The following is a 72,089-nucleotide window of genomic DNA, read 5'->3' as shown; positions in this document are numbered from 1 at the left end:
TACTTTTAAATAGGATTATGAGTTTTTACGTTTTTTTAAAAAGAAGGCACAACTTCTCAAATCTTAATGGCTTTGACTAAAACTTTTCTAACTTTTAACTTAGTAGATACTGTAAGGTAATTTAATACTTTTTAAATTCTTTTAGAAAAATAAAGAATAACAATTACCAAATGAAGTGCTTAAATCAAGATATTATAAAATATAAAACAAAAATTCCTGAGGATTTACGTAGAATTATGGTTAACACATGAAGCATAAACTAATAAATTGAAGATATAAAAAACAGTAGAGTTGATAAATAAATCCAAGAACTGAATTTTTGAAGATAACCATTTTGACTCTATGTGGCTAATCCAGTCAAGGAAATAAGAAAAAAAAATCTAGAACATAAAATTAGAAATGCAGAAATTATTATAGTAGAGGAAAAAATAAAGTGCATTATAGTGGAAAATGGTGTTTATCTGTTACAAGCAAATTTAAAATCTCAATATAGTGGATAATTACCAATATTTACTGATTCATGATGGGATAATAGTTTAAACAGTTGTGATAAAAATAAGTCATGTACCAAAATTGCAGCATAATCTGTATTATAGAACTTAAATATTTAAAAGCAAAAAACAAACCAACAGACAAAAAAATAAAACCAAAAACAAAGCAGAAATATGAAAAAATAGGTAAATAATTATTTGATCTAAATTTGAGAGCCTAAGGATATATATGTTATTTAAAGCCTTGTGATTTGATGTGGTTGTCTAGTGACAGAAGAGAAGGGATCCTGAAAAAAAGTCATGAAAACCCTAGTATTTACACAGAAGTATCTGGAATAAGCAAAACAGTGCAAGCAGAACACTACTGAACCTGAGATGTTTTAGCACTGGGGAGAAAAATAATGCTGCCGTTGAAAGGCCTGTTAGGGATAAAACAGGGAACCTTGTTTCATTTGAGGCAAGAAGAGAACAGAGTTTTTCAGAAGAAACCGAGTTTGTAGACATGTCCAGTTTACAAGATGAAAGTTCCAGAGACCAGAGTGAACAGTTTGAGAAAGAGAGTTAAGGAAAATTAGGGACAATACAAGAAAGTAAGGGAAAGATAATGCAAAGATAAGGGTTGGCAGAATAGCCTGAGGTTCTGTAGATTGATTGAGGAGAATAAGGACATTAAGCTTAATGGAAAGGGTTTTGATAGTCTTTGAAAGGACAATAGAAATTTAGTTCACTATAGTCCAAAAAGTTTAGCTCAAGATATGAGGATTTGGAGTGGGCAATATCATCCTCTCTTATCTGTAGAGTATGGAGATATAGTAGTTAAGGCCTACGCTTTTCTTGCCTGTAGACTGCAATTTAGCGTTGGTATGTAAACATTAGGCATTCAGAGATTTTGTTAAAAGATGCTTCCTAGGCTCTAAAAATAAACATGTTTAGTAAGATCCACCTTTATTTCTCAACTTAAATGTGCAAGGTTAAGAGAATCTGTGTGTTGAGAACAGGAAGATTGTGAGGTGGCTTGGAAAGGTAGTGTTTTAGGCCATTTTTAAAAAGTCTGGTTTCTGAATGTTGCTCAATTAGAAGGAACATCATTGGCCCTGGAGGCTCAATAATTGGCTCCTACCTGACCTCCACTGGAACAGAAAATATCTATTTTCTCACCTTTCCAATTTAAAGCTCAGCGAGAGTAGTAGGTGGCAAGTTTCAGACATTGACTTGAAGATGATTAGACTTCTGAGTATAAATGATTTGGGCCTTATATATGAAACCATTGTTTGTTTTCTATGATGTGTTTGAACACCTATGATATGTCCCAATCATTATTGAAAATGGGCTCCCATCTCATATTAATTTTAGCTGCCAGAATTGGTAGCTGTTTTCTCGTTCAACCAGCCTTATTTCTTGCCTAATGATAAGATGGAAAGAACTTAGGTTTTGTTTTTAATAAGGACTTGATTTTTTATTCCATGTGCCTTTGAACAAATTGTTTAGTGTCACTGTACCCCAGTTTATTCACCTCTAAAAAGAAGATAGTTATTATTTTCTCAAAGTTAGTTTTGAAAACTTTTGGATAAAAAGCACTCAGGAAAGGCACCAGCTTATATCAAAGACTCATTCAATGTTAGTCTTTCTAACATGAATATTTCTATGCCAACTCCATAGTTTTAATGTTATAAGAGCTAAACTTATATAATAACATATTTAATAAAGCAACAGATAATTTTATGGTCCCATTTCAAGTGAGCTATGCCTTCCTCATACATGAACATTCCTATTTTGATTATTCAGTAATAATCTTGTAATAATGATATTCCAATTTTAGAATATATAAAAAGAGAAGTGGAGTAATGTTTGTTGCTTTCCTCAGGTCGGAGAAATCAATAAAGTTATTTTTATAATTAGTTTAATTAGAAATCTAGAACATTGATGTAAATCAGTAATATTATTTCTTGTCATTGCTGCTATTAAAATTAGATACTATGGATTCTTATATTTTAACGCAGCAGTTTGCAGGAGTTATTAGCAGTCAAAAATCATTCAGTTTAAGTACCCTTGTTACTTGTATGGTAATTAAGCTCAAAAGGACCAAAGCTTATATTTAATGTGCATAACAAGCAAAAACATTAGAATGATAAATTTAAAAGGTCTTATTGTGCATTACTGTACATATTGTGGCTTAGAAATTTCAAAGGTAACAATATTATGGAATTACAATTGTTAACTATCTTAATACCAGGAGGTAAAGATTTTAATTTCACACATAAACTCAGTGTTTTGAATAATTTTATAGGCAAATATTTGATTTCATGTTGTCTATTTGTAAGTCCGGTTTGTTCTAAACAAGAAGTACCAGTCTTTCATTTTACATTATTTATTTTTTTAATCAACAAATATTTAATGTACATCCTCAACCAAACTCTGTACCAGATACCAGGGGTGCAACCCTGATCCTACATGTAAGACCCAGTTAAAGCCTATGGTTAATCTTGTGGCTAACAGGAAGGTAAACAAATAAACAAAAAATACAAAATCATATGATAATTGGAAATATATACAAAATCAAATGAAGGGCTAGGGTAAGGAATAGTTAAAACCCCCTGGGAAATTCCAAAAAGGCTTCACAGAGGAAGCAGTAATCAAAATGAGACTTGGCAGTTAAGATTGCTAATTAGAGAAAGTAGAGGAGTATTGGCAGGGAGGACAAATTCTACCTGGGTAATGAGGCAACGTGGTAGGTTCTCATTTTGTTATGGTTTGAGTACAGGATTCATAGGGGAAAATAACCCAAGATGGTTATGCAGGAGAGAGACAGTAAATAATTGTGTAACTCACACTAAAGTATTTAGATTTCAGTTTACTATCTATATCTATATTGTTGATGCAAATAATCCATAATCAATCTATAAATCAAAATTGGGTTTTTTTTTTTTTTTTTATGTGAGGAGGTTTAGCCCTGAACTAACATCTGTTGCCAATCCTCCTCTTTTCGCTGAGGAAGATTAGCCCTGGGCTAACATCCGGGCCCATCTTCCTCTACTTTATATGGGAGGCCACCACAGCATGGCTTGACAAGTGGTGTGTAGGTGCACGCCTAGGATCTGAACCAGGCCACCACAGCGGAGCATGCGCACTTAACTGCTACGCCACCGGGACTGCCCCTGGGGTGAGTTTTTTATGAGGCAGATCTGAGGATTAGCCTGGGGCCTTCCTTCCCCAAGAAAGGAAGAACACCGAACAAGTGGGTTGTACAGAGTTGTTATATACTATCTTGGAACAAAGAGCATACATTACATATGATAGACACGTCCCTTTTACAGTTGTTATGAGATGTTTAGCTGGCTCAGCAGGTCTGTGGTCACAAGGTGAGTGGTCACTAGATAAGCACAGCAGGTCACTAATTAATCCTTAGTTTAAGGAGAGATGCTTATCCTTAAAGAAATGCTGATATCCAGGGAAGCTACATCTCTGTCTTTAAGGGTATCCTTCTTGTCTTTGGGACATGGTAAATATTTAAAGCAGATGTACAGTGCATGCTCAACAGACCACATCAGGCCCTTTTGGAAAAACAAGATCAGGCTGAATTAGTTTTAAACCAAATGGCTTCTTCATATACTTCAGTATATCCTATTGCTTTCCATTTATTTGTCTATATCTATATCTGTATCTATCTATGATGTTTAATTTTATGTGTCAACTTGCCTAGGCTATAGTGCCCAGTTGCTTGGTCAAACACCAGTCTATATGTTGCCCTGAAGGTATTTTTTAACAGGTGATTAACATTTAAATCAGTAGACTTTTTATTACCCTTCATAATGTAGATGGGTCTCATGCAATCAGTAGAAAACCTTCAGAGAAAAAACTGAGATCTCCTGCTGAGAAAGGAATTCTGCCTCCAGAAAGCTTTGCAACTCAAGAATGCAACAACTCTTGCTGGGATTTCTGGCCTGCCTACCAGCCCTGCAGATTTCAGACTTGCCAGTCCTCAGAATTGCATGAGCCAATTCCTTAAAAATCTCTCTAGACAGATGTAGATGTATAGATAGAGAGACATCCTATTGGTTTCTTTCTCTGGAGAATCCTGACTAATATTCTTTCTATCTATCTATCTATCATCTATCTATCCCCGAGAGGAGAATGAAACGAGAGAGGGGCACAAAAGACAGAGAGAAATACCAAGAGAGAGGAACACCAGAGTAGGAGGGAAGATTATTGGTGTGTGGCCATGAAGAAGGGAAATTCTATAATCATGCTACAGCTCTCCTAATGCAGTTGTGGGGACAGATACTCTTTGATGGTTTCTAATCTGATCTTCTTGTGATGCTGAACTTTTGGTTCTGTAACTGACTTACAATCCTTTATTTGACCCTTCAAGCTTGGTGTTTGAAATTCGTCTCTCTGTCATGTGATCTTGGCTCTCTGTGAATTCATCTTGGAATTGTATTTTCTGGCTTTTTCCTCTCCAGATTGCCTTGGATCCACCCCTTATACTAGTTTCTAGCCTCAAGCCCGGGCCTCTTATTTGAACAGTCAAGATTTTCAAATGAAGCAGAGGCCTTATAAGTTAAATAATGAAAAGCAATTTATTTGATTTGCAAACTTTAAGAATGGATGACAACAGTAATTGAGAAGTCGTGTTAGAATTTTATTTGAAGTGGCTTAAGTAATAAATTCAAGTGAATAATTGGATGTGGGGCATGTTGGCTGATTTCAAAATTTCAGCTGTGAAGAGAAAAAAAGAAAGTGATAGCTAGAAGACTTTTTTTTCTTCTAATTATGAATTACTTTACCACAATTATATGCAGAAAGAAAAAAAAACTCCAGAAATAGAGTAGTATATGACCCTGGAAAAATAAGGGATAATTGATAAACTCAGGTTCCAGAGATGATGGCAGTGGCTAAGATACTAAGAACACTTGGAAGTGTTAATCTTTGATGGGAAGAAAGAGACCTGTTCCTCTGATGTTATTGTGCAAGGGGGAGTCGTTTGCCCACCACAAGGCATGCCAATAGTCAAGGGGCAAGGTGGTAGGAAAGAAAAGGTTTTATTACAGCTTGCTAGCAAGGAAGAAGATGGCTGACTAATGTCTGAAAGAACCATCTTACAGAACAAAGACTACAGGCCAGTTATGCAGGAGGTTGGTCTCCAGGTGGGGGAGGCATCTGGTCTCCTGATCGGAGCATCTATGTGATCTCCAGGTGGGGCAGACATCTGGTCTTAGTTCCTGATAATCTTTTGTTTTACACGATGTACATCAGAGACTGGAGCAACACCCTATACCCAGACCTTTCAGTTGTCATTGATGATGGCTATCAGCACAGACTGTCTGTCCAGGGGTCATCACATTCCTAAGACACTCAAAAGAACAAAGTTATCAACTTATTGCAACTGGGAGGGGCCATAAAATCTACAGAGCATGTATTTCTCCTGAAGGGTGCCTATCCAGCTGGGTTAGTTAATCAGAGGTCATTCAAAGTTACAATATAGTTTTTTTCCTACAATATGGCTCCCCTTATGTCAACCTTGTGTTGAGCTGGTATCAATGATGGGAAAGGGGTCGAGCGAGCTGCAAATACAGCTAAATCTATAAGTGGAAAGGCAAAAAAGAAAAATTCTTCCTTATGGCCCCTATTTCCTCTGTTAAATAAAACTTTTCTAAGAGTAAATTATATAACAGGGAATGAGAAAGCTTGAGAAGACTTTGGAATATTTGGAAAGCTTCTGAGAGGAATCACAAAACATCTAGGGTATAGATACAGAAGTAAACCCAGGAGAACTACATATCACAATCAGTTAAGAGAGCAGGTATAGGGTAAACAAGAAATGACACAGCTGAAAGGAAAGGAGATTATAGTGGAAGATGCAATACTTGTGCCTGAGATTTTTAGATATGAAACAATCTCAGAGGATGATTAGGCCAAAAGTGGTTCCTAAAATGGACAATGGATGATAGTCATTGAAATCAAGCAGCTCCAGGTGTAGAATGGGTCCTGCTGAAATTCCCAGATGACAATGATATTTGGGATGGTGGGAAGCCACTGAGATGGATATTTAAAACTTGGCTAAATGTGTGTGAGTACCCAGGAAGTCTGCAGATGATACCGACAAGTGTGCAGACAGAATAGTAGAGACAGATGCTGTGTGCCTAAAAGAAGGGGTGAATAATGCATAATAGTGGAGGGAAATGGTCTAAAAGTGACTAAGGAAATATTTGAAGATCCGAGTCTCTTCTACCAGCTTTTGTCCTCAAGAGACATACACAGGAAGAGTGTTCTTAAGAAAGAAACATGGTGAAGCAAGGGATGGGGGGAATTTAAATGTTTGAGCATGCAGAAGAGGTTAAGATGAAATGGAGGTTGCAGAGTATGCAGTGATAAGCAGCAGAGGGTGGATCAACAGAGCAGAAGTACCAGTAAGCACTCAGTTGAAAGTACAGGTCAAGAGAGAGCGAGGGGGTGGGGGGTCGGCCCCGTGGCTTGGTGGTTGAGTGCGCGCGCTCCGCTACTGGCCGCCCGGGTTCGGATCCCGGGCGCGCACTGACGCACCACTTGTCCCGCCATGCTGAGGCCACGTCCCACATACAGCAGCTAGAAAGATATGCAACTATGACATACAACTATCTACTGGGGCTTTGGGGAGAAAAAGGGGGAAAAAAGGAGGAGGATTGGCAATAGATGTTAGCTCAGGGCCGGTCTTCCTCAGCTAAAAGAGCTGGATTGGCATGGATGTTAGCTTAGAGCTGAACTTCCTCACAAAATAAAAAACAAAAAAAGGAAAGCAAAAAAAAAAAGAGAGAGCTAGGGGTTGAGGAATAGAGAGGCCTTACAGGTTTTTTTTCTTTTTTTGACTGTTACCCATGCCTGTGTCTGAGCACTGAGGACCAGAGGGCACAGCAGCCGGCCTGGGCCACACATCAGTTTATTTCATTTGCACAAATAAATACCACTTAGTGCCACCTGCAGGGCAGAGAGAGTCCAGCAGCACAGTTGCTCAGGGGACAGCCATGAGGAGCCCTGGGCACATGCTCAGCATCTTGGGGAGCCCCAGTGGGACCAGGCACCACCCCAGTTGCAGCCTCACACGAACTCTGTGAGAGAAGGACCTACTAAGAAAACTCAGACATTCATGGAATTAATAGGATGGAAAGTACAGAAATAAATTATCAGGTGATGTGATGCCATTCTCTAAAGTTGGCTTTAGGGGGAGAAGACATTGCTGATAATTCTGCTGGGTCTTATATACGGAAGAGAAACAGGACTCCAGGTGCTGAGATCGTGGAAGAGGTTATTGTTGCTGGATGCCAACATACTCTCAGATGAAATAAGTTGGTTAATAAGTTTAATTCATGATGAACAGCCTTTCCTAAATGCATTTATGACTACAAAATGCTAAAACACCCACCTGAAAAGTAAAAAATTCAGCCAACTTTCCTAGAAATAAAACAGTTTGTCTTACTTGGTGTTGTATTTGTTGTTGTTTTTCTAGTTTGGATCGAACTGGTTGGCTTAGAATTGATTCCATGGGACTCAGTGTCATCCTTGGAGAGGACTTCTATTGAGCAAGACAAATAGTATTCTGAATTCTTAAATAAGTGATATGGGGACATTTGCAAACCTGAAACCAAATGCTTTCAGGTTTTTCGAAATTAAGTAAAAAATGTGACAGAAAAAAATGTGGAATTTTGAATTTAGGCTCTGAGACCTAAAGAAAATGTCATAAAAGTTAAATAACATTACCATTCATTACTAATGTCTTTATGAAATGAAATCCCAAATGCTTCACTGGTCACTACTCCACATCAAAATGAGGACATTTATCTTCAGAGGGTGCTTTCTTGGCGTCGTGATTCTATCTTTACCTTTGGAATGAGAAAACATTTATTAAAGGCCCAGTAAACTTCTTTTATGGATCTCTTTCTGTCTTAAGAGATCAAGTTGTTTTACTTATAACCTTGAATCATGTTCTGTGGTAATATTCTTAACTGAAGTCCCAGAGAAACTTATTAGAAGATATGAGGTCATAAAATGTCTCACCATCAAAAAGGGAGGGCTGATAAAATATGTGGAAAATATAACCTCTACTTCCCTTGCTTACTTTCAATTGTTAGTTTATTTTCCTTAAAAAGAGCAGCAATCTTTTTTTTTCCTATCCCTTTAGTAAACTCTGTAGCACATATCTGAGTATTACTTAGAGTGAGATAAAGTAAAATATCTAAGTGCATATATGTGCGTACATGTGTGTTTCTATATATAGTAGAAGACTGTGTCATGGAAATTATTTTGGGAGAAAAAACATAATTTTTTGGTGGGAGAGGATGGAGTGGGGTAAAAAGCAAACATGTAAAGGGGCATATAGACAGGGAGGCTTCATTGAAGAGTATACTATTCCTAACACAAACTCAGAATCCCAAAAGCGGTAATTAACATTTCATAATATGACATCCAATTTTACAGTCCTTCAAACAGAAATTTTAAATACATTTATTTTTATTTACTGATTAATTAATCCTCTGACACATAGCAAATAGGATAACATCTATTCAAGCCTCATTACTCACCTCAAATTATGGCCAGGTCACTTAAATCTGGATGCTTTTGAACTGTGGAAGGAAGCCAAATCTTATTCTTTCAACTATGAAAAAGACCCCATTAATGGTAATTGAGAACTCAGTTAACCACATGATTTACATATGATAGACCTAAGCTAAGTATCAGTTTGATTAGATTTTATTAATGAAATATTGGATTGGCTGCACCTTCAATTCTATTTCCTTATTCATCCTTCTTTTGGGCACTTAATTTTCTTTGCTCTCTCTCTCTTTTTTTTTTAGTTTCCTCACTCAACATCTGTGAAATGATATTCTTTTGACCTGCACAATTTGTCTCCGGCATTGATTTTTCTTCCTCTGTGTGCTCTGGGCTTTGTACCTGGCCCTCTTCTGCTCTCTGATCTCCCCTGAGGACTCCATCCTCGGGCGGCTTTAACTACTGCCTCTGTGCTAACGTATTCTAAATATTGTCTCAGAGATCCATCTTTAGATCCACATTTCCAGTTATGTGGCAGATATATTAACCTGGTTTCTTACAGGAAACAGAAATTCAATAGATTCAAGCTAAACTCATAATTTCTCCTCATAGCCTCTTCTTGTGTTCTATTCTTGGATTATGGCATTACCACTTATTAAACAGATTCATTCATTTCGCAAGAATGTAGTAAATACTTATTACGTACAGGTATTGTCCCAGATGCACCTATGGTAAACCAGTATCTCAACTAGAGACAGATTTTACATGAGCTAATAAAGTGTTGGCTACATCACCCATTTCTTGCAGAGGCCTTTTGTGAGGCTCAGAAGGTTCTTCTCTAGGTGAGCTGTTGGGGAGAAAGCCAGCACCCCCAACAAGGAGCAGTGCCTCAGCATGGGAGTTACCCTCTATAGCTTACTGTTGGTCCTGGGGTTGCCAGCAATGCCTCCACATACTCCCAACCCCAGAGTTCACCTGCCCCTCATGGACCCTATCATTGACCTTATGGAGGTGGAGCTGAAAAAGATGCTGCTGCTTCATATGCTGCCAGTGACCACTGTGCCCCAGGCTTCACGGCCATCTGGTCCTCCTACTTGAGAGTTAGGGTGGGGGGGAAGAGGGTAAAGAGCAAGAACCTGCCCCGCTGAGCCAGCTGTTGCAGCAGTAAGCCAGCCATAGGGGGCCACCTAGAGAGCAATAAAAGGGCTGGAGGTGGATGGCTTTCCAGGAGCAAAAAACAACAGCAAAGAATTGGAGGATGTTCCAGATATGGCATTACCAATAGCGAGTAGTGAGGCTTATGGGAAAGTTTCAAATGATTGATAATAATATAAGAAAATTTTGATTAATCATGCTGATTTCTCATTTTCCTATTTTCTTTTTAGAAAAGAATATTACAAAGTCTTTGTGATATGAAGAGATGAGTATGAAATCACAAAAAGCAGAAAGAGTACATCATCCGGATTGTACATAATGATACATTTTTCTGAATTTTGATATGTTTGTGATATTCACTAACTTTTTAAAGTCTGTAATTTGTTGTAATTCCTTTATATAGTCTAAGTAAATACTCACTTTTACAATTGATTTTATAGAGAGCATTTTGTATTTTTTCTTATAGAACATTTCCATCAAATTAAATAATGTTCAAACTTTAGAAAACCTGAATCTGCCCTAGCCTTAAAGATAGGGACAAGTTTATCAACATTAGGTCAACATGTCCTGGCACACAGTGCAAACCCACCCAGTGACAGCCAGCATCAGTGATGATACACTGGTATACTGTCAGGTCCATGAGAAGGAGATTTGCATTCTTACTCAAGATGACTTTTGTATCTTTTTCTAGGTCCCAAAGGGTCTCATTACAGTTTCAAAATCCTCTGCTCTTTAATTTATCCTTTGCTGCATCCATTTTTTGTTTTGTTTTTGGTGTTTATATATATATATATATATTTTTTTTTCTTCTTGTAATGTTTTCCCACATTGCTACTATCCTGGTCTCATTACTTTCTAAGGAGTTCCTTTCTTCCCTTTTGTAACTACTCTTATTCCGCCCATTCCTTGACTCTGAGAATCCAGTAAAATCCTTGACGCTCTGCTCATTTATTTATGTTAGAAAAGCACATCCTTTCTTATGACTTCAGCCATTACTACATGTTTTTGATTCTCAAGCCATTATCCAGAGCTCTTTTGTGATTAACAACTACTATCTTTTGTAGACAGCTATTCTGCATTCCGTCTTAAACCTCATTATGTTACATAAGTTAGGTGAAATCATGATGTGGCTGGGTAAATCAAGAAGCAATAAGTTTTACTTTAGAATAGAGATACAACGGGGGGGAATTGGCCTCTGTGTGGCAAGTACTGTAATAATTTCTTTAAAAATAATGATGTATATTTATTGTTTCTACTCAGATCTGTGTATAAAAAAATGAAGAAAAACTTGGGATATTGAAAGTCTTACATAAGTGGTACTCAGGACTATAGCACTGAGTAATGGTGATGTTCAGAGTGTCATCTTAACTGTATAAAGTTAGTAGCAGCAACATCCGTCTTTATTGAAGGGAAAACAGTAATGGCCCTTTTCACAGAAAGCTTCTGTGCCCCGAGGAGAAAAGGAGAGAAGATGGTGCTCAACAGAGCAGTTTGGCAGCTGTGGGAGGTAACTTGCCCTTAGAGATCAATGCACGTCTCTTCCTCCACTGCTCTAAAATACTCAGAAGAAGGAATCTTGAAACTGATTAGATGTCCTTAGTGAATGGTGTGGAAAAGAATCTGTATTCTCTGGGCAGTATCCAAAATATCAGATATCATTTAGGAGTTATAATATTTTCACGTAATCAGATATATACTGAGTATTAGTCAAATAATTGCTTTTCAGATAATTATTCAGATGAGAATTTTTCAATGAATTGCTGCGGTACTTCATTCTTCTTTTTGGATATATTTCTGTTATTTAAAAAATTGTTGGCAAGTCTTATATTACATAATATGTATTATATAACATATTGCTATGAATTATATAGAATTATATAATGTGATATAATATGTAATCTATTACAAATGAGCATTGAAACTGTCCTAGAGAGCAAGGAATTATTTAATTTATTTTAAATTATTTCACAGCTTTATTATGGTATAATTAAAATACAATAAAGTATACAGTTTGATAGGTTTTGACACATATGTGTGTGTATCCTTCTAGTCATCGATGTATACTATCACCAGCATCAATATAATGAGCATAGTCATCTCCCTCAGAAATTCCTCATGGTCTGTTTTCATCCTTCCCTCTCACCTCTTCCTGCTTTGCCCCTCCCACATCCTCAGGCAACTACTGAGATTAGTTTGCAGTCTCTAAAATTTTATGTAAACAAACTTTTTGTGTGGATTCTTTCACTTATTATTATTTTGAGATTCATCCACATTGGTGCATTTATCAGTAGTGTATTTATTTAAATTACTGAGTAATATTCCATTTTATGGATATAACACAACACATGTGTATCAGTACTTTTCAAAAAATTTTAGAGAGACCCTCTGCAGATCTCCATGACTGACTGCATCTACATCTTCTCAGATACTCTGTTCTGTGCACTCTGGCTGGCTTGACCGTCTCAGATGCTCAGCTCTGTCTCCTCAACTCAGGGAGACCATCAGTCTGTGCTGGGTTATCCCTTCCTGTTCCACTGCCTAGAATAGAATCTCTGTCCTAGCAGTAACCAGGGGGCAATCATAGGGCTCACCTCCTATGTTTCCTGCCTCTCAGGGATTCACTAGCCTTTATTGCCTGATCCCTAATGTCCTTAAAACTATTGTATCATATATTTTGTCTTTTTTTATTTATTTCAAGAGGAAGGGTAAATCTGGTCTCGCTTACTTCATCTTGTGTAGAAGTGGACGTTGTCGATTCTTTGTTTTTGATAAAGATTTGTAAAGCCACTATGCTTGCTATGTGAAACAATGGAACATTGGACACTGAAGATCACTGAAGAGACTTTAATGATCATTAACTGGAACCGTGAACTTGAAGTCACTTGATAACCACAAGTCAGAACATAGTCTTCAAGAATTCACTCGTAGGTCCTACAGATAATATAACCCAGGAACCTATCTCTTTATAATTTGGTTCTGGGAAAAATTTAAAGAATTGTTTAATATGCCCATAATTTGCATTCCCAGAAAGGACTATCTTTTTGGAATAATTGATAATGTATACAAATGTATAAAAGTAGACATTTGGAGAACAGCTTGAATGTAGAGAACTTAATGAATAATTTCTAAAAAAACATATATAATGGAAATTTTAATGTTTCAGAAAAATTCACCTTTAGCTATATTTTCTATCAAGTCTGCAGACTAATAAAGAATGACGTTTTGTATTATTTGTGTAACCTTTGTTTCCATAGTGATGTTATGTATTTCCTAAGTCATAAAATTCTTGAATGGTAGTTTCTCCTTTAAAGTCTTATAAAATCTGTTCTCCATAATAAAATCAATGCTCTGTCTATATGATCAGAATGAGATACAAAGTTGATGCAATTAACCAGAAAACTCAATTAAAATTTTAATTTAGATATTTCTCTGCATTTGTAAGAAAATGTTGTTCATTAATTTTGTGTATTTTTTTATCTCCATTAGTCTCAAACTATCACGTTAAAAAAAATCATTGATCAGGGGCCGCCAGGTGGCGCAAGCCGTTAAGTGCGCACGCTCTGCTTTGGTTGGCCGGTTCGGATCCCAGACACACACCGACGCACCGCTTGGCAAGCCATGCTGTGACCGCGTCCCATATAAAGTGGAGGAAGATGGGCATGGATGTTAGCCCACAGCCAGTCTTCCTCAGCAAAAAAGAGGAGGATTGGCAGATGTTAGCTCAGGGCCGATCTTCCTCACAAAAAAAAAAGAAAATCATCGATCATTTGGCATACACCTACCAAATGGATTTAAATAGCTTCCCACTCTGCTTCCTTCTGCTAAATTCATTACGTTTTGATTAATTGGCTCTTTCTGTATTTTTTATAGGCATTCTAATAGCAAGCATTTCTCTGCTTGAAAAAAAGAAAGCTTGCATTTTTATATACTAGTCAATAGAGAAGAATGTTATCAACAATAATAAACACTTCTATAGACTTAAAAACTCATTAAATTACTTTCAGATGCATTCATACATGAAGCTCCCCCAACACCTCCAAGGTAGGTATAATGATCACAGTTTTAACATATGGAAGAATAGAGGCTACGAAAAGGAAAATGATAAAGTGGTTTTCTGAGTTTATGGCTCTGGGCAAATGGTAGCGTTATGTCTCACATCTGAGGCTTCTGACTTCTAGTGCAATGTTCATACTTAAAAAAAAAGTTCCAAAATAATTTTGTTCAAAAATCACTTTTGTAGAGCTATTTTGTGAAGAAATGTTTAGCATTCAGCCCACTACCACACCATACTGTTAATTCAGCTTTATTTTCTCTACATTTCCAAAATCGGTTCTCATTTTACACAAAAATGTTTCCATATACATATTGGCATATATGAGGCTGCCCTTTTAATACGATTGGTTTCTCCTAATGCTTTCATCTAATTTTTCTTTAATCACGTTAGGGAAACCAAGGCAAATGTAACATGGCTTAGATAATGATGTAATTGTAAGAAAACTGTTATATTAAATTTTCAAATAATAATTAAGATGTCAAGTTTTATAGAACAAGAATAATCTCATGGTACCAAATTTTGGTGCTAATTATGCTAAAACCTAGCACAACTTTCTTCCTGAAGTAACACAGAAAAATGTGGTATTTTTCTTAAAATTGAAATTACAACAAATCCATAAATTAAAAAATAAATAAATAAAATATACCCCCAATTTATAATAAAACCATAAAAATATTGCTAATATTGCAAAACATTTAAGGACTTTATACTTTAGAAAAACTAATATTTAATGGCATGCAGATAGGTGTACATTACTTTTGTATGTAAGATCTCTCTAGGTGTCATTCTATAATACTACACATACTATAGATGAGATTTTGGAACTAAAAAAAAATCATGATTTATAAAATGTACACAAATTGCTGTTTTAGATTGAAGATTTTTTTATATATGCTTATTGGAAATAATTTTACCTATTTTTGTATTTTGTTTTAAAGAAAGTCATCAATAAACTTTATGTAAAGATCAGCATAGAATTTGTTGCTGTCCCCTTGATCTGAGATTAATTTTGAGGACACTTTATTTGTAGGTTATAGTTCAAATTCCTCCACAATGTGAGATATGGAGAAGCCGGAAAATCTTAAATAAATGGCAGATTATCAGTAGGTAAGTGATTGCTAGTACAAAAAATGAGAAATTGAGGAAAAATATTTGCAGATCAACTCACAGTGGTTTATATCTGAGCAGGATCTGTCTTTACTAAAGTTAGTGATGACTGAAATCATAGGAATTAGATTGGCATTTATAAATGACTACATCTAGAAAGAAGAAAAAAGTTGATAACAAAAGAGGAGGATTTATTATGTAAACAAAGCATGGAAATGATCTGTTGATAAGAATGAAATTAAATTTTAGAGCTATCATGTCACAATATAAAGAAATCTTGTCTCCAAGAAACAAGGCATGTTTACCTGGGTGGATAAAAATGTAAACATTTATTTTGCTGTATACTAAGATTTATGTACTTTATTGTATGCAAATTATGCCTCACTTTAAAAATAAGAAAAAGAAGACTTGGATGAGTTAAAAAGGCAGAAATATGAGAATTCAGGCAACATGTAATGGAAACTCAGCAAAAGATTTTCTTCTGCAAGAAAATCAAGCAAATACAAAATGGAGGAATTTAAAACTAGATTGAAAGGGAAAAATGGCAATATAGATACTACTTGCTATGGACTGAATATTTGTCTCACCCCCAATTCATATGTTGAAATCCTAACCCCCAACGTGAGGGTATTTAGACTTGGGACCTTGGGGTAATTAGGTCATGAGGGTGGAACCTATAAGAAGTGTCCCTATAAGAAGAAACAGAGTTTGCTTCCTCTCTGTATGCTCTCTGCCATTTGAGGATACAATGAATGAGAAGACAGCCATCTGCAAACCAGGAAGCAGGCTCTCACCAGACACCGGATCTGCTGGGATCTTGATCTTGGATTTCCCATCCTCCAGAACTGTGAGAAATAAAGATTTGTTGTTTAAGCCACTCAGTCCCGGTATATTTGTTATATCAGCCTGAACTGACTAAGGCAGTATTGAAAATGAAATCCAGGATGTAGATAATAAGCATGGGATTACTGGTAGAGATCAAATGGGATTTGGCAGTCATGGAAGGGGAGGTGAATGATATAAAGAACATGACAGAGATTCATTGCATTAGAGGTGTTTCTAAAGAAGCTGGAACAAGTTGAACATAGTGATAATCTATGGCTTAAAAAAAAAAAGAAAAAACTTTCTGAAGTGAAAATCAGATTCTATAGATTAAAAATTTTCACCATTTGCAGGCATAATTAATAGAAAGAGAACCCATGTTTAGACAAATCTTGGTGACACTTTTGAATTTCAAAAGCAAAACACAATCTTACACACTTAGAGTTTTCCTCAATCTGCCACTCCACTCCACTTAGTACCAGGTGACAAGGAGGCAGCAGGAACAGAGTTTTGGTGGTTGAAGTTTGATCCAAGTCATGTATTTTCAACCAAGTGATAGCACATTATTGGGAACATATGCTAGGAAATACTTCCCAGATACAGCAAAATTCTGAAAATATGAGACATAACTTTTGAAAATACATGACTCATAACTTCAAGAAAAAGTTTAGTTGAAGTCCTACAGCTGAACTGAATTAAAATTAAAATATCAAGAAAAGGGAAGATCTAATATAAAAGTAATGGCCAATATTGGGCCAAATCAAACATATATAATTAAACCAATATTATATTAAATATTGATACACAATTGGTAAATAAAATGATTCTTAAGGAGAAGATATTAGTTAAAACAAATTTAATAATAACAAACTAGTTTTATAGCCTCAATTCATTTATCAAATGTAACTGAACTAAATTACTTCTTTCAATCTTAAACTCAAAAAATATATTTTTGAATTTGAAAAGTATAGATTTAAGCTCAACTGCATTTTTTTAAACTTTAAAAATAACCAATAATCAAATTGGGGCTGGCTCCATGGCGTAGTGGTTAAGTACAGTGCGTTCCACTTTGGTGGCCCAGATTTTGGGTGCAGACCCACACCACTTGTCAAGCCATGCTGTGACAGCAATCCACATACAAAAAAAAGATATAGAGGAGGATTGGCACAGATGTTAGCTCAGAGCAAATCTTCCTCACCAAAAAAAAAAAATTAAAAAAAAGAAACCGATAATCAAATTTAAATTATGATTACTTCCAGTTCTTATGGAGATAAAAGGAAAAGCACATAGACCACATTACAAAGAAATTGCTGAAACAAATCTGTTAGACATAAAGGAACAAATGGAGAGGAAATAATACTAGCAGGCTTAATATTTTGTGCATTTTGGCAAATCAGGCAAAAAAAAAGAAGAAAAATGTAAAATATGTCAGTTATATATATAATAAAAATATTCAAATATCTATATATGTGTGTGTATGTGTATATCACGATCGTTTATAAACAAATAATATAACTTTTTCATTGACCCAGGAATAGTTGTAATATTGGTCATCTTTGCTTTTCAAACATCTAGAGAGTGGTCCTGGGAAAAGAGGAGAGAATATGTAATTCCTATCTTTGTATATCTTAAGATATATATCTTTCTATGTCTTAATATGTATTTGTATATTTTTTTTTCTATCTTATCACTTTTATAATATTGGCTTTTAAAATGATCAAGCACTATTTTTGTAATAACATTTTTAAAATGTATTCTTAAATATATAATCATACTTAGGTCAAATTATAAACCATACATTCCAAAAGGAAAATGTCACAGACATAAAACTTTCGCCACATTGCAAAAACAGTAGAAAATAGTAATGAGTTTAGAAAAGGCATTCCAACTCCTTTAATACCAGAAAAAAAATATTTAAACATCTTCAGTGTCAGCAAAGAAATCAAATCAGACTTTATAGACCAAAAAGAAAATGAAAATAAAAATATGATACATTAAAAGCATAGCATATAGCCAAAACTAGATTTAAAATATTTTCTTAGACTTATATATTCCTGAACTAAGAAAAATAGTTTTACTCAAGAAGTAATAAGATACCAGGAAAACAGATTTATGAAGGAAAATAATTAGCAAATATGAGTATAAATTAATAAATTACAAAATAGAAAAAAACAGAACACATAAATTTTGTTAGTTTCCTAGGACTACTATAACAAAGTAGCACAAACTGGCTGACTTGACTTATTTTTTCACAGATCTGGAGGCTAGAAGTCCAAAATCAAGGCATCAGCATGGTTGCTTCTTTTGAGGGCTGTGGAAGAGAATCTGTTCCATGCCTTTCTTCTAGCTTCTGGTGATTTGCAGGTAATCCTTGGTATTCCTTGGTTTGTAGGGGCATCAGTCCAATCTCTACCTTCATCTTTATGTGGCATTTTCCCCTTTGTCTTCAAGTTGTCCTCCCTGTGTGTGTGTCTCTCTCTGGATCCAAGTTTCTTCTTTTAAAAGGACACCACCATATTGGATTAGGCCCCACTTTAGTGACTTCACTCTAACTTTATCACCTCTGTAAAGACTCAGTTTCCATATTAGGTCACATTCTGAATTACTGGGGATTATTAGGATTTCAATGTATCTTTTTTGAGGGGCAGAGTTCAACTTATAACATAAATGAATACAAGATCTGGTTAGTTGGGGAATAAAGTAAATGAGAAGATACGTTAATAAATGAAAACACAAAATTTAAGAAAACAAATAATAAAAAAGAGAATGTAGTACAGATACAGTGGTTATTAATATGTGATAATATGACATGGCATTTAATAAAATGTATATATTTTAATAAAAATTAAAAATATAAGAAGAATTATTACAACATTTAGAAATACAACCTCAAATACATTTATGAAAACAAATATAACTCGAAGTATAAAACCTAGCAGAGTCATAACCATTCCACAATAATGTAAAAAACATCATCCCTTACACCTAACAAAAGATGATGGATCCAACAGTGAGTTCTTTCCCATTATTTGTCTTAATAATTTTTATATCTCCACAAAGTTTACAGTTGTAGAACATTCACGTTAGTGCTATCTCTTAATGCATTCAATAATTCACAACGAGGTGTGGGGCATATGGAGTTTTACATGTGGGTAAGGAACTTCTGATAGCCCCCTCACACACACATTGAGTATTTCTATGTTTAAGGATCAAGTTATTACATTCCATATACTCTGTTACCAACATAAAATGATGGAAAACTTCTCAGTTCTTTTAAAAATTGTTTTATAGCATTAATAGTGAAAACCAAAAGAGTTAGTAACAAGAATAAAAACAACCCAACAGTAGAGATCAGTCTCACAAAGACAGATGCAGAAATTCTAAATAAAACATTACCCAAATTCCGCTTTTTATTAAAAAATAAAAATGGTGCAATATAGTAATTGCATCTATATAAAATGGTCCTAAGATATAAAAACACAAAATAAAGCTTTTTCACCTTTTTAGATGTTTAAAGGGCATTTATAAAATTCAACATCTATTCTTAGTGAAATAAATTCATTAAAATGATAAATCATATTTATCTAGAATAAGAACCATCATAATAATAAATAGGACATGTTAGAGTAATTTGCTTTAATGTTAGGAACAAAGTAAACACAGCACTAGGTAAGAGAGTACGTTATGTCTATAGGTAAGCACATTACGTAATCATCTACCTACATAATCTACAAGATCAATTGAAAAAATGAGATGAATTTTAAGAGAGCTTACTAAGTTAGCTGATGCAAAATAAACACCCAATGATAAGATTTTTCTACATATCAGCAATGACTAATTAGAATTTTAGTAAAAATTAAAGTAGTTAGGGTTACTGTGAGGTAGTGGTTGAGTTCGGCATGTTCCACTTTGCAGGCTGGGTTCCCGGGGTTCAGATTCTGGGTGCAGACCAACACCACTCATCAGCCATGCTGTGGCAGTGACCCACATACAAAATGGAGGAAGACTGGCACAGATGTTAGCTCAGGGCTAATCTTCCTCAAGCAAAATAAAAGGAAGGTTGGCAATAAATGTTAGCTCAGGGCAAATCTTCCTCAGTAAAAAAAAAAAAGAAGAAAAAAATTAAAGTATTTAAATATGTTTGATCAAATAAATTTAATTTAAAAACTAGAATGAACTAAAAAAAGAACATTTAGTTTACTAACGCTATTTATTCAATGATGGATTTTTTTTTCAAATAGCTTTTTAAATTTTTTTTGGTGAAGATTAGCCCTGAGCTAACATCCGATGCCAATCCTCCTCTTTTGGCTCAGGGAGATTGTCCGTGGGCTAACATCTGTGCTCATCTTCCTCTACATTATATGGGATGCTGCCACAGCATGGCTTGACAAGCGGTGCATTGGTGCCTGCCCAGGATCTGGGCCTGCAAACCCTGGGCCACCAAAGCGGAGTGCACTCACTTTACAGCTGTGCCACCAGGCCGGCTCTGAAAAATTCAACACTGTGGAGGCTAATAACTATGCATGAAAAGTCTCTGATGGGATGTTCACCAAACAAAGACTTAGTCCGGTTACATCTTCAGAGGAGGAGTGGTGAGAGATGAGCAGCAGGAGTGAAAGATTGAGGCCAAGGGAAAAGCATTAGAATGAGATTGGTAGAAAATAACATTTTGGGGGCCGGCCCTGTGGCTTAGCGGCTAAGTGCGAGCGCTCTGCTACTGGCGGCCCGGTTCGGATCCCAGGCGCCCACTGACACACTGCTTCTCCAGCCATGCTGAGGCCGCATCCCACATACAGCAACTAGAAGGATGTGCAACTATGACATACAACTGTCTACTGGGGCTTTGGGGGAAAACAAAAAAAGGAGGAGGATTGGCAATAGATGTTAGCTCAGGGCCGGTCTTCCTCAGCAAAAAGAGGAGGATTAGCATGGATGACAGCTCAGGGCTGATCTTCCTCACCCACACACAAAAAAAGATATAAAAAAAAAAAGAAAACATTTTGGCTCATCTTCATGGAGAGGGGGATTATAAAAATAGGTTGTCATGACTATGTTCTCCTTTTTAATTCTAGCATGGAAAAATTTTTCCAAAAAATAATAAGATAAATTCTAAAAATATGAATTTTTCTGCAATGGCATTCATTTGCTGGACACTTAATTTTCTTTTAGTTCTTAATTCAATAATATAGAATAACTCAATTAAAATGTTTTAACTATTTTAATACTTTGTTATTAGGTGCAAAAGGTATCAAGAGATTAATACTACATTTCAGTGTCTGAGACTATATTTTACCTCTTTACCTTTTAACGTTTCCATATGCTTAACTGTCTTGAAAGTTCAGAGACATTCATGATTCAGGGAAGGAGAGACTAAGGTATAATATAACTAGAATATTGAGTCATAGACTAATAAGAATCACTTGATTATAAAGGATGCATTTCCATAGATAAGAATCCCCCCTCAGTTTTCTAAAATGATCTCCAAATTTGACTATAAAGGATATCATATTTTTTAATTTTAGTCTTTAAAAACAAATCTAGGGGCCGGCCTCGTGGCGCAAGCCATTGAGTGCACGCGCTCCACTGCCGCGGCCCGGGGTTCGCCCGTTCGGATCCGGGCGCGCGCCGATGCACCACTTGTCAAGCCATGCTGTGGCGGCATCCCATATAAAGTGGAGGAAGATGGGCACGGATGTTAGCCCAGGGCCAGTCTTCCTCAGCAGAAAGAGGAGGATTGGCAGATGTTAGCTCAGGGCTGATCTTCCTCACAAAAAATAAAAAATAAATAAAAACAAATCTATAGTTTTTTCAGCATTAAAATAAAATGTGTTGCTACAAAAGTAAGATAGTAGAGGACAAAATCATAAATTAAAAAAAAGTAAAGTGTGATTTTAGTATGATGATAAAATTTACTAAGGGGATTGCTTTAAATAGAAGGATCACCTGGAAAACTTAAAATGTGAACAGTCTTCATTCAGTCGATCTATTACTTTCCTAGGAGGTGTGAACTTAAATTTATTTTGGAAAATATTTTAAAATAATTGCAATAATGGATTCAAGAGAGTCCCAGGGTTTCTCTGTGGTGCCTCAGAGTCCAGCGTGAGGCTAGTAAGAAGACAAGGCAAGAAACATCAGTTTTGATTCTATCAGAGCAGCTCTAACATTATTTGCCTTACAAATTAGGGTAACATAATATTTCATGGAGCTCATCTGTTAAAAAATGTTTGACAACCACTGAAGGAGCCTGAGTTCTTGTGTTAGAGGCAGTGTACCATGGATGTTGAGGATATGAACTCTGAAGCCAGATGGGTTGGATTCTAGCTCCAATTCTTGGTGGATGTGTGACCTTGGATTTATTTAGTACCTCAATTTTCTCATCTATAAAATGAAAAATAATAACAAATAGGCTTGTTGTGATTATTAAATGAGTTAGTATGAGTAACATTCTTAGAACATTTCCTAGCTCATAGTAATATCTCAATCAGTGTTGTTGGTGATGATAGTGTTTCCATTTTTATTATTAATGAAGAGAAATCGAGTAATTTCAGCCAGGTCACAACTAAATTTGTGGGTGATGCTGGGCTGCTGTGTTCTGTATTGCCAGGAAACTCAGAGACAGGAGATGCTGAGAGAATTAGATCAATATCAAGGATACTTGAATTTTTCTGTAGAACCATATATTTTATTTTTTTACCATTCTAAAGATTTGAGTTTGGAATTTAGGGGAGAGAATTATGGAAAGGAGTCTATTAACACAAGTTTCCTGGTCAAAATTGTGTTTTAAAATCAACACAATGTTTGTTAGTACATTAAGAATTTGTGACGTAAAAAGTTTGCCTATTTTGAGTGTGTGTGTGTGTGTGTGTGTAAGTTTTGCAGATGGAACATTTGATGTTTGCCTAATAGTCATAACATAGTTCATCCAAAAAATTCAGAATTCTTCAATTTAAATGATTAAAACCACAAACTAAAAGAAATTCCATTTTAGACATAATAATACTTCGCTTAGATCCGAACAGTAAGCGGTGAAACAAATACATAAATACAATGGAAAAAAAACACCACATTTTATGAATTGAGCAGGATGATCGTCTCTTCTAGAAAGTCACCTTGGGCTACTTTGAATACTTTACAGCATATTTCCATGCTCTGTAAATCGTAATATATTTGACTACTTTAAATTCTCTATTTTTTAATTGTATTCAGCAAAAGAAGTGAACGACCTTCCATCCTGCTTATGTTCTCAGCCCTGGTCTCTGGGCATGACATTTCACAGACCAGGTCAAGGCTCATTTGAAAAGGATGGATGGTCTTGGAACAAGATTCAGACTTTTCTAGTACACCCTCCTTACCACCTTCATCTTCCATCCGCCTTCATCTCCCATCCCCCAGGACAGGACCAGTTGCTCAAGGATGCCTCAACCTAGTGCCATCATATCAGAAAAGGAATTCATTTTCTTCCCATTTTTGTCTTTGTCTTTCTAGTTTTCATTATGTTTCAAACATTTTCCATTATGTAACATAATATAGTAAACACACATATATCCTCTACTTAGACGTGAGAATTAGTATTTCACCTTATTTGCTTCATAGGTGATTGTTTATGGCTATTACATTTTTATTATTTCTAAACCATTTTAAAGAAAGTTGCAGGCATCGTGATCCTTCACAATTCAATACTACCACATATTTCTTTTAAAAAAATGACAATCTCTTGTAATTACAACACCATTATCAGAGCCTAGGAAATTAACAGTGATTTCTTATTATTTAATATCCTCCACATATTCAAATTTCCCCAGGTATTTCAGAATCCTTCATAACATTTTTACAATCAAGATCTAATCAGAGTTTATATAGTACATTTAATTATGTCCTTTTAAAAATTTCAGCTTTATTGGGGTATAATTGACATATAAAATTGTAAGATATGTAAGGTGTACATTGTGGTGATTTGAAATACATATACATTGTGAAAAGATTCTCTCCAACTAGTTAATTAACATATCCATCACTCACATATTTGTCTTTTATCTTTTGTTGTTGTTGTTGAGAACATTTAAGATCTACTCTCTTAGCATTTTGGAGTATATAATACAATATTGTTGACTATAATCACAATGCTGTGTGTTAGAGCTCCAGAAACTATTCGTCTTCTGATTGCGACATTGAACCTTTTGACAAATAGCTCCCAATTCCCCACCCTCCAGCCCAGGGTAACCACCATTCCACTCTCTGTTTCCACAAGTTTGGCTTGTTTAGATTCTACATGTAAATGATATCATACAGTATTTATCTTTCTCTGACTTATCCAATTAGCACAATGCCCTCAAGGTCCATCCATGCTGTTGCAAATGGCAGAATTTGCTTCTTTCTCATAGCTGAATAATATTCCGTTGCATATATAGATACTACATCTTCTTTATTCATTTATCTGTTGACAGACACTTAGATTGTTTCCATGTCTTCATTATTGTGAATAATGCTGCAGTGACCATGGGAGTGCAGATATCTCTTCAATATCTGGTTTTCTTTTCCTTTGGATATATCCCCAGAAGTGGGATTGCTGGATCATATGGGAATTTTACTTTGAATTTTTTGTGGAACCGCCATACTGTTTTCCATAGTGGCTACACCAATTTACATTGCCACCAACAGTTCACAAGGGTTCCCTTTTCTCTACGTCTTCGCCAACACTTGCTATCTCTTGTCATTTTAATGATAGCTGTTCCAACAGGAGTGAGGTGATATCTCATTGTGGTTTTGATTTGCATTTCCCTGATAATTAGTGATGTTAATCACCTTTTCATGTACTTGTTGGTCATTTGTATGTCTTCTTTGGAAAAATGTCTATTCAGTTCCTCTATTTTTTTTTCTTTCATTCATGGACTTTATGACCCAAAATAATACATGAAGTTGCTAAACTGAGGGTTTTTTTATTGAAATATAATTTATATAACATTATATTAGTTTCAGGTGTACAACATAATGATTTAATATTTGTATATATTATGAAATGATCATCACAATGTCTAGTTAATATCTGTGACCATACATAGTTACAAATTTTTTTCTTGTGATGAGAACTTTTAAGATCCACTCTGTTAGCAGCCCTCAAATATGCAATACAGTATTATTAACCATAGTCACCATGCTGTACGTTACATCCCCATGACTTATTTTAAACTGAGTTTTATGGGTCCATTTAACCAGGAGAGAATATTTTAGGTTATTAAATATTTCTATTGTATGCCTTAGGGAGTTGCATAGGTTATGTGACATTCTTCAGGGAACTGTACGTCATTAATCCATAGATTATAGGTTTGTTTACCATAAGGAATCCTAAACCAGGGCCATTCTGATAGAAGCATTTTGTAAATAAGAAATGTTCTCCCATAAAATATTATTCGTCTATTTAGCGGGAAGTCAGTTATCAGTGTGCTTACAAGGCAATCAGATTGGATCAATTCTCTTCCTTTTTTGCTCTGAGAGCACCCACCAGTTATGGGGAGACAAACGAGTTACAGGCCATCTGCTTTCATTCGTTTCTCCCAAGCTCTTATGTAGTCTGGGACATATTAAAATAGTTTGAGAGTTTTCGTTGCAAATGTTTTGTTATTATTGTTGTTTTGTAATAAAAAATCTTGGCCATGTAAATTTAGCATGTTTTAATAAATTGGGTAATTTTATATTCATTGTGTAAGTTGCTTATTTTGCGCTATAGTCACTCTTTCAGAATGCAGATGGAGAAAAATCAGTATACAAAAGGAGATATGATATTAATTGCTGAGTCAATAGATTTTAGGACACAAAAACCACCACCTATTAATTGCACATTAAAAAGGATTTAATGTGTAACAATTTTTGACCAGCAAATTTAGAATGGAATTATTTAACAGCTTTCTCTGTTCTCCACTGTATCCTTTGCTTTTCAGGCAAACAAAATTTTGAAAAAATGGAAGCGTGAAAGGTACATTTTTTCAAATAAACTTGCTATTTTTTATCAATATGTTCATTCCAATTTAATTAAACTTACAATATACTCACAAGCATGAGATAAAGGGAAAAAAAGTCTGAAAACTTGTTTTTATTGAGATAGTTACATTTTATTCATATTTTATACACAATTAGAGGACTCCATACACTAAGAATTCTTTAAAATAACTCTCTAATTTCTGGCTTTATTTTAATAATATTGTTGGAAAAGTACTGCCAGGTATAAAGAAACCAGATTAGTGAAATATAATTAGAATCTGCATTGACTCTCTTATCCTCTTTATCACCATTTGAGACATCTCTCCCAAAACTCTTCCTGTCTAGTCATCTATAGAATTATAACTGTGGCTTTTTTCTTAGATCTACAAATTATCCTTAACCTTTAAGATAAGTATCTTCATTCTAATTGGCAAATCAAGGAACCCTATTTTGTTTTCTACTTTGATCTTTTTAAGGAAGATTTAACAAAGTATTTTGGCCTTTTTGACCAGGTAATTAACTTCTGCTCTCTGTCTAGGATTCTTTCTGTTCAGACATTTTAGCCTTTCTGAATTTCTATAATCAACACATTTTAAAGGACCTCAAAATGTTGACAGTAGAAACGACTCTATGATTCTCTTCAAAATTCAACATTGTGATAAAAGAGGCCTGTCAGTGTGCCTCAGAAATCCAGAAGGAATATAGATCTAGGACAATATCATCTGAGGCAAGTTAGGCTTGAAGCCATTTTTTTTCATTAAAAAAGAGTATTATGAATGGAAAGGACCTCAAAGATAATCTAACCAAAATCTCTAATCATGGGAAGAAAGAAATGGAGGTTCAGAAAGATTTCACAGGTTAAACAACATAACTATTCTCTAGAGTCTTCTTCTGAAACTGCTGCTTAATGTTGTCAAAGTGTTTAGTAAGCAGCTCGACGTGGTAGAGACAGATCCTCTAATTGTCTTCCTAGTCCAAATAGATGTGGACATTCTCAGGGAAACTAGGGTATTTCCAATGTCTTTAATTAGCTGCCTCTGTAGATCCAACTTAGTTTCATACTGTAGCATTTCCCAGGCAGGATGCCAGTATCAGAAAAATAAAACAATGTCTTTATGTATGACAGTGAACAACAAAAGTAACAATGACAGCTTGAAAGTAGTAAGTCCTTGTATACACAAAAGCAATGGCATGAAATACATCGAACATTATTTCTTCTTCCTACAGTGAATTTCAAACAATTAATTTTCAGAGTGGCATTTTGTCTTTTCTTCCTTAAAAAACGGTGATACAATTCTGAATGGCTAAAGAGAGGTTTGCGCCATAGTAAAATTGTTATTGGAGAGTTTATTTTTCATTCAATGAGGAGCGATTGTGTATAATTACCAATTTTATTATGGGTATATGACTACATCAGAAAAATTCAGACATTTTATTCAAAGCAAACATCTCGGGCTATTTGAATTCTAAGGTTAGGAAAAGTAATACTTGCCAGACAACAGTGACAATACTAGAAGAGTGTATTATAGTCACATATTTTTTCTTCTACTTTTCAACTTAATTTATAGAGAACAAGATTTAATATTGCTACAAAGGTAACATTCTCAATAAATCAAAGGTTCAAAAAGTGTTGGCAATAAAAATAAACATATATGCAAATGTAAAAGAGGCAGAAAGACCCTCTCCGACTATAAGTTTGGAAATCATGCTGTTTACCTTGTGAAAAATAGCTATTCACTAATTTGGGAAGTATAAAGTCTTTCTAAAGCATAGATAAAACTATACACTCTATAAAGTAGAACAAATAACTGGTCACTCTTTTTACCTCCACAGTTGAGTTTTGTATCTTAATATTTCTCTCAAATCATAAAACACAAAAAAATAGAGTGTCATAAAATTTTATTCAGAAGACATAGTTCTTTCAAGCACAATAATTTACAGTTTCCTTAAATCAGTCACTCTGCTCTGAAACTATTGTCCTAATTGGAAAAAGTGAGATCACATAAGCCTTATAAGTAGATCATTGGTGTCCTCATTTTTTTTTTCATGATTTCATGATTGGAATGCATTTCACAGCTGTAAAATGTAGTACATATGTATGTATAGAGCACTACATTTGCTATTATTTCTTCCATTCTACCTGACAGGTTCATTTCCCCCCTTTATAACTAGTAGAAGTGCTTTTATAAACTGTAAAAAAAAATTATGTGAAAATAATTTTGAGAGCATGAGCATGGTTTCCATGGCTACACAAAACACTTTACTGGTGTAGATTTACCATAATCTAGAAAAATGTAGTTGCTGGTTTTTTAAAATTATTATGCACAATATTTACTTGACTTAAATTACCAAGAACTATACTCTAATGTTTAATAGGACTTGGTTTAAAAAGTCTATGTATCATATCCTTTTTTTTTTTGATGAGGAAGATTGTTCCTGAGCTAACATCTGTGCCAATCTTCCTCTATTTTGTATGTTGGATGCCGCCACAGCATGGCTTGATGAGCAGTGTGTAGGTCTGCGCCTGGGATCTGAATCCACGAACCCCAGGCCACCAAAGTGGAACCCGTGAACTTAAGCACTATGCCACTGGGCTGGCCCTACTGTATCCTTTTTGATAATTTAAAATCTGTAAAATCTTTCTTTCTTTTACCCTCCTTCCTTCCCTTCCTCTCTCTTTCCCTCCCTTCCTCCCTCCTTCTCTCCCTTCCTCCCTCCTTCCCTCCTCCCTTCCTCCCTTCCTTCTTTCCCTCCTTCCTTCCATGTGGTGGTTGAATTGTGAAACGTTGGTGAAAGTCAAACATTAAATGCTTAGTTCCTACAATTGATGTCTTGAAAGTGTGGCAACTGTGTTTCTATTATAGATCTGGTCTGTTTATTACAGGACCATTTAGCAATTGTGTGAAACAGCTCTGTTCTGCTCAGAGATCACCTCCAGTCTCCTCTTCTTCTTCATCTATATCATCAGAGATTTATGCATATATGTTTGAGGAAAAAGAAAAAAAGAACACCGAAATTAGGAGAGAATCACTGGTGTCTTACCGTTACTGGTGCCTCAGGAGCTGAGTGACCAGTCCGGTTCTCTAGGTCAAGTTAAGGAAAGAGCAAGAATAAAAGCTCATTAGTGCAAGTTAATATGTCAAGAATTCAAACTTGAAAACCATACTTTCTTATCTAGGACAAGGTATGCAGAGTAGGACAGAGGGCTTCCTTTGGTAGGATGTAGCATACTGTGGTACCCTGATAAGCTATTTGGCCTTGAGGGATAATGTGTCTACTAGTATCTAGGATATTGAGAAAAAGATAAGCCAGCCTAATGTGCAGTTCAGAAACTTATCATTTGAATATGCAGAAGAAGCAATACTGGAACAGAGTGGCTGGACATTGCAGGAAAGAAGAGATGTGGGAATATCCAGTTATTTTCTAGTGGAGAGAGAAAGAGAGGAGAAGAGAAAAGTTAAAGCAGTGGTTCCCAAATAATGGTTACCCATTAGCATCACTTGGCAAGCTTTAAAATAATACCAATTCCCAAGTCCCACATCAGACCAATTAAGTTACAATTTCTGGGGTGAGTCCCTGGAATTAGTCTTTTAAAAAGTCCACATAAATGATTACAATGTGCAGTGAAAGCTAAAACCAGCTTTGAGACCACTGACCAAAGTGATATCACACCAATTCAGGGTATAGGATGTATACTTTTGTTATTAGTAAATTTGACATTGCTTATTAGTGTATTTTGTTTGGTTTGTTTTGCTATGTTGTGCTTCCCCAAGCAAATTGTTTTTTTGAATATCTGGATGGATGAGAGTCTATTTGACTCTAGGTAACTAAACTTTAAGTAATTTCTTGACTTTGTTGTCCTCCTATAACAGATGCATTTAACTGAAGTACAGGGGTTTGATGATATCTTACAGGTATCATATATTTGAATTACTCTCCAAACTTTCATCACCATTATAACCCATGGAGTCCAGAAAAAAGGTAGAGCCTGGATGTATAAGACCCTTGGCCTTATATCTCTGTCTATAGATAACTTCATTTAAGTCTCTTTCAAAGACAGCATGATCAGAGAAGTCTAAAAACAAAATCCATGGTCAACAGGAACAAACAATATGAACAAATTTGCTGCTCTCCTCTACAATTAGCAAGGCCAAAGAGAGGTTCTCCCATCTGAACATTCTCCATAGCTGCAGCTACATAGGGCTCAGCTGCCCAGTGGGTACAATAGGCTTGATGAGATGCTGGAGGAGCAATCAAGGAACCCAAGAAGTGCTGTGTGTAGGCTAAGGTAAGGCTGATGGGGAAGACGGCAGTGAGGCAGGGTGGAGCTCCTGGCAGGTACAGATCTCAGTGGCAGACAAATTTAATCACTTCACATGTATTAAGTGTATGTGTGTGCGTGTGTAAAGAAAATATACCATTTTTTCCACTGGGGTCCATATCGAAGTCCCCAGATTCCCTTCAGTTTGCATCAGTGTACCATAAGAATATTATCACTTGGTGTGTGACATGAGAAAACATTGGGAAGCACTAATATAGTTTAATTTTGAGTATATTAGAAGCACTATGAACAGCACAAATTGGCACACGCTCAAGGTGATAGGGTTATTGTATTTTTTGACTATAATTCTAGAGAGTATATTTCCAACTTCGTCTTCTTTCCGTTGGTACACAACCTCCTTGGGAGCTTTCCGGGTGTAATCTGACACCGGATCTCCATACTTGGAGGGCAGAGAGAGACTTAAGAAAGAAGCAGACCACTCTGGATTAGTAGGTGGCGGTTTTAGTAAGCCAGGGAAGTTACTTATAAGGCTTGTCTTGGGTAGCACAAGATGAGTGGGTCTCTGTATCCACCCACCAGATTCTTAAAAGTTCATATAGAGGCCTTAACTGGGTTAAGTCATGTACACAGTCTGGATAGTCTCATCACCACATCTAGACTCAAGGCTGTATCCTTGGGGCAGCTTCTGGAAGTGGGAAAGGCAAGTGGAACACAGATTCCAAGGAGAGTGTGGGTGAGGAGCCTCTAGTTGCCCAGGTCCAGCTGACAGGTCAAATCCATGGTCACTTCTTGATGACATCCCCCAACACTTTCTGCTATGACACCACCGCCCAGCTTCTCCTCCTTGACTTTTGGAGGTCCAATAGACTCAGCACCTCACAGATCCTTGGTTTTATTGAGGATCCAGTTTAAAAGGAGCTTATCCAATTCATCTGAGACATAGAATTAAGTATTCTATGATAACACATATTGTACTTGTAATATATAATATTAATAAATATAATAAAATATGTAATACATTGGGAAGAATATTCTGGAATGGCTAGGTATTCAAAGGCAAGACAGTAAGCATCCAGTTGCAATGCCATTTGTAAATTCATTTAGTCTCAATGTCACCTAAGTTTTGACTGACAAGTATAGAGAACTTTTCTGAACCAACTTGGAGTAGAATAGTGATCAATGTTTGTCTTGGAAGATTTTTATAAATAATCTTTAAAATAACTGTAAAAAGAATAACTAAAAGAACTCCATTCACCTGAACAATTCAATTCAATTCAATTCAATTTAACAGATATTTTTTGAGTATCTGTTAAGACGACAGAACATAGAATGTTCAAAAGACTTGAAAGCATCATTTGCCAAACGTATTAAGAATTGTATTATACAAGAAGTTGTATAAAAGGTAGGACAATGACTTATTTTTCCTGGATTCATTCCACTTGAGAGGCAGTAATAAGTCGAGTAAAATAAAGCTGAAACCAGATAAAGCCTTTTATTGCCTTCTAAAGCTGTTGTAATTTGCATTTTATTTCTCTACAGAAATTGGTCTGTTATTGTTTACACAGTGTAAGGCTTCCTCCGTTATGTCAGACCTCAGTTATGTTAAAACCTGGCCCTCCACAAAATAAATATGTGTTCAAGTTTGGCTTTGTGCCTTCTAATTCCCTTCTCTAATTCCTCCAATAATCACCACCCTACTACCTTGGAGGCCTTTTCTAGCCAAACTAGCTTTGAGATAAGGACACACTGTTAATCATACACTCTTTACTTGAATTTAAGATAGCATGCTAGTTTTACCATTGACATTTATATTTTAAAACCTAGCTTTAAAATGAAAGAATGTACTCTTTAAAAGACTTATATCTAGTAAAAAATTGCAAATTAAGAAAAAAAATTCCAGTAAAGGGCTGTCTTTCAATTTAAATTCCATGGCTATCTTGGCTCAACAATTCAGAAAAATAGAAGAGAACAGATTTATCCAAGAAATGTCTGGTCAGAGATTATTATTTAAGAGTAAAATATTGGAACCTACAAGTCTAAACAGCATTAAATATAACTAATAATAAATATAAATATACACATTTCAATCAATAATATTGTAATATTCACAAATTTTGTTGAAAAGTTTGAAATATTGGTAATTTATTTTGTTACAAATAAAACATGCTCATGTAAAAGTTCTATAAGTTACTTGTGTAAAGAAAAGTCAAACATTCTTCATGCCAAAAATTATTTTCAAACAAGAACCATTCTTCTCCAAACTGCTGTAGAATATTTCACATATTTTGCTAAATGGAAGGAAAATTATTCTTCCAGTAAGTACATTTTGATGAGACAGAAACCAGACGTAGACATTATTGTTGCCTAAAGCAGCATATTTTCAGACTTTTAAAAAGATCCATGAGTTCTTGATATATGGAAAGCTAGTTATTTGTGCTAAAGACTCTAAGAACATTATATAGAGTACTTAGTAATTTTCAGCCTTGCAAATAAAATTAACTCTCTAATGGTTACCTACTAATCATTTTGTCTCCACAAAAGAGTTGTACAGTAAATAGAATATAAGTTGATTATGCTGAACTCCTTGGTAGGAGAAAGAAAAGATAAAATTAGAGAATCTAAAAATTAGCAACACTGTCATTCTATTAGTTTGGTACTTTAAAAAAAATCAAAGTCAATGTGATTTAAAAAGTAAAGGTGAAGTAAATCTTGGGTGTTACTGAAAACTCAGATGGTAGCTTTGATAGTGTAAAGAGGTTTTTTTTGTCTTCATAGTGATTATCAGTCTAGTGATCTTTTAAATTCTGCACAGTTTAGCCAGTCGGTCAATTCTCCTCACATAGCTAGGAAATACCATTACACACTGATCAAAGCTGTTTCTCTCTCAGCAAATCTTAACTGCATGTCAACTGTTCAACAATTGATTTCATCAGTTACTTTTCAGTTAAAGAAAAATGTGCATTCCTTATGCATTAGTCATCTAGTTAAGAAGGCATTTTTGTTTTGTTCTTAAAGCTTCACTCTTTCGGATGTGAGACAGACGATTCAGTCATTGAAGCTATATTGCCTTTTCAATGCTTTGGAAATGATAACCTTTAATGTTTGTAAATACTTTGTCTAAATCTCAAAATGACTTTCCCAATAGATCTTTAAGGAAATACTCACTAAAACATGATTCCCCCCCAATGATTTGTAAAAAATACTTATTCTGAGCACAATAGAGAGCTTAGACAATTATCCATATCATTAAAAATATTTAGAGCATGTTTATTTGCATAATTGAGGCCAAAGTACTATTTTGACCTGAATTATTAAGATAGTAACCTTAATTCTTTATTTTTATCTAGCTATAATCTACCTACATGACAGGAATAGATTATCTATTGCACAGATGAGTATGTACATATTTTGCTATAGAGTTAGTCTAAACATAACAAACAACGTAAATCCTTCTTTTCATATATGGCAAGCATACTTAGAAAATGTGTGTAGTTCCCCAAAGCAATAATTGAGTTAATTCTTTTATCTGTAACCACAGGGGTAAGACACATAGGGTAATGATTCTTTATGCAATATATATGTTATGTACACATAATATCAATATGAAGCAGATTAAGAAATAAAATTCCCATGATTTGTGATTTCTTTTTAAGAGATCATGCCCACATGGTATATGATCTTTCTTCAAACCTGGTTTGTATGTATTTCTGTCACTATTTTAGTGCTACATTGAGTTAAAACAGCATTCCATGGTTGCCATTATGAAATTATAGAACAATATAGTACCACAAATCAGAGATAGATGGCTTTAAAAAATGTCTAAACACAAGACTAAATATTGTTTTCCAAATTTAAGGCCAAGCTTAAACTAGTAAGTAGTCGCTTATGACCCAGAATCTGTCTATCCTAAACATCTGAAAGGTATATGATTCTGGGCCATCTCATTCAATTAAATTCCATAAAAGCAACAAGTGAGCAACTCAGTATGTGCCCAATTCTGTGAATTAGATGGCCTCTTTGGCCTCAAACTGTCAAAATCAAGAGCGCAAGACAGAAAATTACATAACTAATTTTAATTTATTTAGAAATTATTATTTATGGCATGTGCTATGTGATTCACTATTAACTTATTTAATTCTCAAAATAATACCATGAGAAAGGTAATATTATTATAATTTTACAGACGATTCTAAGTAACTGGTCCATACTTAGGAGGCTGGTAAGTAGCAGAACTGGAATGTGAATTTAAGTTGTGCCACCTCGAGTCCAACTTGTAGCCATTGTGCTTTGCTGCTTCACTGACATATACCAGCTGTGAAATGAGCCCTGGGAGCTCACGTGGAGCAAATTTTATTATTTTTTTTTTGTGAGGAAGTTCAGCTCTGATCTAACATCCGATGCCAATCCTCTTCTTTTTTTGCTGAGGAAGATCATCCCTGAGCTAACATCCCTTGCCAATCCTCCTCTTTTTGCTGAGGAAGACTGGCCCTGGGCTAACATCCATGCCCATCTTCCTCCACTTTATATGGGATGCCGCCACAGCATGGCTTGACAAGTGGTGCGTCGGTGCGTGCCCGGGATCTGAACCTGCGAATCCCAGGCCGCTGAAGCAGAGCGCGCACACGTAACTGCTGTGCCACCGGCCCGACCCCAGGAGCAAATTATTTTTATTTGAATTACTACACGAGAAGTGAGCGTTTTTTATTTCTCAGAGGATGCTAGCTTTTCTCCTTAGCGTAAACACTTGGAAGGATCATTCAAGAGAGTGGAAGGAAGAGTAAAGATAATTCTAAAGGATGCTCATAACCTCTATAATAAGGCATTTATTTCCAATAGAGCTTATTTACTCATGTGAAGTACGTTCTTGTTGGCCACATTCAAAGCATATAGGCATAAGGTAAATCCCGACCCCATGTGTGTTGTGCTCATATTCTTTTAGATACTGAGTGAAAATATTGAATGATGGTAAGAACTGCAGCCTTCATTTGGACAAAGTATAACCCAGAGTCTTGAAGTGTAAAGTAGTAAAAAGTAAAGTAGGTCTGTATAGCAGAGATATAGTTGCAGGCACCCGTCGATTTGACATATAATCCCAGTGTAGTTTAATCACCAAACCAGGAGTAGGATTCATGTATCCAGCACTAAGATGCCTCAGGCCTTTCTATGAATCCTTCAACCCCTTTTCCATCTGTAAAATCCAAATTATATTATGTAGCTATCTCTTTTCTATAGATTCTGAGAAAATTAAATGAGACTCCAGAATTAAGATTATGTATGTATGCATCTGATATGCTTCCTTACAACTGATTTCTATAATACATTTTGACAAAAAACAAAAAGAAAAGTGTATTTGCAAAGAGTACAAGGGAGTCAGATTTTAGAAAGACTGGATCACTAAATACAAACATAAATACATAAAGAAAGAAAACAAACACTGTTACAAAGGATGCCAACTTTGTGTTAGTCTGTTCGTGGTGGAAGAACTGCAATTTTTTTACATGTGTATTGTATCCATAAAGCTTGTGGTTTGTCTTCGGTCACCAGTAAAAGTCGGGAATGAAGCAGTGTGACTAGAGTGGTTCAGGCTTACAGGAAACGTTCAAATTTTCATTTATTTGGGGGACCAGAACCACATGCAGTGGCCCTGTTATTTTGGTGTTTCTCTTTTAATATGCTGTTAGATTTGGTTTGCTGGTATTTTGTTGAGGATTTTTTGCAACTATCTTCATAAGGGATATTGGTCTATAGTTTTCTCTTGTTGTAGCATCTTTGGCTTTGGTATCAGGGTAATGCTAGCCTCATTGAATGAATTAGGAAGCGTTCCCTCCTCTTTTATTTTTTTAAAGAGTTTGAGAAGCATTGGTGTTAATTATTCTTTAAACACTTGTTAGAATTCACCAGTGAAGCCAATTGGTCCTGGGTTTTTCTTTGTTGGGAAGTTTTTGATTACTGGCTCAAACTCTTTACTTGTTAAGTCTGTTGAGAGTTTCTATTTCTTCTTAAGTCATCTCAGATGACCTGTGTGTTTCTAGGATTTTGTCGAATTCATCTTAGTTATCTAATTTGTTGGCATAAAATTACTCAATTGCCTGCTCAAATATGCTATTGAACCTCTCTAGTGAATATCTCGTTTCAATTATTGTACCTTTCAGCTCCAGTAGTTTTACTTATTTTCTTTTTATAATTCTATTTATTGATATTCTCATTTTGTTCATACATTGGTCTCCTTGTTTATTTTACTTCTTTGTCCATGGTTTCCTTCAGCTCTTTGAGCATATTGCTTATCTAAGAGAGTTGATTTAAAATCTTTGTCAAGTAAGCCAAATATCTGGGCTTCCATAGGGATAGTTTCTGTCAGTTTGTTTATTTTTTTCCTTTGAATTGACCATAGTTTGCTGGTTTTTGTACAGTTTGTAATTTTTTTGTTGAAAATTGGGCATTTGCATATTATAGTGTGGTAACTTTGGAAATCAGATTATCCCCTTCCTCAGAGTTTCTGTTCTTGATTGCTGAAAGCTTACTTGTGTTCGGCTGAGATTTCCTTGAATCCCAGAAGTCTTAAATACCAACAGCAGCAACAACAATTAAGCTACCTCTTCTATCCTTTGTGAATCAGCTCTGGTCTAGGGCACTCCTTTAACACTTAGCCAGGCCATTTACAATTCTGCGTCAGCCTTTACTTCTTATTGCACTGAGACTACAAATTAGCCAGTGGTGAAACGTTAGGGTCTTCTCAATTCTTTTCTAAGCACGTACTCTGTCCTGAGCATGCACTGTGGCTCTCTTAATTTCTTGGTATACTCAAATGCTTCAAATGCCCTAATTTCCCAAAGAAACTCTTTCCTGGGCTCTTCCCCCCAGGTCTTAGGAGGCCTACTGTATGTCTCAAACAAAATCTTTTGCCCAAGCACATGTGGATTTTTTTTGTGTCTGTGAGGAAGATTAGCCCCAAGCTAACATCCATTGCCAATCCTCCTCTTTTTTTGCTGCAGAAGACTGGCCCTGGGCTAACATCTGTGCCCATCTTCCTCTACTTTATATGGGACTTCGCCACAGCATGGCTTGACAAACGGTGCACAAGTGCACGACCGGTATCTGAACCTGCGAACCCCAGGCCACGAAGCAGGGTGCCGCACTTGACTGCTATGCCACCTGGCCAGCACTACATGTGGATTTTTTGATCCCTTACAATGTTTTGGAGCAACACTCGCAGGATTCTCTCCCTGACTCATTTCTGAGATAGACAAAACAGAGATAAGCAACTTGCATCAGTCCTTCAGGTTCCCAGACAGCTTAAAACAAGAACAATAATTTGCAAATAAGATTTGCTCTCCAGATCCAAGGACCAGAGTCTCATGTCGGGAACGTGGGCTCCCATCTTCAAGACTGCGACGGACCTGGGGAGGGGATGGAGAAAGCACAGATAAAATGTCCCAAAGATTTCTTACTATTTTTGAATTAGATTTTTCTTGATTCAGCATCTGTTTGATTGCTGTAAACCTTTGACTGTTTCCGATTTTGACAAAGTTGGTTCAGACAGTTTCTGGTTGTTTTCTTGATGTTTCTGTGGACGGACAATGGGAGTTTGGGACTACTCACTCTGCAATTTTGCTGACATCTATTATTATTTCCACCTTTATCTCAGTGGGAAAAATCTCCCTAGACTTCCTGTCTATTGATCTCTCTATTTTATTCCTATTCATTAGCCGCCTTTTGTATTTACTTTCCTCATTACCCAGATTAAGTTCCATATTGCATCATTTCCACCACTTTTCCCGAATATCCTAAATTCCTCTTCTGTATTCCGTTTCTATATTATGCTTTTATCCTTACTGCTTTGGCAAATGCCCAACTATAGATGCAACCAGGTGATTGCTTTCTCCTTTCCAAACATGGGCTTCTGGCTCTGACCCGAACACCATCTCTCTGGAATTGCTGTTAATTCCTGGTCACTAACCTCAGCTGGGTTTCCAACACTGCTCTGTCATCTTCCTGTGTTTCTCTAGTCAGTTTGCATTCTCATTATCTACCTTTTACATTTTTCATAACATTTTCTCTTCTTCTACCTTGTTCTCATCAGATTATTTCTTTTTTACCTCCCAAAGAAAATAGATATCATTATACAGCAAGATGTTGACTTTTGGATGCTAAATCTATAAACAAAATTACATTTGCACCCGTCATGTACTTATTCCTGCTAATGAAATCAAAGAGATTTCCCTTTTCTTATCCAAGGCTAAATCCTCTACAACTACATTCCTTCTTCTTACATCTTCTTAGCAACTCTGACTCTATGGTGTTAATTATCTACTTGGTTTGCTGAAGCCAGCTTGTACTGGTTTGCAAGAACTGATGGATGACTTTTAAGGAATTTTGAAAGCTAGTTGAGGTCAATTTGATAGTTGAAAATTGGCCATGGTGGGAATATTTACCCCATGTAAATCACCAAATGCTACCAGTATGTACTTTTTTTTTTTAATTTTAGAGAGATGAATGTTAAACATTTGTCAGCACACCACTGTTTATCTTCTACCTCTCCATTAAATTTTGTTCCAATTACATGTTTAAAATATTGGTCTCTCTCAACTTAAAAATCAAAAACAAAAATACTAACAAAAGCTCATGTGTCTCTCAGCTATTGTTGCATCTCTCCCCTCTCCTTTGTGATCAACAGTGTAAAGTAAAATATATTCTCAACTTATAACACAGTATACTGCACATTGAAGGTGATAAATATTTTTGAATCAATATTCTTTGTACCAGTGAGTTAGATAATTTTATTTAGTACTGATTGAAATTTATTTGGCCACAGGGATTTAAAAAGTCTTAAAGATACCCCTTGTTCTTTGATTTATTAACAGTATTTTGAGAAATGTATCATAAGGAAATAAGCCACATATTACCAATGTTCAAGTCACGTCATTTTTAGTAGTGAAATTTTGGAAACGGTGTAAATGTTCAACAACAGGGATATTTTTAAATGATTAATGCTGCATTCATGCAACCTGTGAATATATAGTCAGTGAAAATAAATTGATCATAACTTTAAGTACAATTTCTAGGTGAAAAAAGGGACTGGAAGGAGATTTGCTACTAAATTGATCATGACTTTAAGTACAATTTCTAGGTGAAAAAAGGGACTGGAAGGAGATTTGCTACTATGTTAGAAAGAAGAAAGAACAAAAACTTTAATGAAGTTTTTAATGAATAAGAGAATATCAATTTTTTATAGGGGGTAAAATCATAGAATTATTCTAACAGCATAAAAAGATATTATTATTATATTCAATTCATGTATCTTGATTAAGCTGCCTGATAGGTTTCCATGGGGTGAAAGTTGTACAATGCAATGTATTAGCAAGGGGAATTAACCAAACTAAAATTTTTATTGAATTAATTTTTCCTTTTCCCTCAATACTACTGTCAATTTTGCTGAGGAACATCATGCATTTCAAGATATCTAATAGCAAAATTTATGATAATATCAATAATTTATGCTAAGAACACTTAAAAAATTAAGAATAAAATCTAATTGATTTGCCCTTTGAGACATGATAAAGAAATAAGCTTCTGCTTGGTAATTCAATTTATTTATCTTCGCACAGGGTTTGTAATTACTTTTAAGTAACTATGTTATTTATTTTCATTAACTAAAATTGAACAGTATATTTAATATTATCACTGTCCCTAGGAAAATCTCTGAATACATGGAAGAGATATAAGAGTGGACTTGGATGAAGCATTACAAATACATGTGACTTTAATAGTCATAAAGCATTGGGTCGTTTTAGATTACCCTTGTTCCAGAGGATATTCTCATTAATTTATTTTATTATATGGAAAAAGAGGACACACTGAAAGACTAATTCAATGGTTAGCTTTTTCCTTTTAACTTTGAAATCATATCATTTAAATTACTTAGGAGCTTGTTTCAAATACTATTCAAGATGCTATCCATATTTCTAATAGCTTAATGAGATGGAGAGGTATATACTAATATTCTTTCCAAAATAGAAAGACAAAATAGATTATTCCAGCTGTTTCACATGCATCACTACTTGCTAAATAAGTATCAATATTAGAAAAAATCTTCTGCTTCTAACTCTAAGGGCCTACTATATATCTATATCTATATCCATATCTATATGTATATATCTGTATACGTATACATATATAAACAGATAGATAGATACAGATATATTTAGTTTTCTTTTAAAAGGGAAACTAGCTTTAAAACAATGATATCCTTCATACATTCTGGGTCTATTGTATATTTTAAGTGCTTTGAAACATAGCATGCTCATTGATGCAGAGATCACCGAGTATCCATCAACCATTTTTTCTTAATAACAGAATGGTGGTCTTTTTTGGTATAGCAATGTGTCCAGTTAAAAAAAAAAAATCATTATTTCCCAGGTTCCTTTGCAGCTAGGTGTAATGATGTGACTAAATTCTAGGAAATAACTTAGGCAGAAGTTGTTGTGTGGGACTTTAGAAAAAGCTAGAATGGTTGACCAGAAAGATTAAAGGAATCTGGTTCCCTGAGGAAGATTGGGCCGCCATGCTGATCCTGTTTTGTCTGTGTCTGGTTATTTTTTATGTGCAAAAGAAACTACCTTATTTAAGCCATTGTTTTAAGGACCTCTGTTGTTTGACTTGAATGAAATTTCTAACATATCCAGACATGTTATATACCCTCCAGTTTCTATTACTAAACCTAATATCTAAATGATGTGCCATTTAGACATTCTTAAGTCATTTAGTTAGGTTATAGCTGTCTCTAAATAGCATAGAACAACTGGACAAAAATTTTTTTAAAAATCTTGAATTTGAATATTATAGTGAAACATATTTGCACAACTCTATCTTTCTTCTAGTAGTAGCACCCTTGCCCCTTCTCTCTCACCAGCTTTTGGAGATCCGTTCCCATCTCATTCAAACACCTCCAAGTAGGTGTTATCATCTTATGTGACCCCACCTCCCTGGTCACCTTCTACTATTTATCCTCTCACCCAAACTGGGACAGTAATTGCAACCTTTTCTCCAGATTTGTCCAGGCAGTTAGCACAAAGCCACAACCAGAAGTAAGAGTTTTTCTAAAGTTTATTTTTAATTGGTACTAAGAGAAAAGGACCATTGCCTTTCTAGTACTGAAGATTGAAAAATGTGAGCTACGAGTTGGTAGCAGCTGTGATGCCAATGTTTAAATGAAAACTGGTGTAAGAGAATGAACAGGCATAGAGCAGACAGAGTGACTCACAAAGTCCAGTAGTTTTTGGGTTACGAGGACCAATGGTCCCTGAAACTCTTATTATTGTTTAGTTATATGAGTCAATAATTCTCCCATTGGACTTTTTATCTCATATTCATTTCAAACGTTTTGCAACCAAAAGTCTGATCTATACACAGACAAGATGACGTATGTATCTTTATTAAAATAATTCAATTGGTCTTGCGATATATTTGACACTGGACAGCCAAAACATATATGCTTCTTGTGTGACTGTTCCATTAGCCTTTTGTAGACAGTCTTTACTGACTCATAATACACACTTGAGATCTACATACCCTCAAAATATGAATAAGGAACATTCATGTCAATCATTTCAAGATTTCCAAAAAAATTATACCCTGTTGTTGGATGAAGATAAAAAAAGACAACATCTTATTTGAATGAAAAAAATACTAGAATCATGTATGCTGTCAAGAAATTTATAATGTACATAAAGTGATGCATCAAGTAAGAACACATCAATATTCTTTCTCAGGAAGGGAAAGAAAGCTCGGGATTACTAGGATTTAAATTTTTTATCTTCAAACAATTCCTCTTTCGGACTTCTTTCTGAAACTTAAAGATTTGGTTGAATAACGTATTGATTATCCTTAAAACTTCAGAAAATAATCTCTGTTCCTCTAGACTCTCTGTGTATCTAAGCACTGGAAAAAGCATGTCCTCTTTGTTTATGTTAGTAATTCCCCAGAAGAATTAATTATTAGATCCCAATTACCAGAATTTTGCATTGCAAAATAGGGGAGTGGAAATTGAGTTATTGTCTCTCTCCCATCTTGTATATTTCTTTTCTCGTTTTTATTTTTAACCCATATACTGGCTAAGATGCATCCTTTTATGATGAGTTATTTTAAGTGTTACTTGGTACGCGTATCGATCCAACAGAAGCAAACATTTTGAGGTTTTAAGTATTTTGAGTGGTGACCAAATTGTATTTCTTTTAAATTAAATTGTTTTAATTTTTGCTTAAATACTTTCTTACTTATGTCCCACTTTATTATTAAAAGGATACAAAAGACATACAAATATGTATAGTTATGGAAACACAAAGTAAATTTAAATAGGAAAATGAATAAAGAATAAATTAGATTAAACAAGTGCCCCGGAACCAGAGTGTGACTAGTTCCCAAAATCCATGCCGTCAATTCAAATGCACTTACCAGGAGCAGCTCATATGTTTGACCACACATTCTTGAAAATTCAGCAGGAAGAAGAAAATTAATTTAATATTAAATATTTAGTGTCTATATTCATGCTGTTCAATACAGTAGCCAGTAGGCACATGTGACTTACGCACTTGAAATGTGGCGAGTCCAAGTTTAAAAGTCCTATGTGTAAAATACACTCTGAATTTCAAAGACTTAGAATGAAAAAAAGAATGTAAATATCTCAATAATTTCTATAGAGGTTACATATTTAATGAGAATATTTTGGATATATTGGTTAAATAAAAAATATTGTTATTAATTTCACTTTTTTTTCACTTAGAGTGGCTATTAAAATATTTAAAGGTACAAATGTGACTTGCAATTGTGGCTTTCATTATATTTCTTTGGGACTGCACTGGTTTATATAGTAAAATGCTTTCATTACTCTAGGAAAGCACCACTATTTCTACTACAGTCTTCACTTTGCATGGTTTGGATACGCATGGATTTCAGTTTCCATTATTTTAGGTTAGTTAAATAATACCAGCCCTTCAACAACATGATCCAAATATTAGTTACCAATTAACTGCGAGTTATTGCATAAAGTACAAATTTCAGTGCTAGCTATTCATTTCACAAATATCTATGTATCTCATGATCAGTGACCAATCATGGTGCTTCCTTCACAGTCCCTTGGTGATTGGTTACTGCACGTCTGTTATTCAGACAGTATGCACAGACAGTAAAGCATGTAGTTGTGTTGCCTTCTTGTCTCTGAGTGGTAACCCATGTGACACTTTACAAAAATGGATAATCAAAAGAGACAACAGGGCTGTCCTGGTGGCATAGTGGTTAAGTTCGCGCACTCCGCTTTGGCCGCCCAGGGTCGCAGGTTCGCATCCCAGAAGCAGACCTACGCACTGCTTATCAAGGCATGCTGTGGCGGCATCCCATATAAAGTAGAGGGAGATGGGCACGGATGTTAGCCCAGAGCCAATCTTCCTCAGCAAAAAGAGGAGGATTGGTGACAGATGTTAGCCCAGGGCCAATCTTCCTAACCAAAAAGAAAAGAGAGAGAGCATAGACCAACAAAGATGAAACTGGAGTAAATAAAAAATGATACCAGTGGAAGTGAAATTTTAATTAAATGTATAATGAGTCATAAAAGAAATAGCTGACCACGGAAATGTTGGCACTGCCATCATTTAAGAAATCTGGATATGCGGTCAGAGGAAGTTAGTGAAGGCCAACTTACAGACACAAACGAGGAAAGTGGTTGTGATAAAAAGGATGCAGAGGAAGTAACACTGTCAAAACTTCACATTAATGATACTTTCTGAAATTATTTTACAACCTTGAAAGCATAAAAAGGGTAAAATGTTGGAAGCTGATGCCAACCTTAGAAAGGAATATGACAATTTGCCAAGCCATAGACAAGGTGCCTGCTCCTTAACGTAAACTATGAGGCAAGAAGGTGAGCGTTGTTCAAATTAGTCTCGATAAGATTTTTACAAAGAAATAAAATACTTTAATTCTCAATATTTCTAACGGTTTAAGTTATAGTATATTTAATAAATATTAGTTGTACTATTTTTTAATTCCCTATACATTTATTCCTAACAGTAAGACAATTTTAATGTTTTGACAAAAATTTTTAAAGGTTACAGAACAATAAAAAACATTTTCTGTTGATTATTGAGAGCTTTGCACAATCCTAGTTTTAATAGCAGTTTTTACAGTCCTACCATGTGGCAAAGAGAGGACTACCTGTATTAAGATCAGGGAGAATTATTTCCCAAGGTTTCTTACAGAAAACTTATTGTTTAACACAATGAAAGCATCTTAAATCCTTAAAGTCAAGTCAGTGACCAGATTTACTGGATTGTTTTTGTAACACTCCCCAGTAGTGCTCAGTGGCATCAATAGAACCAAGGAGTTCTCTGATGGGACACTGGATGAGATTCAGGCGGTAGCTCACTGATCATTTCTCTTAATGCACTGACATATTTGACACAGCTCCTTTCTAATTTTAAAAAGTGAAGCAGCAGAGTTTGGGATTATATCCTAAAAGAAATACCTCTCGTGGGGATATTCTGTGTGATCAGTCAAGTACAAAGGACTTTATGTTTTAACCATTAATGGAATAATACAATTATTAAATTAGATTAGCTATTAAATCAGTTAGCTGGGTATTGTTGGTTTTAAAAAGCACACATATTCTGAGAACTGACCTTTCACATCAGTGTTTTTTCTTGTTCTGAGATGCTGAGCCAGCCAAGTGAGATTTGGTATCAAGACCATGGAGTGGATCTATGGGCACTGCTCCTATTTGTTTGTGTTTGTTTGCACTGTCTGGAGTGCTTATTGGTTTCAATCCAGCTCTTTTTTCCAATAAGAGAATCACATTACCATAGCATGTTAGATCACATCTGAAAGTTATCTGCTTTCCCTTCCCATTTATTCTTCCCTTTATCTTCCCTTATATTGTCTATGGCAAGTTTTCCATATTTTGACACGAATTCACCCATAGGATCCTCACAGGAACAAGGTGAGATAGGATGGGTGATTTTATTTTCCTTCATCAAATGAAGGAAATGAGACCACAGGGAGTGGTGGCATTTGTGAAGTCCATGAGAATGCACCTGGATGACTTCCAACAGCTGGGAGCGTGATTGGCTAAGGGCCCCAGCTATGTCCTCTGAAGTCCATCACAGGAATGCTAAGGAAGGCTCATTCCTAGGTAACATGGACGCCTCAGAATAGCTGACTTTGATTTGCGGACTTCCAATGGCTGTATTTAATCTTCCCTGGACTGCCCGACAGTCTAGGAAGCTTGCACTCACCCTTCATTCCCTCCCTTAACTCTGGGTCACACTTGCATCATGATCTTATGGCTTTCTCAACCTTTCCGGTCCCTGCCCCACTTTCTTTCCTGCAGGCATTTCCACTAATAAAATTATATCAGGAAAGCTACTGCTGACTTTCAGAAAGTGAACTATTGCTGGCTTTCAGAAACACAAGAAAGGCAAACAAAGAAACTTGATGCTGGAGATTATAGCTTCCTGTATAGCAAAATATAGCATTTGCCGGAGCTCACAGGGAAGCCATTGCAACTATCATACTCTATCTACCCCCACATCTACCTGCTGGAGGAGATTAATGGCTTCTCTCTCTCTTACACTTTTCAAATTGCTTAAGAGTGCCTCTCATTGGTGTAACTACACTAGAACCCACCAGGCAAAGGAGCCTTGGAAATGAGGCCCAGTCTCTGACACATAGGGACAAAATATTCTTAGCCATTTTACCAAACCCAGTCAATTTCTTCTGTGCCATTTTTATTGTAGATTTTATTCTTTAAACTTGACTCAAGATCAGACACTGAAATTCCTTAAAATATGATCAATCTAAGTTTTAGCATCACTCCTATTACCCACGTTTCTTTCAATCATTCACGTACATTCTTTTCTAATTTCCATGTGCTCTGCAAATGCCTGTTGTGCTGAGACATAGGAATAAATGGATTTAGAGAGAGCAGACAGTATATCTGCTTCTTTATCAATTTCAAGACAAGAGGTCTTTATTTATTTTTCTAACTTTTCCTTGTGTTTTGCTAACCTTTTTCTGGGCATGTGAAGTGGTAGTAATGAATGCTTGACCATTTCATCTTCTACTGATAGCTTAGTTAACTTCCTCAAGGAAAAAAAATCAGAGTGTGGTCCTTACCTTAAAGCCAAGATATTTTGCATTTTATCCTTTTATCAAATTCTCTGCATGACTCTTCTGTTGAAGGATTCATTTAATTATTGAACATGTACCACCTTTGAGTCATTTATTATTCTAGACTCTGGGAATATAGTGGTGAATAAGACAAAATGTCCTCTGATCTTATGGAACTTTCATTTCTAGTGACAAGAGCCATCAATAAATAGTTAATTAAATGAAAAAAGAAAAGTAATTTCAGGTAACAGTAAATTCTATGAATAAAATAAAACAATGCGATATGAAAGGGAGAATATCTCGGTGTGGGCACAGAATTGTTAGGAATGCTTAGCTGAAGAGCTGCATTTATTTGGGATCTGGAAGAAAAGAATTTTCCAGCTATCAAGGGGCAGAACATTCTAAGGAAAGGAAGGAGCATATGCAAACATCTTAACGTAAATTTCCTGGTAGAAAAGAACATGACATGTTCAGGAATACAAAAGGTCAACATGGCTGTATAATGAAGGGGCAAGAGAGAGTTAAGAGAGTTATGAAAGATGAATTTGGATAAACAAGTCTGAACTGTAGGGTTCTGTGCCATACTGAGGTTGTATTTTATTCTAAGAGCAAGTGCACATCATTGTGGCAATGAAAACATTTGTTACACATTCTGATTTGCATTTTTAAATAAAAAACAAGACTAAAATAAATGAACCATGTTTTTTTAAATCAAGCTTTTATTCTGTATAGTTGCTACATTTTGAAAGACAATAATTTGTCATTATCCTTAAAGTAATATAATGAGCATTTTTATAATGGGTTTTGGTTGTATTATTTTTACTAATACATACAATACTTTTACACATAAGTATGTTGAAAATCTGACAGTTGATATATTTTTTTCTGATTTCCAAAACAGCAGGCTAAGATTAGAAGACTATGACAACAAAGAGAGTTTAATTGTTCTTGTAAACTGGTTAAATATTAAAGATTTATTGATTACTTGTCCTGGAAGTCTTAATAGAGATCCAGACTGATACAAGTCCTATATGAATAATCTCCGTAAGAAAAAATTGCAAAGTGAAAAGAGGTAGAGAAAGGGGAAAATATAATAGCTGTGAAGGGAAGGGAGTAAGCATTATGTGAAGAAATCCATCAGATAACATTACAAAGTTCGGCACCGGAAATTACTTGGATTAGCCTGCTGGAGCATTCACATAAGAGAGAGGAATGTATGCTTTGTTTTCAGCCTCACAATTCTCATAACGAAAGGGCCTCTCCTCCCCCGCAGAATGAACCCCAGCCTAGAGCATGAGGAGAGAAACTCTTCCAAAAGCCTTTGTGCCAGTGATTAGAGTGAAGGACTAAGGTTCGTGAACTTTGGTCCCTCTCTCCACTGTGGACAGTATTCCCCTTGCAACCTCCAGTAGAACAATCCATCTCGTTGTACTTATGTCCATTCTGCAATACAATTTCTGAGCTGAAAGTACTTCTTTCTAGCACATTGTACAGAACAAGTATTCAACACACAAAATGTTTTAAGTTCCTGTAAAGGAAGATGAACAAATATTCACATCCTTTACTCCAGACTTGGGTTTAAGAAGCAAGGTTGGCAGGCAGACATCTGCAATGCTGTGACCACAGAAGCACTTTCTGCCTGAGCTGAATGAAACTTCCATTTAATGACTCCGTTTTCACACTTCCTTTTCCTGTACTCCTTCAGAAATGTGTTTTAATTCATTCAATCAGTCAGAATTGTTGAAATGTCTACTCTATGTCAGGAAATTTGTTTTCAGCTTGAAGTGTGTTATGTACAAAGTAAGTTGAAGTTATGTTTGTATGTGTTTGTGAGTGCCAGTATATTTATTATCAGGGTAATATAGTTAGAAATTTATTATTTTCTCTTCTATTTATTTACTTTTCTCGTCTATAACACTTTGTTTAAAAACATGAAGTGCTGCATAATAGAGTGATTTTTTGAGAAATAATACATAGTTTATACAAATCACATTTTGATTTGGAGCAAGAATAAAATTCTACTTAGTTTCATTTCCTTTTAAAAATGATTATTATATGGACGCAAAACTTACCCTTCTCACTTAGAATTTTATTAAAGATAAATGCACATCAAATTTTTTGTTTCAGATGTGTAAGTGCCCTGTTCCAATATCATGTTTTATCCATTGGACACCCACGGACTAAATAAAAATGTGTTATCATTGATTCCACTAGCAGAGACAGCATGTATAAAACTGGATAGAAATCTCAAATCATTAAAACATTTCTCATTGAAAACGTAACTAAGCGCCAGCCCAGTGGCGCAAGCGGTTAAGTGCACGCTCTCTGCTGCGGTGGCCCGGGGTTTGCTGGTTCGGATCCCGGGTGCGCACCGATGCACCACTTGTTAGGCCATGCTGTGGCGGCGTCCCATATAAAGTAGAGGAAGATGGGCACAGATGTTAGTGCAGGGCCAGTCTTCCTCAACAAAAAAAAAGAGGAGGGTTGGCATCTGATGTTAGCTCAGGGCTGGTCTTCCTCACCAAAAAAAAAAAAAAGAAAACATAACTGAAAATTCTTACATTGTTTATATAGCCTCTAAAGGTCTATATGATGATCTTGCTCTCCTTTATTGCCAAAAGTCATACTTTCCTTATTGAGTATTTAAGCAGGGGTCTTTTCTATTTTTGAGATATAATCTCTCAGACAAGTGAGTTAATTTCCTGTGTCAACCTTGCTTCTTCCTTTAAAATATAAATAATAATGCTTGACATCAACCTATCTGAAGCCATGCAGATTGTCTTCTTATAAGAAAGGATTAAGAGTATGCTTTACTTCAGGGATTTCGAAAAATTTTTACTGCCTACCATACTCCAACCTGACTTGTAATCCCAGATTTCTGCCAAAATTACGCCTGCTAATTACACTCATCTCCTCCATGTCATGGAAATGGATCAGTCTTCATCTGGAGGCTGCATAGTCCAGCCACTAAAGGGGAAGGCTGGGAGAAGTCCTCTCAGCAGCACACATATGGGACAGGTACCATTCCACACCCTCTGATTATGTTACTTCTCTCATAAAGAAGAGTCTAAATATATGCCCTTCAAAATATTGAATGCTTAAATGATAAGGATCATCACTGACCTATGTTCCAGGGGTCATATGCTTTGGGGCTATCTGCTCATGACCTTGTCATGATCTCGTCCCTCCCAGCATATTCAGACACACAATTTGGGCTTCTTATATGTGCACCACTACTTTTCATCTTGGGGCAAAATTCATATGTGAATTCTGATAGCCACTCCATCATCCAACTGTTCCTTCACATAAGCTCAGGTTTATTTTAGGATTTTTTTCTTACTTAATTAACATAAATATAGTTTGAATTTGTTTAAAACATAGAACCTCTAAAAATTAGCATGACTTACTATAGAAAATAGAAGAAAATTGATTTGAACAATCAAAACTTTTGGTGACTAGCGTTGGTGTTTGAGTTTTATCTCCAAAGATGAATCAGACTGATCTTGAAAGCAACTCTCATGGAGCAGTGGATGAAAAGGCACAATTCTCAGAGGAAAACATTGACAACTTTTTAATGATGTCTTTAAAAGAAAGCACAACAAATTATTTCTGACCAAAACTTAAGATTCTTATTTATACATGTCCCACATAGAACTTCTAGAATTTATGTGAGTGTGTATGTGAAACAGAAATATGATTTAAAGAAGATTTTTTAAAATTGTGTGAATTACATTTGTCAGACTTTGATAAACATTGTTCTGGCGTCATTAATAGAACTGTGGAGGGCCGGCCCGTGGCTTAGCGGTTAAGTGCATGCGCTCCGCTGCAGGCGGCCCAGGTTCGGATCCCGGGTGCGCACTGACACACCGCTTCTCCGGCCATGCTGAGACCGCGTCCCACATACAGCAACTAGAAGGATGTGCAACTATGACATACAACTATCTACTGGGGCTTTGGGGGAAAAAAAATAAATAAAAATTATAAAAAAAAAAAACAACTGTGGAGCCAGAGTGGGTAAGAAGCCTCTGATTGCTCCCGCATTGGTTTAATTTTAAACACCATGTGCCATTAATTTAAGTTATGAAGAACAAGCATAGAGTGTTAATGGAAGGCAGTTTGGAATGGCATGGTAAGTTCATCTTTGATGCTGCCTCATACAAACACAAAGCAATCTTGGATACAATTTAATGGAAAATTAAGAAGACATAGATGAGCTCAAAACAAGAAACAACATCTCCAGAGGTTGGAAATGGGAAAGAGAAACAAAGCGGTGGGTGATGCTGAAGCCACATCCAGCTGGACAGGAGCCTTTCTCTGCTGGAAACGGGGCCTGAAGGAGCTCTAGGTCCAGCCTGACCCGGGGCCAAGCTCCTTGCTTGCCTCCAGAGCTGAGATACATTCCCCAGATAAACAAAATAATCAAAATAATAAAGCGTTGTTTTTCACCTAACACCGTGAATCTACAACTTTAGAGGAAGCAGTGGGTCTAAGGAAGGGAAGGATAAAGACACACTCCTAGTGGTCAGGAATAAAATCAAACCTCTCTCTGGCTCAGCAAATTGACCTATGATTTCTCCAATGAAACAGCAGGGGAGAAGCTTTGAAATACCATCATAGGAATTGGTTATAGACTGAGGACACTGGGGGCTGAATGTAGGCAACTGTAAAGCTGCTAGATAGTGATAGGTGAGCATGGAAGAAGAAAGGAAGGCAGGGGGGAGAGAGAGAGAGAAAGAGAGAACAATAAAACCTTGCTACTCAAAATGAGCGTGCACACCAAGATTCCTAAATAAATGAACAAGTTCCCAAATAAAAGAAAGCCCACAAAATCAACAATCTGCATTTGAATTTATTTCAAATTAAATTAGTTTTAGGAGACAGTATGTAAAAAACTTAAAAAACATACTTAAGATGTTTGTATATGAAGAAATGACATCTAATTAAAATAAAAAAGGAAATAAAAATAAGATAATCATTAGACCAGTTACAGCTGAAGAATGAATAAATTAGAAAATAATACAGAGTAAATTGCCCAGAATAAAGAAAATAAAGATAGAAATATGAGAGAGCAGTTACTACTAGGAGTAACAGGAGGAGAAATTGAATAAATAGAAAAAAAAAAAACACAATATTTGAGAATAACATGAAGCATCAATAATATAAATACTAAAATCAAACAGTGACAATTCAAAACAATAAATTACATATGAACGTCATTTACAAGCATGGATTTAAGCATTTTAAGTAAACCACGAGTAAATTGAATTTGGCAATACATTAAAAAATAATACATTACTTCACATCAGAAATGCAAAGATTTGTCCACATTAGAAAATTTATTGATGAAATTTACAGTTATGATTGGTCAATTCACTGAAATGTAAACCTGAATGAATAATAGCCATTTGAAATGATGCTCAGCCTCACTAGTAATCAGGGAAATGAAAATTAAAAAAAAAAAAAAGTAACATTTCAAATCATTAGATTGGCCAAAATTACATAATATCTAAGTGTTGTAACAATGGAGAGAAATGAGGACTCTCATATATTTTTAGTATGAAATGGATAAATCTTATAATGTTTAAGGGAAAAAGGAGTTTAGGAGAGAAAATGTATTGCCTGTTACAATTGATTCAGTTTGGAAACTTCAAATACAGTATAATATATTATATATAAATGCCTTATATTGTAATAGCATAAAAACTTACATGAGAGGGAAGTAGAGGAATGGGATTAGAGAGAGGGCTTTAACTGGGTCTATAATGTTTTATTTCTTTAAAAATGACAAAAATCACATGTGACAAATACTATGATTTGATAAAGCACAGTACTCCTTGCATTGTTTTCTGTATTTTTCTGTATGGGTGAATTATTTCATTTATTTTAAAGATGAGTTATGTGAGTTTGGGGAAAAAATCAGATTTCAATGAAAAATGAATAAATAAAATGTAAAAATAAATGAAGACAGGAATATCAGTTCCTGCCAAATTAGAGTAGTATCATTTCTCCAGTTCCACCCTTGTACAGCTAAATATCCTTTCTTCCCTTCTGCTTGCCTTATTGCAGTAGCTAGAAATTCTAGTAGTATGCTGAATAACAGTGGTGAGAGCAGAATCTTCGCCTTGGTTGTGATCTTAGAAGGAAAGCATAACATGAATGTTAGCTCTTTTGTTATGGCCTCACAGGTCCCTGAGACTCTGTTCTTTTTTTCTTTTTATTCCATTTTATATTTTCTCTGTTGTTCAAATTGGGTAGATTTTATTGATCTGTCCTCCAATTCACTGATTCTATCCTGTGTCATCTCTACTCTACTATTGAGCTCATTCATTGAGTTTCTATTTCGGTTATTGTATTTTTCAGTTCTATCATTTCCATTTTCATTCCTACTAGCCAAAAACTGGAAACTGTTCTTCAACAGACAAATGCTTAAACAGGCTTTGGTACATCCATATCATGAAATACTGCTCATCAATGAAAATAAACTAACCATTGATACACACAATGATTTGGTTGTATTTCCAAGGAATTATGCTGAGTGAAAAAAAGCCAATCTCAAAAGGTTATATACTGTATGAAAACATGTATATAGCATTATTGAAATGGAAAAATTATAGACATGGAGAACAGATCAGCGATTGCCAGAATTAGGGAAGTTGGGGGGAGGTAACTATGACTATAAAATGGTAGCAAGAGGAGTCCATGTATTAGAACTGTTTGTATGTTTACTGTGGTCGTGGTGACCCAAATCTACGTGTGATAAAATTGCATAGAACTAAATATACGCATATATACCAAAGTTTAAAGTATATTTAATAAAGAGAAATATATGTTAATCTAAAACCTATGAACAGGGGCTAGCCTGGTGACATAGTGGTTAATTTTGTGTGCTCTGCTTCAGTGGCCCAGAGTTCGTGGGTTCAGATCCCAGGTGCAGACCTACACACTGCTCATCAAGCCATGCTGTGGTGGTGTCCCACATACAAAATAGAGGAAGATGGGCACAGATGTTAGCTCAGGGCCAATCTTCCTCACCAAAAAAAAAATTAAAAAAAGATAAAACCTATCAACAAAAATCCTTAGAATACCATATGCTGCTAAGTAAAACTCCACAATAAGATGGTCTCAGGTATGAAGGGTTAGAAGTAGGACAAAAGAATTTGTTGTTCTATATAATGAAGTAAGAGAAAGTGAAGGAATTCACGGATCAGTGAAGAGAAAGAAGGTAAGACTATTATAAAAGAGGAAAGGGCTTGGTTGAGAGACTATATAAGGAGTTGATAGAAGGAAATCATGAAGCAGCAACATTTTTGGAGTCTCAAAAATGAGACAAGAGGCAAAGAGTGAGAGGTTCCCGATGGTGAGTATGTGGATAGGCTCCTTTGACTTAATTTCAAGTTGTTTTCTGGCTCTCTCTCTACCCACTGCCCCCACCTTTTTTCTCTGCCAATCCTTCTTGCCTTTATTCTACACTGAGTGACTGGTGTTTGAGGGAGGGATAGCATCAAGGAAAAGTAATATATTCTATAAATGGGTTCATTCACGGTGCAGAACAAAGAGGTCAGATTACACACATACACACACACACACACACACACTTCAGTAGAAGGAGGAAATCAGCCAGGAGTCTCCACATATTTTGGTTTGCTTATATACAGTCATGCATTGCTTAATGGTGGGGCAGGTTCTGAGAAATGCGTTGTTAGTCAATTTCATCATTGTGCGAACATCATAGAGTGCACGTACACAAACCTAGTTGGTATAGCCTCCTACACACCTAAGCTATATGGTACTACCTTATGGGACCACCATCGTACATGTGGTCCATTGTTGACCAAAATGTCATTATGCTGCGCATGACTATATGTGTATCTGAGTGTGTAGAGTGTATGTAGTTAGCAAGGAATTTCATTTGAAATATTATGGAGCAGGGTGATCCCAGTAGGCTGAAAGAATCCAGACAGATATTTGATGATTCTACATAATCACTTTTTGCATATTTTCTTGGGGATCTTCCAGTTCCAGCCCCCTCCCTTTCCTCTCCCCTCAGTAGCAGATCACCTCATGTTCTGTTAAGTTGTGGGGCATTTACACGGAGATGGGAAAACAGCTCTCCAGCGTGATTGATTCCAGTTCAGCCTTGTGAGTTCTAGTTATCTTTTGAAATAGAATAGAACACCATGAGCACTGAGCCTTTTCCAGTGGATTATGGCTTATAGCTATCTGGGCATAGAAAATTACTTAAATCCTTATTTGTCATCTAGGAAAAAACATGAGGGTCTCCAGGTATTGCCAGTTTTACTGGGCGGCCCTCTTCAATAGATTTGCAAGTGCAAATCTCAAAAGACTATTAGAGTGTCTCATGCTAGAGAATTAAAGGGAAAGGAAGATATGGCTCCATCTTGGTACTGTCTAAGTAAGGATCTACTGATAATCTTCCAGTTTGGATTGATTCTTCCCTCAATAGAAATACTAATTAAACCATAGGTGACATAAAGGTGACAAGGAAGACAGCTTGTTTTGGGAAATTTTAGTGAAGGTGAATGAGATACTTTAAATAGGAGCTAAATGATAATTAGAATTGCTAAAACATACACAAAGTCTTTTACCTCCAACAGAAAAAGCCTGTGTTTGAAGTATAATTAGAAAAATTCCTGGGAAGCATGTTAAGAAAAGACACTCAAAAGAATTTGTATGTAAGGGGGCTGTATACTTCATGGTTTAAAAAGATACTCTCAGTTTAGGTAGAAAGTCTCTCAGAGATCTTCAAATTTCCTGCTCTTTGCCTCTCATCCTCATTTTTGAGTCTCCAAAAGGTTACTGCTGCATCGTTTTTCTCTCTCTACTACTTTAAGACAATAGTTTTAAATCTTGTGCTTTGAAGAGCCCTAGGAATTCTATACAGGTCCCTCAATGATGAGCACCTACAGTAAACGAGAGAGATGGTGAGCATCATCCCATTCTACTGGAGCAGATCTGCTTCTCTCAGTTTTATATGTTTATGCTTCTAGGCATGATATTTTTGAGTAAAAAATAAAGTTTGAGAACAAATGTACTGGCAAATCCCTAGATCCCCGGTTGTGACACTAGAAAAACCGTATTGGGGCGGGCCCGGTGGCTCAAGTGGTTAAGTGCCGGCGCTCTGTTGCGGGGCCCAGGTTTCCCCGGTTCGGATCCCGGGCGCGCACTGACGTACCACTTGTGAAGCCATGCTGTGGCGGCGTCCCATATAAAGTGGAGGAAGATGGGCATGGTTGTTAGCCCAGGGCCAGCCAGTCTTCCTCAGCAAAAAGAGGAGGATTGGCAGATGTTAGCTCAGGGCGGATCTTCCTAAAAAAAAAAAAAAAAAAAAACTGTATCAACATGCTTTGCTATAAAAACATCTATCTATAATATATCTTGCTGGAATCCATACAGTAAGATGAAGATCCACATTTTAACATGTGAGGAGAAAAATAATTTCACAAGTATGTTGATAAGAGCAAATATTAGGTCTGAAGCTTAATATAGAATTTGTGTTTTTTGTAGCTTCTCAGTTTTAATGCAACTAAGGGAAGACTAGAGAAGTAACACACTAGGTCCTATATGACACTTAAATCCTCAAATTCAACCAAGACCCATACTGATTAATAATTAATAGTGTTTTAGGTATATTTGAAACTTGCTTTATTCTTATATATGAATGTGAGTATCCCGTCAGAGAAAATGGTCTGAATCAGGGATGCTCACCATGACTACATCCAGTAAAAGGAGCTCTAAAATTTGGTTAGATCATGAGAGAGCAGAGTACTCTATTGACTTCTGAAGTGAATATTTTCAAGATGCCAAAGGAGAAGCACTGTTTCCAGAATAAAAGAATAATAATCCCATTGTACTCCAGGCTAGCCAGAACAGTACTGAAATATGGTGTATTGTTCCTGATAACATACTTTAAGAAGAACATTGACAAACTAGTGCATGATCAGAGGAGATTACTAAGTTAATGACGGGTCTGAGTACAATGGAATATCATGTCATCTCATGGGCATTAAAAGGGTTTCTGTGGAAAGTTTAGTCAAGAAAAGCCTTGGAAGATGGTGGTAGAAATTTTAGCTCTCTTCAGTGAAAATAGAAGACTACAAGATAATTGAAATTTATTAGGCAGAGGGCAAAACTAACACTAGCAACTGTAAGTTTTTGAGGCAAATTATACTTACAGAAACAAAAATTATGTACAGATATGTTAAAAAATAAAATGTATTCCCTTCTAAAGTCCTACATTTCTTTTCACACACACACACAGAGTACTAGATTTTGGATTCTATTTGTCCCATCCTTGGATTCTATCTATTTCTATCTTGGAAATGGTTTTATCCCAGATAAACTCAGGTTCTTTCTCACTCTAAGTTTATATAAAATGCCACCATCATCCTTTCAGAAATGCTGTTTGAATATTTTAGGCCTCTTTACAACTTAAGTATTTAAAGTGTCTCTGCTATGTTACAAGCATTAAGTATACATTTTATATACATTACCCCATCTCATGACATTCATTTGTTCATTCATTCAGCAAATCTTTCCTGAACACTATCTGTCTGATAACTATGCTAGGCACTACGCCAACATAGGTTGGGCTTACATGACAGTTGTTTGGGAAAGATTTACCAGAGAATAGTAGTGTTGGACTAAAGAAGAGTGAAATGAAAGAAGGCTAAGACTACACAGCACACAGGAGAAGATTCTACAGGTGGTCTTTGCTGTAGACACCTGGGACTTGATCCCACTGGGACCTTGTGAAGAGCCCTGAATAATGCATTTCAGAATCTCCTGCCCAGGAGACAGAAGAGCAGAGACTTCAGCCATGGGGTCCCACCCCCATTGGTAAAGTGTTGCCTCATGGAATGATCACTTTCATGCATATCCAGGCCATACTTGTGTGAGGGCCTGGCAGGTTTTCATAAGCATTTTAGCCATGTAGTCAGGGAAGCCTCAGGGCAGAAAGCAAGAGTTCCACGGTGCAGCTGATGGGAGGTGCTGCCAGGTACACTCACACGAAGCAAGTTGCTGTGGCCATGGCTGGATAAAATGCTGGCCCAGAAGATTTTGAGGTAATCTACAGGAGGAATCTGATGCCACTCTCATCGTTGATTCAGCTCTTCTTCATGACAAGAGTTTAGCCCGTTTACTTTCCCCTTTCTCTGTTCTTTCTTTCACTCTTTCATGTCTCTTGTGAGGAAAATATCCTCAAATTTTCTTTAGGAAGAAAATTCACATGATCCCCATATATCTCCTGTCTACAAATGGAGCTCAGGACCACTTCTACACATCTAAGGCCCAGGCAGAAACTTTGAGTTTACTACTACAAGCCCACTGCATTAAGCTTTAAGCAAGCCATCTCCCATCTTAGTTGTTATTTGGTGTAATACAGATGTGTGGGTGGTGTAGTGAGGATGTTTGTCTTCTCGTTTACATAAAAAATGAAATAGGAATACTGGAGATTGATAGAGAAAAAATAAGATGACTTGACATTATAGATTCAATATGGGTTGGCACTCTAGGTATCTTGAAAGAAAATAGATATTATTGGAACAATAAGCACATCCAGAAATTGCCACTCTTTCTTTTGTGCCATTGGGATGCTATATTCTCAAACGTGACTCTTAAAAATATAAATAAAGATTATCTTCCTTTGTTGTATTTTGGTTGAAGAGAGTTTAGATGTCTCTTGTGAAAACTGTATGTGAATTCTGAGGGAGGAAATTGTCTTGCTGATATTCGGTAGTTTGAAATAGTTTGCAGTAATAAAACAAGACGGGGAGAAAATACTAAATTACTATCATTAACTTCCTGTTAGGAATTTAGTATTTTTTTAAAAAATATCAACTCCGAACTATATAATCAAAAGTCTCCTTAATTTTCCTTAAAAAAAATTAAAGCAAGAAGGCACAGAATTTTTTAAAAAGTTACCTTCCATGCAATGTGTTAATGATGTTTGACCTTTCAGAGCCTGCCAATGTATCAATGACATTCATACATACATTTCTCACAAAAAGCCAGGGCAGAATTCCTTCTTCTGCTCACTTTTGAATAGAAGGATGACAATTTCTAAGAACCATTATCAGAACTGTTATTTCTAGCCAGATGCATTAGATAACCATCCGGGTGTTTTCATTTTAAAGTATATCTGAGTTCATACAGGAAAAAAGCAAATGTTTTGTGATATTAGGAGAGAGGTATGTGCGGTAAAGGAAGAAAGAAAGAGAGGGACAGCATTAGTGGGAATGAGCATGAGAATGATATGGGATGTGCTGAATATGCACTGAATAAAGTCACTAGAAGCAGAAAAAGGAGAAATTTCAACCTCTTTTGGGTATCCCACAACTGCAAGAGGGAGATAAGAAGTGTATATTGACTTTATTCCCATATTTCTTGAATCTGAATGAAAATAGCCCTAAGTTATCCCCAATCTTATGCTTGTTTCAAAACTGCTTTAGCACCCTAAGAAGCTTTCTCTTATAGTGCAGGAGCAGAAGTAACCACCCAGCAGCCAGCTGGTCGAACTCAGGCCAGAGGAGTGTTTTGTTGGGCCAGCAATCTACTTGTTTTTTGATTGAAATCAAATGCCTTTTGGCTGGCTCTGACCTCTCCAGTTTTCCTTAGTCCTCACCATTTCCACTATTGCCCAGCCTACTTCACTCATTTATACACCTTGCCTGGTCTCTGGAGGCACTTGAGTATCAAAGCCTTGATACAGAGAACAAATCACATGGAACAAAAATTAGATCTGGACCGGGGAAGGAGAAGTAGCTGGAACCCAACATCATCACAGAGAGTGCTTGCCCTGGAGATGGCAGCACAAGAACAAAAGTTATATTGAGAAGTTAACAGCAGGGAAACAACGGCTTCTTCAAAAGGAGGACAGATGACCTCCATAGACTACATCCTGATGAGAGCTCAGACAACGTGGCACTGGCGTGATAATTGACGGCCTGAAGAGCTTTATCCAGGCACTGTTGACTCACCTCTACCCCACTTCTCTTAGTGGTCTGGGAGGAAAGGGGTTAAGAGCAATTGCTTCAGTGGGCTGTGTGAGGGGGAAGAAGACAAGCCATGGATGTTTTTACCTTATGTGGCTCTGGTCTGAGGTATCACATGTATCAAATATAAAACACACAGTATTTGTATTAAAGTTTTTTTTTTTATGTAATGCTGGCAACAATGTCATTTACTATGTTAAACATCTCATAAATAGCTATAACTTATAACACACTCTAAACTTTTTATTCGCAGTGAATTATTCATCTTTATGTCTTGCTTCTTTGGTATAATTTATTAATGGGAAGTATAGCAGTTCTTATAGTTTAATTGATTTTCAGGATATGCCATTCCTTATCTACCTAAATGTTGCAGATTAAATCATATTTTTGAAATAAAAATCCCAAACATATTTTTCTGAGATGTAGAAATTATTGATGATATTTTCTCTACTTCTTACAAATTAGTAGGTGCAACCAGACCACCAAAGTGGATAATATTTGTTGTGGGAGAACAAAAATTGTAACTAAAGAAGTCAAAGTTTATTTAAACATTTGTGGACTATCGAATTAGCATACCTAAGACTTCAAGGGAACTTAAATACCAGTCACCCTCAGTATCTTTGCGTGGTGCACGGAATATATTTTTATCCTTTATTCCTTACTCATCTCTCCAATTTCATCTTTTCTCACCACCCTCTGACCCTCACCCTAACTCCTACTTTATGGAAAAACTTACAGTCTGTAAATCTTCCAGCTATCTCTTTGAGCCTTTGAAAATGTTAATTCCTTCTTGGTTCTTCACCCCTATTTCTATTCTCTCATTAATCCTGCTCATCTTTGGGGAAACTTTTTCTTAAAGGGCCAGATAGTAATTATTTAGGTTTTGTGGTCCATAGAGTCTCTGTCACAACCACTCTACCTTGCTATTTTAGCAGTAAACCAGCCACACACAATATATAAGTGAATGGACATGACTGTGTTCCAATAAAACTTTATCTACACAAACAGATGGCCCAGCAATGGGTCATAGTTTGCTGATATTAGCTTTAGAATTCAATTCAAGTATAATTTTTCTGGTACACGTTCACTGAGCCCCATATCTGAATAGGCATCATTCTCTATTGTATTCCTTGGATTAATTTTCAGAATTTCAGACTATATTGTTAGACATGAGATGCTAAAGGGTGGGAAAAATGGCTGACTAATTCTCCTGTCCTAGTATATAATAACAAATATGTCTGCTTGACATAAGTGAACTGAGGTGCTGTTGACTCTTTTTAAGGCATAAAGAATAAGCATGAAGTCATCAAACCTCTTTTAAAAGGCCTCCAAAAAGAGTGTGGAAAAATAATAAAGCCGATTTTCAATACTGCCTAAAAGATCACTGTGTCTCAAACGAATAATGTCAGACTGATCTGTTTTTATTTTGTGAAACAGAAAAAAAACCTTTTTTTAATGTGGAAAAAAACTTGTTGGAAGTTTGTTATTATGGCCTGAACTGTTTTCTAGACATTTGGGTTTTTGTGGAGGAGGGAAAGTGCAGCAGAGGGGTGAGGGTAGTATCGAGTGGTGTTGTCTAAATGCTACTTTAAAACTGGTTATGTCTTTTTATCAAAGGATTTAATAATTCAGTAGAGAGCATACATATTAAGTATATTGATAACACTAGTTGGGAAAGCCTCAATTAAGTCCTAGAGGAAAAATTATGAAAATATTTAATTGACATTGGCAGAAGTATATAAAGAAGTTATGTTTCAGTAGAATAAAGCACAGAGGAGAGCAACTATTTGCCTAAGAAAAAGTAGACAACTACAAAATGAAAAATAATTCCTGTGACCTGGTACAGCAAGAACAGTTTCTATGGAAATAGAACAAAAGGTAATTCTATCATAATAGAGATTTATCTGTCAAGATAATTAAAGAGGATGCAGAAGCCCATTGACCTGGCATATTAAATACCTTTAAATATCCTTCTCCTCACAGCAGCCAGAATGATGTATTAAAATCCTCTAATAAATGTCTATGGAACTTAACATAAAACCTTTACACCAAAGCACGTGCTACCAAGCCTTGCAAGACCTGGTCCTGCCAGCGTCTCTGATAAACGCCTTCATCTTCCTTGCTTACAGAGCTCCCGCCTTACCAGCCTTTTGACTGTTTAGAAAACAAGGTCTTTTCACCTTAGGACTTTTTCTCTTGATGTGTCCTCTACTTGATCAGCTCTTTATTTAGATTTTGACTCCTTCTCTTCATTCAGGTCTGTGCTTAAATGTTACTTTCTGGGGGGCTGGCCCGTGGCATAGCAGTTAAGTGCGCGCGCTCCGCTGCTGGCGGCCCAGGTTCAGATCCCGGGCTTGCACCGAGGCACCGCTTGTTGGGCCATGCTGTGGCAGTGTCCCATATAAAGTGGAGGAAGACGGGCATGGATGTTAGCTCAGGGCCAGTCTTCCTCAGCAAAAAGGAGGATTGGCATGGGTGTTAGCTCAGGGCTGATCTTCCTCACAAAAATTAATTAATTAATTAATTTAAAAAAATATAAAAGTTCACGTGCTCAGCTTTGGTGGCCCAGGGTTTGCAGGTTCAGATCCTGGGCGCAGACTGACATACTGCTTGTCAAACCATGCTGTGGCCACGATCCATATAAAGTAGAGGAAGATGGGCACGGATGTTAGCCTAGGGCCAATCTTCCTCAGCAAAAAGAGGAGGATTGGCAATGGATGTTAGCTCAGGGCCAATCTTCCTCACACAAAAAATAAAGTGTTACCTTCTGAGAATACCTTTCCTAACCACATGTTGAACAACCCTCCACTCCTACTCCATCCCACCCCCTACCTATTACCCTGTTTTATTGTCTTCATTACATGTATCAGTATGTAACCTTATATGAAGCTGTTTATGTAATTGTTTACTGCTTAAATTTCCCAATAGAATCTAAGCTCTGTAAGCACCAGGAACTTGTTCTCTTTTCCTATTGTTGAGAATGTGATTGGCATCATATAGGACAAAATAAATATTTGTTGAAGGCATGATCATTTGTAAATTAGCCATTTGGAGAAAAAGAAAGCTCAAGAAGAGCATCTCCCTTCCTACGATGAAACTATCTGTATGTGTTTTAACGTATTGAAATGAGTTGAGGGCCATTAGGTAAACATAATGAACACTGAATTTATTTAAGGTGGTTTATTAGATGAACAGGTATAGATTAAGTGCCCTCTTTTTATTCCCTCCTTAGATTTATTTGTGTGTTTGTTTTCTCAGTAGCCACCCATTCCCTTTCTCCCAGAGAAATGCCCTAATTATCTTCTTCTACTTGAGGTCTATTTAAAATGTCCAAGATTATAGTAAAAATGGACTTTCTCTCAATTTTTAAAAATTTTGTGTGGAATTACTTCAGAATAAAGCATTAAATATTGAAGTCATTTGTGACATTTCAGTTTAATATTAAAGTAAAGACTTAATTAACATGGTAAAAGACATTCTTTTTTCATGTACCATGTTACAGATATTAAGCAGTAAAAGCACAAGAACATTATGAACACAAGGTCTAATGAAATAACTCATGATGATTTTTTATTTCTAAGTCACTTTTTTATATAGGTTTTAAGGCACACATTTAAGAAATAGAAACTGTTTACTTAGTAAATTGGAAAAGGCTTCTTTTCAGTTTCAGAATACCAAGAATTCTAGCTCTCTTTGGATTTCACTATTTGTTGGAAAATAGCATATAGAAAAAAATATTCCCTGCTTTGTTCTACCACTGTAAATATCGACATTCTTGGTCTGCCAGAATTTGTTAAAGCTCATTTAGTCCAGACCATATTCTGTTTGCGGTCAAGAGTATATCTTCTATTTGTGGAATCTACATAGAACTTAGTAAATCTATTCTATCTTTATGTAAGGATATATGTTTCAAGATATTGATTGCTTAAAAATCTAATAAATGTTCCTTAAATAGAATTTATATTCTGGATTATAGTAGGTATCACTTACAGTTGCAACCTATACTACTAGTAAAAGTGAATATAAGTGACATATCATGGTCCATTTTAGTATGGTAATAATTTACACTTGAGTTCTCCGTAAGCTTATATATAACAACCACCAAGGACATTTAAAATAATGAGAGACTTAGTGAAATCATATACTAAGAATTATTATTGAAAGGCCTGAAAATGCTTCTCATCCCCAGTCAGTGATGCATAAAGGAGATGTCTGCCTGCCTTTTACTATTTCAAAGTGGAATCTTTTAGCTAATGTGTCTACTATCCCTTTAGGTCTTTCAACCCTCATGTGTTCATTTTCTGAAGTTTTACCTGAGTATAAACCACCTCTTCCATAATACGTGGCTTTAGTACCATTTGACTTTAGCTTATTTTGTTCTTTCTTTCTCTTTCATTCTTTCTTTTTTATTTACTTTTCTTTCTTCCTTTTTTTCCTTCAATGGCAAAGGACCTTCAAAAGCAGTGAGCATTCCCTGATTATTTCTTGCTATCCATGCAGGTTTCTCTGGTCACACACTGAGAAAGCCCCATAATTACAAGGATATTTATGCTAGCAACACTGCTGTTTCAGGGAATTACATTATAGTTCACACTAAAAATAAAAGGGCAACACATTTTACATGCTGGTAGCTGGTTTCCCTTGATAGATGCACTTGCTTTTTCTATAAACTTAAATTTATCCTTCACCATCTGCTCTTCAACTACTCCAGAAAATACAATATTGAGTTCTGAATTCCCTTGAAAGTAAGTTATTCTCCCTCCCTACAAATTTTCTTGTCGGATTCATAGTCTTACCTGCATACAAATGCCCAATATTTGGGGAGCTCTAGTAATTTTGCACTTCAATTTAAAGAAAACGTGAGAGAGTATCCAAGCAATCACTCCCAAAATGCTTTGGGCATGATTGGAGAGATGACAGAGGAATTTTTGTTTTAATAATGCCTTAAGGAAATGTTATTGTTGAAGCAGCTATATGTTTTTTTGTTTTGCTTTTATTTCTTTATTAATTTATTCATTCTTTCAACAAAAATTTATCAAAATATTTTTTCTTGAAATAGTTTTGAAAAAAATGGTACTAACCCTACTTACACAGAATAAGTCATAGTGTATATTACATCATTTGAAGACACTGGAAAGACACTTATACGCTCTCTATCTAATACAATCTGCCACTTTAAGTGGTAGAAACTAAAACTTTGTTCTGAGATGTTTGGTCCTTTGGTTTCTTTTGAAAGTGTCTTGAAAAAAAAATCCCAAACCTACAAGTAGCCATGTTATTTCTTTTTATGTGAATAATTTCCTAAACAGCAGGACTTCAGGGCAATCATAAGGTCCTTGTCTTTGGAGAGGAAGGAGAGAAGCAGGAGTATTGGGTTCTGAATCCTGGGAGGTCTAGTGCCTTGTATGTAGTCTACAGTAAATTGATGTTTGTTGAATGAATACGAGAGGGTGAACAGAAAACACTAAGATAAATCTGCCCTGCTGTAAAATATTGCCCTGAGCCAGCTTTTCTTCTGGGCATTCTGACTTTGCCTTTGACTTGCAAATTCAACTGAAGTCCTACATTTCAGTCACTGGACTCCATCTTTTAACAGGGAAAGAAGATGCTTCACTTGATTTGATGTTGATGACTTCCCAGATGTTTCAAAGCGTTATCACGTAAATCTTGATGTGAGAACAACCAAGGAATTCCTTGTGTATCATTAATTAATCATAAAACACTCTCACATTCAAAAACTTAGCCAGAGTTTACTGCCAAGTTTGTAGACATTTAGAAATGGCACAATTGCTGTGTCAGGAATTGGTGAATGGCTGAGAAAGTGAAGGAGTTTGCATGTGAGTTGCTTATCTGGGATCAGATGAACCTGAGAAAACTTCCTTGATTGTTCCTTTGTGAAACAGTAAGGTCAGACTTCATGTCTCTGGAGTCACGTCTCACACTGTGACTCTGATTGCAGCTCTCTTCTCTGTCGCCATAGAACAGGTAAGTGTTCAGTGCCAGAAGAGAGGGAGGATACAAAAGCTCCCCACTGTGACTTTTGGTCTAAAGTCATCTGAGAAAGATTCCAACATATGACCCTGTTCCTTGATTTCACTTCCCTGCAAGTACACCATGGAGAGAATCTTACTTTGCCAAGGGCATTGTTTTAGTTGAGAACAATTGCCATACTTGGCACTTAGTAGTTTTTTTTTTTCTTTTGTATAGCAAATTAGAAAAAAACCCACTATTTATTTTTACATTATTATTTTTAGAAGGATCTATCTAGAATCATAAAATTTTAAGGCTGAATGAGACCTCAAAAGCAATCTAGTCTTTATCTAATGCATAAACCCCTTTACAACACCCACTAAACTGATTTATCAGCTCAAGCACTTTAAACGTCCTGGAACTCACTGCCTCATCAAACATCCCATTCCACTGTAGCAGCTTGGAGTGTAAGAACGCTTTTTTTCCTTCTATTGAGTTGAAATTGTACCTCTCATCCCTCTGTAACCTGAACTCATTAGTCCTAATTTTGCTTTCTAAAAGCACACAGAACAAAAATAAGCTCTCATTTATTTGATAACCTCTCAGGTATTTTAAGCCATCTCCTATATTCTCACAAAGTCCTTTTTAAATAATGAATCATTCCAAGCTTCTGCAACTATTTTTTAAAAATTCAAAGATACACATGTTTTTAAGAAATGGAAGAAATTTTAGAGACCATCCAGTCTATTTTTTTCTACAAAGACATTCTACAAAATACTAATTCTGGAGATGGTAATAGTAAAGAGTGCACAGCAAGATCCTGATTTTTAGTTCAGTCTCCTCATTCTGTGATTCTTGAACTGGGGACTCCTCCTCCTGGAGTTATATGAAGGGAGTCGCAGGATAAATCTAATGGTTCTTTTTTTTAATCTTACTTTTCCTTGACAACTTTATCAAAGAAGCCTCATTATTTTTATATTAGAAAGAAACGTTGATGTAATAAGAATTTGAATAAAAACTTGGCATGAAATGTGAGGTTTCAAATACTTTCAAATTTTCAAAGGGCAGCTGCTATGGACTGAATTGTGGCCCTAAAATTCATCGGTTGAAGCCCCAACGTGACTGTATTTGGAGATGGGGACTTTGGGTGGTAAGTAGGCTGAGATGACGTCCTGAGAGTGGGCTTACACGGTGAGATTATTACCCTTATTAGAACAGGCCACTTTCTCTTTCTCTCTCTCTCTCTCCGCCACGTGAGAACAACCAGATACTGACCATGCTGGCACCCTGATCTCGGACTTCAAACCTCCAAAACTATGAGAATGTACATTTCTATTGGGTAAGCCACCAATTCTATGGTATTTTTTTACGGACGCCTTAGCAGACTCAGATAGCAGCTTTGGTCTAGGCCAGTTGCTCTCAGCCGGGGACCATTTGGCAATATCTGAAGACATTTGTAATGATCACAACTTGAGGAATGCTACTAGGATCCAGTGGGGAAGGGCCAGGGATGCCACTAAACATTCTATAATGCACAGGAGAAGCACCCACAACAAAGAATTATCTAGCCCAAAATGTCAATAGGATTGGAGTTGAGAAACTCTGGATTGGTTACCAACAGGGATACTTCAATGGAATGTTAACAGTCATTCATCACCATTTATTATTCATCTTTTAAATGCAGAATATGAAATACTGTCATAAGAGGAATGGTCTTTCTAAAATAAATGAGGCTACCTGTTCTTTTCTCTTTTCCGCAACTCTGTAGCAACTTGTAATGATCTCCAATCAGATTTCTTGTTCTGATCTCAAAAGGATCTTCTCTACTGTCCTGTGAAGAAAGTTGATCACCTTATATCTCAAATAACCTCAAATAACAGAATAACAAGTCCCTTATCATTGAGGCTGTGTTTCAGACAGTGTTTCTATTAGTCAGGGTTATCCAGACCAACGGAACCAATAGGATGTGTGTGTGTATATATGTATATGTGTGTATATATATTTATGTGTGTGTGTGTGTGTATCTATATATCTCTATCGAGAGAGAGAGAGAGATATTGATTGATTGATTTTAAGGAATTAACTCACACAATTATGGAGGCTGGCAAGTTCAAAATCTGTAGGGTGGGCCAGCAGGCTGGAGACCCAGGAAAGAGCTGATGCTGCAGTTCAAGTCCAAAGGTCATCAAACCGTAGAATTCCTTCTTGCTGGAGGGAGGTCAGTCTTTTGTTTTGTTCAAGCCTTCAACAGATTGCATGAGGCCCACCCATATTATCGAGGGCAATCTGCTTTACTCAAAGTCTACCAATTTTAATGTAAATCTTATCCAAAACTCCCTCACAGAAATATCCAGAATAATGTTTGAGCAAATATCTGGGCGTTGTGGGCTAGCCAAGTGGACACAGAAGCTTAGCCTCACAGTGCTTCTTTCCTAACTGCATTGTATCCCATCCTGTGCTCACTCACTCTGGACCTCCTTAAAAGTACATAGAAGAGACAAGTCACACAGGCATGGTGAGAGCCTCTACAAAAAGCTTACTTTACTGGGTTCTCCTCAGCCTGGCAGGCAATCATAGTAGTTTTGCTTTAGTCCACTTGGTGCCCGATTCCATGTTTTACTTGACTTTTGTTTCTGACCTGCCTTGATTCTCATGTTAGGGAAGACAACAAGGCCCACTTCTGCTGGAGGAGTCCCAACTAGGCCAAGAGGTCCACTTCAGCCTGCAGATAACCCCAAGGACTCTGAGTCTTTCCTTGAGATCCAGTGAACTTCCTCCAGGGAGCAGCAATTTGGGTGGGAGATATCTATGTGTGGTAGCAGTAAAGATCAACCTTTACTTACACTCTCCTAGGTGATAATGTTTCATTTTATTCCCTTCCAGAGGTTTTATTTGTATTGACCAAGATGGTGTTAATGTTTCTCTCAGCTTGACTAAACTTTAGATAGGTGTTTTCCAGACTATAGACCCCTGACACCCCCTTTTCTTAGAGCATTACTTCAGAAAACTTGCAGTTGTTAAGTTCTTTCTCTGCCCCTCTGAAATGTATTTAAATTCTCTCCCAGCCTCTTGCCAGTTTTATAAACCAGGAAACGTATTTCTCAAGGACCTAGGAGCCATCCCTTTGAAATGTAATCATCAAAGAATATAGCACCTATATCTCCCAGTCTCTATGGGAAGATAGGAGCCTAACTTGGGTATGGGTATGGATACCAATGATCAAACTCAGATGATTTAATTACGGAGAAAAACACTTGCGAATTCAATAATAACTCAATGTGCTAGACGTATCCCATTGGTCAACCTCCCCACTAACGTTCTCCAATATGTTTTTAAAAAATTATTTTATTGAGGTCCTATTGGCTTATAACATTGTATACATTTCAGATGTACATTATTATATATCAGTTTCTGTATAGACTGCATCATGTTCACCACCAATAGTCTAGTTTTTATCTGTCACCATACATATGTGCCCCTTTACCCCTTTAACCCTCCCCCCCCTTCCCCTCTGGTAACCACTAATCTGTTCTCCTTATCTATGTGTTTATCTTCCACATATGAGTGAAATCATACAGTATTTGTCTTTCTCTGTCTGACTTATTTCGCTTAGCATAATACCCTCAAGGTCCATCCATGTTGTTGCAAATGGCACAATTTTGTCTTTTTTTATGGCTAAGTAGTATTCCATTGTGTATATATATACCACATCTTTGTCCATTCATCTGTTGACAGACACTTGGGTTGGTTCCATGTCTTGGCTATTATGAATAATGCTGTGATGATCCAGTACTTTGTCACTCAACCCAGCACTTAAAAACTGTTCTGCCTTTTGTTAAAGTGAAGTCTCTCTCCCCTATTGCAATAGCCTGAATAAAGTCTTCTCTGTCTATTTAACTTTGTCCAGCGCACTTTTTATTTTGACAGTATTTTTAAAGTAATCCTCAACTTCCTATACTCCAAGGATAGGTAATGCTGGTAATTTCAGGTACCATGATGCATCAGAAATCACAGAATAAGCAGCTTTCTGTGGTAGGCCAGTTATATTGAGCTCTCCTAATTTTTCAAGGGGAAACTGGACAGGTATTGTCTTTGAGGTGTGACGTGCAGGGAAAAGGAACCTTCTTCCCACACTTTCAACAGTTGATGGTTTTTAAAGTATCTTTTCTCCAAACACCTCAAGTCACTATCCAGAAAAGTAGCTTTAAAATTAATTCCAGTAGTTTTCAAATATCAAAAATATATGTAATAGTAAGAATAGAGAGAATAAAGCCAACAGGAGAAAAGCCTATATAAAAATGCTTAGAAAGGATATGAAAAGCCATTTAAGTTATATGCTTCAGATTTGGAAAAACAACCATAGACTAAGGAAATAAAAAGTTACATAACTTTTGCTTATAATTTCTTGCATTACTACTCAATACATTTTCATTTTGACCCTATTACCTACCACCACTTTCTTCCTCAAAACCTGAGGTTTTAATAGTGTAAAACAAAGATATTTACCAACCTGATCCTACTTGGCTGTATTTTTATCTGCTTTTTCCTTCCAGGTTCCCCTTGGTTTAAAAGCTTTGGTTTTGCACCTGACAATGACATTGACAATGATATAATTAATTATAAACCTATATTGTTTTAGTTATTATATGTAATAATGAAAAAATAGCAACTTTTAAAAATGTAAAGAAAATCTCTTGTTATATTCATTTATTTATTTTTTATTTTAAACCTACCTTGCTATGGGTTTAAATTTAGTGTTTCAAAATTGAAAGCAATTTATTCGAATAAACGTAAGAAGCCCAGCTTATAGGTAAAAATTGGACTATCTCCTCTGTTTGAAACTGGATGTCTTCCAAATTCAGCTTAGTAAAAATTTGTTTATTCCTTGTGTATAAAACAGTTTCAGGAATTTCCTAATACCAAGGGCATTCCAATTATTTAACAGTTTAAAAATAATTTAACAGTACAGCAATTAGAATTCCTATATCAGAGAAATTCCTTTTCAAACATTAAATATATCATTTTCACTGGAACATCACTTTCATAACATCCGGACTTGGTGTTATGCAAGTATTTGTTTTGCAAAGTTGCCAAAATTCTCAGGGCATTTCAGTGGATTTTTAATTAATTTTTAAAACAAATTTGCTTTTTCTTAAATTGCTTCTGTACTCAAGAGAGTCTCAATAGTTTATCTCAAGAAGTCGTAACTGTGTATTATTTACTACTCATTTTAGTGTTTGAATTCCTTTTCCTTCTGGCTAATTGGCCATTAACACCACTAGTGTTTGAATAATGTGCGTAAAGCACCATAGAAAGCTAGAAAAATTCTATGAGTATTTAATGTTTAATGTGTGTATTATGAAAACACTTGTTTACCGCAAGGCTTTTGAGTCAACAAGATGGCTATTTGTCAGAGAAGTCGCACTTGGCTTTGGTACTCGCCTCTTCCTCCTCTATCCCTCCCTCCCACATATTAGCCCCAGAGGTGATATTACCCTCTACCTTTCTCTGGGTTCAGAATTTATATATGCCATTTTCCTCCCATGGAAATGTAATCTGCCCTGTAAATCACCACAAGGGCTTCAGAATTAATAAATCTGAGGAACGAATCCGTGCTTAAGATAGAAAATCCTTTATTTGGGTGTGAAGAGTCATCTACAGTTCACTTTTGGTTTTTCTAATTGGGAAAGTTTATTTGGCCTTTCATTCTATCTTCATGGAATAGAATGAGTTAATTGACCTATGTTCCAGTTTTTTTCTATGAACTATGTCAGGAGAGTTTCTGTTCTCACTCAGTGTATGGAGGACTGCTTTTTCATAAACTTTCAAACTGAGAAAAATCTCAAAGATATTTTCAAAACAGACAAAATTGTCTTTAGTGTCCTATAATTTGAATGGATTTTCTTATTTATTTATTTATTTATTTTTTGCAGGGGAAGATTTGCCCTAAACTCACATCTGTTGGCAGTCTTCCTCCTCTTTTTCCTTCCTTTTTTTCCCAAAGCCCCAGCACATGGTTGTGTATAGCTATAAGTTCTTTTGGTTCCCCCATGCGAGTTGATCCCACAGCATGGCCACTGACAGACAAGTGGTGTGGTTCTGCCCCGGGGAACCGACCCGGGCTTGCCAAGGGAGAGTGCACCAAAATTTAACCACTAGGCCATCAAGGTTAGCTCTTGAATGGATTTTTTAAAACTAATAAGTGGATTCTAATTTATTACACCTTACTGAAAACCAAAATAAATAATTCCTCAAAACTTATATGGCCTCAGGTATTATGCTAGTTGTTATGAGGAAACAGAAATGACGAAGATATGGGGCTTTTCTCAAGAAACTTACATTCTAGATAGCCAGAGATGATAAATTCATAAATAATGATAATTTAAAGCAAAAATAATGATAATTTTAAAGCAATATTAGAAACACTGGCCAACACAAACTGGATTAACAAAGTTTAGAGAAGGTTGTGATCATTTTTGGCTCTATGTGGGTAGAGTTTGGGGGAAAGATGGAAAACTTCAAGGAGTAGGGAAGGTTTTGCTTTA

This window comes from Diceros bicornis, chromosome 12, assembly GCF_020826845.1.
Source record: "Diceros bicornis minor isolate mBicDic1 chromosome 12, mDicBic1.mat.cur, whole genome shotgun sequence".
NCBI classification, from domain to species: Eukaryota; Metazoa; Chordata; class Mammalia; order Perissodactyla; family Rhinocerotidae; genus Diceros; species Diceros bicornis.
Note: the sequence above shows the minus strand (reverse complement) of the source record.